Source organism: Ursus arctos, chromosome X, assembly GCF_023065955.2.
Source record: "Ursus arctos isolate Adak ecotype North America chromosome X, UrsArc2.0, whole genome shotgun sequence".
Lineage (NCBI taxonomy): Eukaryota > Metazoa > Chordata > Mammalia > Carnivora > Ursidae > Ursus > Ursus arctos.
The window spans coordinates 46,855,918-46,928,006 of NC_079873.1; the positions used below are offsets into that span (position 1 = coordinate 46,855,918).

The 72,089-nt window shown below is 38.3% G+C and overlaps 1 long non-coding RNA gene across 1 annotated transcript; it reads left to right on the plus strand.

The window, feature by feature from the left end:
• Nucleotides 1-43,978: 43,978 nt before the first annotated feature.
• Nucleotides 43,979-50,852, plus strand: LOC130543656 (uncharacterized). The gene is made up of 2 exons (XR_008959155.1): nt 43,979-44,467; nt 46,507-50,852. It is a non-coding gene; the product is annotated as an uncharacterized LOC130543656 (long non-coding RNA).
• The last annotated feature ends 21,237 nt before the right edge of the window (nt 50,853-72,089 follow it).

The following is a 72,089-nucleotide window of genomic DNA, read 5'->3' on the forward strand; positions in this document are numbered from 1 at the left end:
GCCCTACAGGAGATATCACGGGGGGTTCTATAAAAGTAAAAAGGCCCCAAGAGTGATACAGAACAGAAAGTCACAGCCAACACAAACAAAGACTTTGCTGACAACATGGCATCATTAAAAGCATATCTCTCAGTACTCAGTCTTAATATTAATGGCTTAAATTCTTCCTTAAATTGCCACAGGGTTGCAGATTGGATAAAAAGAAATGACCCATCCATTTACTGTCTACAAGAGACTCATTCCGAACCCAAAGATGCATTCAGACTGAGAGTAAGGGGATGGAGTACCATCTTTCACGGAAATGGACCTCAAAAGAAAGCTGGGGTAGCAATTCTCATATCAGATAAATTGGATTTTAAACTAGAGACTATAGTTAGAGACACAGAAGGGCACTATATTATTCTTAAAGGAAGTATTCAACAAGTGGATATGACAATTATAAATATATATGCCCCCAACAGGGGAGCAGCAAGATACACAAGCCAACTCTTAACCAGAATAAAGAGACATATAAATAAAAATACATTAATAGTAGGGGGCCTCAACACTGCACTCTTAGAAATAGACAGAACACGCTGGCAAAAACTAAGCAAAGAATCAAAGGCTTTGAATGCCATACTCGATGAGTTAGACCTCATAGATATATATAGAACACTACACCCCAGACCCAAAGAATACTCATTCTATTCTAATGCCCATGGAACATTCTCAAGAATAGACCATGTTCTGGGACACAAAACAGGTCTCATCTGATACCAAAAGATTGAAATTATCCCCTGCATATTCTCAGACCACAACGCTCTGAAATTGGAACTCAACCACAAGGAAAAATGTGGAAGAAACTCAAACACTTGGAGACTAAGAACCATCCTGCTCAGGAATGACTCGATAAACCAGGAAATCAAAAATCAAACACTTTATGGAGACCAATGAGAATGAAAATACAACAGTCCAAAACCTATGGGATACTGCAAAGGCAGTCCTAAGGGGGAAATACATAGCCATCCAAGCCTCACTCAAAAGAATAGAAAAATCTAAAATGCAGTTTTTATATTCTCACCTAAGGAAGCTGGAACAGCAACAGAGGGACAGGCCTAATACACACACGAGGAAGCAGTGACCAAAATTAGAGCTGAAATCAATCAAGCAGAAACCAGAAGTACAGTAGAGCAGATCAACAGGACTAGAAGCTGGTTCTTTGAGAGTATCAATAATATTGACGGACCACTGGCAAGACTTATCCAAAAGAAAAGAGAAAGGACCCAGATTTTTAAAATTATGAATGAAAAAGGAGAGGTCACGACGAACACCATTGAAATTGGAAGGATTATTAGAAATTTTTATCAACAGCTATATGCCAATAAACTAAGCAATCTGGAAGAGATGGAATCCTTCCTGGAAACCTATAAACTACCAAGATTGAAACAGGAAGAAATTGATTTCTTAAACAGGCCAATTAATTATGAAGAAATTGAGTCAGTGATAAACAACCTTCCAAATCACAAAACTCCAGGCCCGGACGGATTTCCTGGGGAATTCTACCAAACTTTCAAAGAAGAAATAATACCTATTCTCCTAAAGCTATTTCAAAAAATAGAAACAGAAGGAAAGCTACCAAACTCATTCTATGAGGCCAATATTACCTTGATCCCCAAACCAGGCAAAGACCCCCTCAAAAAGGAGAATTACAGACCGATTTCCCTAATGAATATGGACGCCAAAATCCTCAACAAGATACTTGCTAACAGAATCCAACAGTTCATTAAAAGGATTATCCATCACGATCAAGTGGGATTCATACCTGGGATGCAAGTAGGTTCAATATTCGCAAATCAATCAGCGTGATACATCATATCAACAAGAAAAGACTCCATATGATCTTCTCAATTGATGCCGAAAAAGCTTTGACAAAATACAGCATCCTTTCCTGATTAAAACCCTTCAGAGTGTAGGAATAGAAGGTACATTTCTCAATCTCATAAAAGCCATCTATGAGAAGCCTACTGCAAATATTATTCTCAACGGGGAAAAGCTGGAAGCCTTTCCCTTAAGATCAGGAACTCGACAAGGATGCCCACTCTCGCCACTATTATTCAACATAGTACTAGAAATCCTTGCAACAGCAATCAGACGACAAAAAGGGATCAAAAGTATTCAAATCGGCAAAGAAGAAGTCAAAATGTCTCTCTTCGCAGATGACATGATACTCTATATGGAAAACCCAAAAGAAGCCACTCCCAAACTATTAGAAGTTATAGAGCAATTCAGTAACATGGCAGGATACAAAATCAATGCTCAGAAATCAGTTGCATTTCTGTACACGAATAACAAGAATGAAGAAAGAGAAATTAGGGAATCCATCCCATTTACAATAGCACCAAGAACCATACGATACCTTGGAATTAACTTAACCAGAGACGTAAAGGACCTATATTCTAGAAACTATAAATCACTCTTGAAAGACATTGAGGAAGACATAAAAAGATGGAAAGATATTCAATGCTTGTGGATCGGAAGAATTAACATAGTTAAAATGTCCATGCTACCCAGAGCAATCCACACTTTCAATGCTATCCCGATCAAAATACCGATGACATTTTTCAAAGAACTCGAACAAATAGTCCTTAAATTTGTATGGAACCAGAAAAGACCCCGAATCTCCAAGGAACTGTTGAAAAGGAAAAACAAAGCTGGGGGCATCACAATGCCGGATTTCGAGCTGTACTACAAAGCTGTGATCACAAAGACAGCATGGTACTGGCACAAAAACAGACACATAGACCAATGGAACAGAATAGAGAGCCCAGAAATGGACCCTCAGCTCTTTGGGCAACTAATATTTGACAAAGCAGGAAAAAACATCCGGTGGGAAAAAGTCTCTTCAATAAATGGTGCTGGGAAAATTGGACAGCTATATGCAAAAGAATGAAACTTGACCACTCTCTCACACCATACACAAAAATAAACTCCAAATGGATGAAAGACCTCGATGTGAGACAGGAATCCATCAAAATTCTAGAGGAGAACATAGGCAGCAACCTCTACGACATCGGCCAAAGCAACCTTTTTCATGATACATCCCCAAAGGCAAGAGAAACAAAAGATAAAATGAATTTATGGGACTTCATCAAGATTAAAAGTTTCTGCACAGCCAAGGAAACAGTCAGAAAAACTAAGAGGCAGCCCACGGAATGGGAGAAGATATTTGCAAATGACACTACAGATAAAGGACTGGTATCCAAGATCTACAAAGAACTTCTCAAACTCAATACATGAGAAACAAATAAACAAATCAAAAAATGGGCAGAAGACATGAACACTTTTCCAATGAAGACATACAAATGGCTAACAGACACATGAAAAAATGTTCAAAATCATTAGCCATCAAGGAAATTCAAATCAAAACCACACTGAGATACCACCTTACGCCAGTTAGAATGGCAAAAATAGACAAGGCAAGAAACAACAATTGTTGGAGAGGATGTGGAGAAAGGGGATCCCTCCTACATTTTTGGTGGGAATGCAAGTTGGTACAGCCACTCTGGAAAACAGTGTGGAGGTCCCTTAAAAAGTTACAAATTGAGCTACCCTATGATCCAGCCATTGCACTACTGGGTGTTTACCCCAAAGATACAGACGTAGTAAAGAGAAGAGCCATATGCACCCCAATGTTCATAGCAGCAATGTCCACAATAGCTAAATCATGGAAGGAGCGGAGATGCCCTTCAACAGATGACTGGATTAAGAAGTTGTGGTCCATATATACAATGGAATATTACTCAGCTATCAGAAAGAACGAGTTCTCAACACATGCTACAACATGGACGGCACTGGAGGAGATAATGCTAAGTGAAATTAGTCAAGCAGAAAAAGACAACTATCATATGATTTCTCTCATCTATGGAACATAAGAACTAGAATGATCAGTAGGAAGGGATAAAGAAAGGGGGAGTAATCAGAAGGGGGAATGAATCATGAGAGACTATGGACTATGAGAAACAAACTGAGGGCTACAGAGGGGAGGGGGGTTGGGGAATGGGATAGGCCGGTGATGGGTAGTAAGGAGGGCACGTATTGCATGGTGCACTGGGTGTTATACACAACTAATGAATCATCGAGCCTTACATCGGAAACCGGGGATGTACTGTATGGTGACTAACATAATATAATAAAAAATCAGTATAAAAAAAAAAAAGAAAGGATGCTGCATTTCAAATGTTTTTCTGCATCAATTGAGAAGATCACAGGATTCTTGTCTTTTTTTTTTATTATTAATGTGATGTATCACATTGATTGACTTGAGAATGTTGAAAAAGACTTGCATTCCAGGAAAAATTCCCAGTTAGTGATGGTGAATAATCCTTTTAATGTAGTGTTGGATCCTATTGGCTAGAATATTGTTGAGTCTTTTGGCATCCCTGTTCATCAGTGATATTGGTCTATACTTCTTTTTAATGGGGTTTTTCTCTGGTTTTGGGATCAGGGTAATGCTGGTGTCATAGAAAAACTTTGGAAGTTGTCTTTCTGTTTCTATTTTTTGAAACAGCTTCAGTATTAAAGGTATTATTTCTTCTTTAAATGTTTGGTAGAATTCCCCTGGGGAGTCATCTGGCCCTGTACTCTTGTTTCTTGGGAGGTTTTTGGTTACCACTTCAATATCCTTGCTGTTTATGGGTCTATTCAGGCTTTCTATTTCTTCCTGTTTCAGTCTTGGTAGTGTATAAGTTTCCAGGAAACTACATGTTGCTGGTAATACTCTCTAATAATCCTTTCTATTTCCTTGGTGTTAGTCATGATCTCTCCCCTTTCATTCATGATTTTATTAATTTGGGTCCTTTCCCTTTTCTTTTGGATAAGTCTGGCCAGCGGTTTATCGATCTTATTAATTTTTTCAAAGAACCAGCTCCTAGTTTTATTGATTTGTTCTACAGTTCTTCTGGTTTGTGTTTCATTGATTTCTGCACTAATCTTTATTATTTCTCTTCTCCTGCTTGGTTTAGGCTTTATTTGCTATTCTTTCTCCAGCTACTTTAGGTTGAAGATTAGCTTTTGTATTGGGGATTTTTCTAATTTTTTGAGAGGGGCTAGTATTGCTATGTACTTCCCTCTTAGTACTGCCTTTGCTGTAGCCACAGAATTTGAACCGATGTGTTTTCATTCTCAGTAGTATCCATGAATTTTTAAATCTCTTCTTTAATTTCCTTGTTGACATATTCATTCTTTAGCAGGATCCTCTTAACCTCCAAGCATTTGAGTCCTTTCCAAATTTCTTCTTGTGATTTAGTTTCAGTTTCACAGCATTGTGTTCTGAAAATATGCAGGGGATAATATCAATCTTTTGGTATCAGCTGAGACCTGTTTTGTGCCATAGTATGTGATCTAGTGTCCAGAAATTTCCATGTGCATTCAAGAAGAATGTGTATTCAGTTGCTTTAGGATGAAATTCTCTAAATATATCTTGTCCATCTTCTCCAGTGTGTCATTCAAAGCCCTTGTTTCCTTGTTGAACTTCTGCTTAGACGATCTGTCCATTTCTGTCAGTGGGTTGTTGAAGTCCCCTACTATTAATATATTATTATCTATGTGTTTCTTTAATTTGATTATTAATTAGTTGACATACTTGGCTGCTACCAAATTAGGAGCATAAATATTTATAATTGTTAGATCTTCTTGTTTTGTAGATCCTTTGTGTATGATAGAGTGTCCCTGTTCATCTCTTACTACAGTCTTCGGTTTAAAATGTAGTTTGTATTATATAAGGACTGCTACTCCAGCTTTCTTCTGAGGTACATTACCATGATAAATTGTTCTCCACACCTTCACTTTCTGTCTGGAAGTGTTTTTAGGTCTAAAGTGATACTCTTGTAGACACTGTATTAATATTTCTTGCTTTTTTAACCAATCTGATCCCCTGTGTCTTTTGGTTGGAGTATTTAGCCCATTTATATTGAGAGTAACTATTGAAAGATAAGAATTTAGTGCCATTGAATCGCCTGTAATGTCCCTGTTTCTGTAGATTATCTGTGTTTGTTTCTGGTCTACATGACTCTTGGGCTCTCTCTTCACTTACAGGATCTCCTTTAATAATTCTTGGAGGGCTTGCTTTAATTATCACAAATTATTTTGTGGGCTTTAGGGCAGAACCAAGACATGATTCCAGATCTTTGGGTGTGCATGCGAAACCGAAGCTGCTTGAGGTTTTGGAAGCACGAAGGGCAGAAATACTCCCAGGTCCCCGAAAACACTTCTGAGAGAATAGATGTGGGCATGCACCATGGGAGGCTGCCCTTTGCAGAGGTTCAAGCAGAAGTGGAGACTGCTTGTCCTGGAGAGTTTTTTAAGAGGGCAGACTGCATTTTCTGCTCTGGGCCAGAGATGTGGATGCAGCCATTTTTGTTCTGATCCCCTGAAGAGACATGGAAGAGACAGGGAAGAACAGCCAAAAGGAGTTCTGCTTTCCACTAAGCCCATCACCTGATGGGGTGACACAACTCTGCACAGGCAGGGTTACCTGAGAAACAGCACAGCACGCCCTTCCCCCAGAAGACAGGCTGCAAGAACAGGTGGATAAGAATCCGTTGGATCCTATAAAACTGTAAAATCCCAACACAAGGGAAAAAATGTATATTGAGCTCCAGGTGTGGTCTCATGACTTGTTTATTTTTCAGATATAATTCTCATTTTCGTTTCCATTCTTCATGCCATTCTCCCCTGTTGTATTTTTCTTTATACATTCTCTGCATTTCAACTAGATGTCTATTATACCAACTCATTTCTCAGGGTAGCTTTTTTTTTTTAAGATTTTATTTATTTATGTGACAGAGAGACAGCCAGCGAGAGAGGGAACACAGCAGGGGAGTGGGAGAGGAAGAAGCAGGCTCCCAGCGGGGTAGCCTGATGTGGGACTCGATCCCAGAAGGAGGATCACGCCCTGAGCTGAAGGCAGACGCTTAATGACTGCGCCACCCAGGTGCCCCTCTCACAGTAGCTTTTTGAACTTGTATTTTTACATATGTCTATTTTTTATAGATATAAGCTTCATTTTAGCCTGTGACTCATTCTACTCAGTTTTACTTTTTTATATATACACGTTTTACTTTCCTAGTAATTTTGAGAGGTAGTGTCCTCTAGCACACAGACCAAAATACACCCAGAAACAACTGAAACACCATGCTTTGTCCACACTGAGAGATTATAGACCCCTTCACAACCCCCCCCTTTAAATTAATTTTTATTTATTTTTAATATTTAAAATTTTTCTTTTGATTTTTCAATTTTTAAGTTTTATACTTGTGTTTCATTTTGGCTTTTTTGTTTGTTTGTTTGTTTGTTTGTTTGTTTTGGTGGTGACATCTGATGACTCTGGATTTTGCTAAGGTTCATCTAGCTTTGGTTGATATATTGGACTGTGTCCATTTGCTCAACCATTCCTTGACAGAATGAGGAGGAGGAGGAACTCCCCACCAAAAAAAGAACCAGAGATAATGTCCTCTGCCACAGAACTAATGGATATGGATATAAGCAAGATGTCATAGATAGAGTTCAGGATAGCAATCATGAATTTGATAGCTAGGCTTGAAATAAAGCATTAGTGACAATATAGAATCTCTAAGGGCAGAAATGAGATCTAATCAGACCAAACTTAAAAAATTCTATGAATGAGATGCAGTCTAAACTTGATACTCTAAGAGCCAGGGTAAATGAGGTAGAAGAATGAATTAGTGATCTAGAAGATAAGCTGATAGAAAGGAAGAAAAATGAAGAAGATAGAGGTAAGCAGCTAGAAGCACATGGAAATAGAAATGAAGAAGATAGGGGTAAGCAGCCAATAGCACATGAAAATAGACTTAGGGCTATCAACACCACCATGAAACGTTCCAATGTCAGAATTATTGGGATCCCTGAGGCAGTGGAGAGAGAGAGAGAGGACGAGAAGTATATTTGAGCAAATCATAGCTGAGGACTTCCCTAATCTGGGGAAGGAAACAAACATTTGTGTCCAGGAGGCAGAGAGGACCCCTCCCAAAATGAATAAAAATAGATCAACACCCCAACGTGTAATAGTGGAGCTTGCGAATCTTAGACCCAAGGAAGCTATCCTGAGAGCAGCTCAAGGGAAGAGATTTCTTACATACAGAGGAGGAACATCAGAATAATATCAGACCTATCCACAGAGACCTGACAAGCCAGAAAGGGCTGGCAGGACATGTTTGCTGTACTAAAATAAAATAACATGTGGTAAAGTAAAGAATACTTTACCCAGCAAGATTCTCAATAAGAATAGATGGAGAGATAAAGAGTGTTCAGGACAAGCAGAAACTGAAAGAATACGTGGCCACCATGTTAGCCCTGCAGGAAATATTAAGGGGGATTTTGTAAGCGAAGAGAAACACCTAGAGTAAAATAGAACAGAAAGAAACAGAAAACCTATAGGAACAGGGACTTTACAGGCAATACGATGGCACTAAATTCATATCTTTCAATAGTTACTCTCAACGTGAATGGGCTGAATGCTCCCATCAAGAGACACAGAGTTTCAAATTGGATAAAAAAACAGGACCCATCCATATACTGTTTACAAGAGACTCGTTTTGAACCTAAAGACACTTCCAGATTGAAATTGAGGGGATGGAGAACCATTTACCATGGTAATGGACTGCAAAAGAAAGTTGGCATAACAATTTTCATATCAGACAAATTAGATTTTAAACCAAAGACGGTAGTAAGAGATGTAGAGGGACACTATATCATACTTAAAGGATCTATCCAAAAAGAAGATCTAACAACTGTAAATATCTATGTCCCCGACATGGGAGCAGCCAATTATATAAGCCAATTAATAACCAAAATAAAGAAACATACAGAAAATAATACATTAGTAGTAGGAGACATCAATACTTGATTCACAAAAATGGACAGATCATCTAAGCAGAAGTTCAACAAAGAAACAAGAGCTTTCAAGGACACATTAGACCACATGGACTTCATAGATATATACAGAACATCCAATGTAAAGCAACAGAATTCTCATTCTTCTTGAGTGCACATGGAACTTCCTCCAGAATAGACCATATACTGGGTCACAAATCAGGTGTCAACTGATACGAAAAGATTGAGATAATTCCCTGCATATTTTCACACCACAATGCTGTGAAACTGGAACTCAATCACAAGAAGAAATGTGGAAGGAACTCAAACACTTAGGAGTAAAAGAGCACCCTCCTAAATAATGATTGGGTCTGGGGTGCCTGGGTGGCTCAGTCATTAAGTATCTGCCTTCGGCTCAGGTCATGATCCCAGGGACCTGGGATCAAGGCCTGCATCAGGCTCCCTGCTCAGTGGGAAGCCTGCTTTTCTCTCTCTCACTTCCCCTCTCTCACTGTGACTCTGTCAAATAAATACATACGTTTTTAAAAAAGGCATAATTGGGTCAACCAGGAAATTAAAGATGAACTTAAGTAGTTCATTGAAACTAATGAGAGTGCAAACACATCAGTCCAAAACCTATGGGATACTGCAAAGGCAGGCTTAAGAGGGAAATACATAGCTATCCAAGCCTCTCTGAAAAAATTAGAGAAATCCCAAATGCACAAGCTAACCTCCTAAAGGATCTGGAGTAAGCACAGCAAATAAAGCTTAAACCAGTCAGGAGAAGAGAAATAATAAAGATTAGAGCCGAAATCAATGATACACGAACCAGAAAACAGTAGAAAAGATCAATGAAACTAGAACCTGGTTCTTTGAAAGAATTAATAAGATCGATAATCCACTGGCCAGACTTATCCAAAAGAAAAGGAAAAGGACCCGAATTAATAAAATCATGAATGAAAGGTGAGAGGTGATGACTAACACCAAGGAAATAAAAACAATTATTAGGAATTATTATCAGCAACTATATGCCAACAATTTAACTAATCTGGAAGAAATGGATGCATTCCAGGAAATGTATACACTACCAAGAATGAAACAGGAAGACATAGACAATCTGAACAGACCAATAACCAACAAGAAAATTTAAGTAGTAATCAAAAACCTCCCAAAAAACAGAAGTCCAGGGCCATAAGGCTTCCCAGGGTCTTCTATGAAACATCTAAAGAAGAAATAGTACCTATTCTTCTGAAGTGTTTCAAAAAATAGAAATAGAAGGACAAGTTCCAAACTTGTTCTATGAGACCAGCATTACCCTGATCCCAAAACCAGAGGGAAATCCCATCAAAAAGGAGAATTACAGACCAATATCCCTGATGAACATGGATGCCAAAAGACTTAACAAGATTCTAGCCAATAGGATCCAACAGTACATTAAAAGGATTATTCACCACAATCAAGTGGGATTTATTCCTGGAATGCAAGGTGGTTCAACATTCAGAAAACAACCCACATGATACATCACAATAAGAAAAGAAAAGACAGGAACCAATGATCTTCTCCATTGATGTAGGAAAAGCATTTGACAAAATACAGTATTCTTTCCTGATTAAAACTCCTCAAAGTGTAGGGATAGAGAGAACGTTCCTCAATTTCATAAAAACCATTTATGAAAAGCCAATAGCAAATATCTTTCTCAATGGGGAAAACTTGAGATCTTTTCCCTTAAGTTCAGGAACAGGACAGGGATGCCCATTCTCACCATTATTGTTCAACATAGTACTATACGTCATTGTCTCAGCAATCAGACAACAAAAAGAAATAAAAGGCATTCAAAAGCCAAAGATGTCAAACTCTCTCTCATCTCAGATGACATGATACTTTATGTGGAAAACCCAAAAGACTCCACTGCCATGTTATTAGAACTCATACAGCAATTCACAACATAGTAGGATACAAAATCAATGCACAGAAGTCAGTTGCATTTTATAGACTAATACTGTAACTGAGGAAGGAGAAATTAAAGAATCAATTCCATTTACAACAGCTCCAAAAACCCATAAAATACCTAGGAATAAACCTAATCATTGAGGTAAAGGATCTATACTCTGGAAACTACAGAACATTTATGAAAGAAATCGAGGAAGACACAAAGAGATGGAAAAACATTCCATGCTCATGGATTGGAAGAATAAACATTGTTAAAATGTCTATGCTGCCCAGAGTAATTTACACTTTCAATGCAATCCCTATCAAAATATCATAGACATTTTTCACAGAGCTAGAAGAAACAATCCTAAAATTTTTATGGAACCAGAAAAGATCCTGAATCACCAGGGGAATGTTGAAACAGAAAACCAAATCTGGGGGCATCACAATGCCTGACTACAAGCTATATTACAAAGCTGTGATCATCAAAACACTATGGTATTGGCACAAAAACAGACACATAGATCAATGGAACAGAATAGAGGACCCAGAAATGGACTCTCAACTCTATGGTCAGCTAATCTTTGACAAAGCCAGAAATAACATCCAATGGAAAAAAGACAGTCTCTTCAATAAATCGTGCTTGGAAAACTGGACAATTACGTGCAGAAGAAAGAAGCTGGACTATTCTCTTACACCATACACAATGATAAACTGAAAATGGATGAAAGACCTCAATGTTAAACAATAATCCATCAAAATCCTACAGGACAACATAGGCAGTAACCTCTTTGACATTAGCCATAGTGAATTCTTTCAAGACCTATCTCTAAAGGCAAGAGAAACAAAAGTAAAATTGAACTATTGGGACTTCATCAGGGTAAAAAGCTTCTGCAAAGCAAAGGAAACAGTCAACAAAACTAAGAGCAACCCATGGAATGGGAGAACATATTTACAAATGACTTCTTAGATAAACGGCTGGTATCCAAGATCTATAAAGAACTTGTCAAACTCAACACCCAAAAAACAAATAATCCAGTCAAGAAATTGGCAGAAGACATGAACAGACACTTCTCCAAGGAAGACATCCAAATGGCTAACAGAAGAAAAAAAATACTCCACATCACTAGCCATCAGGGAAATAAAAATCAAAGCCACAATGAGATACCACCTTTCATCAGTTAGAATGGCAAAAATTAACAAGACAGGAAACAGCAAATGTTGGTAAGGATGTGGAGAAAGGGAACCCTCTTATACTTTTGGTGGGAATGCAAGCTGGTACAGCCACTCTGGAAATCAGTATGGAAGTTTCTCAAGACATTAAAAATAGAGCTATCCTATGACCCAGCAATTGCACTACTACGTATTTACACCAAAGATTCAGATGTAGGGAAAAGAAGGGACACATGCACCTCAATGTTCATAGCATCAATGTCCACAATAGCCAAATTGTGGAAGGAGCTGAGACGTCCTTCAACAGATTAATGGATAAAGAACTTGTGGTCCATATATATGATGGATTATTACTCAGCCATCAGAAAGGGTAAATAACTACCATTTGCATTGACATGGATGGAACCAGAGGAGTTATGCTAAGTGAAAAAGGTTAAGCAGAGAAAGACAATTATCATAAGGTTTCACTCATTTATGGAACATAAGAAGTAGGAAGATCAGTAGGAAAAGAAAGGGAAGAAGGAAGGGGAGTTAAACAGAAGGGGGAATGAACCATGAGGGACTATGGACTCTGGGAAACAAACTGAGGGCTTCAGAGGGGAGGGGGGGAATGGGATAGGCCAGTGATGGGTATTAAGGAGGGTACGTATTGCATGGTGCACTGGGTGTCATACGCAAGTAATGAATCATGGAACTTTACATAAAAAACTAGGGATGTACTGTATGGTGACTAACATAATATAATAAAAAATATTATTATTTAAAACAAAAGATAATCTATACGGTTTTGCTCATATGTGGAACATAAAGAATAGCATGGAGATCCACAGGGGAAGGGAGGGAAAACTGAATGGGAAGGAATCAGAGAGAGAGACAAACCATGAGAGACTGGACTCTGGGAAACAACTTGAGGATTACAGAAGGGAGGCGTCTGGGGTTTGGGGTGACCAGGTGATGGGTATTAAGGAGGGCATGCATTGTGATGGACACTGAGTTTTACACACAACTAATAAATCATTGAACACTACATCAACAAGTGACGTACTATATGTGGTCTAACTGAACATAATAAAAAAATATATATGGAAACAAATGAAAATGAAAAGATGACAGTTAGAATGTTTGGAATGTAGCAAAAGCAGTCCTAAGATTGAAGTATATAGCAATAGAGCCCTTTCTCAAGAAAGAAGAATCTCAAATACACGATGTAACCTTACCCCTAAAGGAGCTGGAAAAAGAACAGCAAATAAAGCTTAAATCCAGGAGGAGAAGAGAAATAATAAATATTAGAGCAGAAAGTATTGATATGGAAATTAAAAAGAAAACAGTAGAATAGATGAACGAAATGAGGAGCTGGTTCTCTAAAAATTTAATAAGATCGATAAACACCTAGCCAGACTTATCAAAAAGAATAGAGAAAGGACCCAAATTAATAAAATAAAAATGAAAGAGGAGAGATCATATCCAACACTGAGGAAATAGAAACAATTATAAGGCAATATCATAAGTAACTATATGCTAACAAATTAGACAATCTGGAAGAATGGGTGCATTCCTAGAAACATATGCACTACCAAAACTGAAAGAGGAAGAAATAGAAAACCTGAACAGACCAAACACCAGCAAAGAAATTGAAACACTAATCAAAAATCTCCCAACAAACAAGAGTCTTGGGCTGGATGGCCTCCCAGGAGAATTCTACCAAACATTTAAAGAAGAATTAATACCCATCCTTCTGAAACTTCCAAAAAATAGAAATGGAAGGAAAACTTGCAAACTCATTCTCTGAGGTCAGCATTATCTTGATTCCAAAACCAGATGATGACCTCACCATGAAGGAGAATTACAGACCAATATCCTTGATGAAGATGGATGCAAAAATTCTCATGAGGACACTAACTATTAGGAACCAACAGTACATTAAAAGGATTATTCACCATGACCAAGTGTGATTTATTCCTGTGCTGCAAGTTAGGTTCAACATCCACAAATCAAACATTGTGTTACACCACATTCATAAAAGAAAGGACAAGAATCATACGATCCTCTAAATACATGCAGAAAAAACAATTGACCAAATAGAGAATCCTTTTTGACAAAAAAAAAAAACAAAAACAAAAAAAACCTATGCAGTGTAGGGATAGATGGAACATACTTCAATATCATAAAAGCCATATACAAAAATAATTCCACAGTTAATATCATCCTTAGCCAGGATACTCTGAGGATTTTTGCCTAAAGTGAGGAACATGACAAGGATATCCATGCTCACCACTGTTGTTCAACATAATACTGGAAATCCTAGCTTTAGCAATCAGACAATAAAAAGAAATAAAATCATCTAAATTGGCAAGGAAGAAGTCGACGTTTCACTCTTCACAGATGACATGATACTCTATGTAGAAAACCCAAAAGACCCCATCCAAAAATTTCTAGAACACATAGAGGGTTTCAACAAAGTGGTAGGATATTAAATCAATGCACAGAAGTCAGATGTTTTTTTTATACACTAGCAATGAGCCAGAAGAAAGAGAAATCAAAGTATCGATAGAATTTACAATTCCACCAAAAACCATAAGATACCTAGGATTAACCCTAACCAAAAAGATTAAGGATCCATAGTCTGAAAACTATAGAATACCTATGAAAGAAATGGAGGAAGACACAAAGAAATGGAAAAACACTCCACACTCACGGATTGGAAGAACAAATATTGTTAAAATGTTTATGCTCCCCAGAGTAATGTACACATTCAATGAAATCCCTAGCAAAACACCATCAGCATTTTTCACACTGCTGAAACAATCCTAAAATTTGTATGGAACCAGAAATGGCCCCAAATCGCCAAAGTATGTTGAAAAAGAAAACCAAAGCTGGAGGCATCACAATTCTGGACTTCAAGCTGTATTACAAAACTTTAATCATCAAGACAGTATGGTACTGGCACAAAAATAAACACACAGTTCAGTGGAACAAAATAGAGAACCCAGAAATGGACCCTCAACTCTATGGTCAACTCATCTTCAACAAAGCAGCAAAGAATATCCAATGGAGAAAAGACAGTCCCTTCAACAAGGGGTGTTGGGAAAATAGGACAGTGCATGCAGAAGATAAAATTTCAACACTTTCTTATGCCATACACAAAAATAACTCAAAATGAATGAAAGACCTCAGTGTGAGAAAGGAATCCATCAAAATCCTAGAGCAGAACACAGGCAGCAACCTCTTTAATCTCAGTCACAGCAACTTCTTGCTAGACACATCTTCAAAGCAAGAGAAACAAAAGCAAAAATGAAGTATTGGGACTTCACGAAGATAAAAAGTGTTTGCACAGCAAAGGAAATAGTTGACAAAAGTAAATGGAGGCAACCGACAGAATGTAAGAAGATATTTGCCAGTGCCTTGCTGATAAAGGGCCAGTATTCAATATCTATAAAGAACTTCTCAAACTCAACACCCCAAAACAAAAAATCCAGTCAAGAAGTGGGCAGAAGACATGAAGAGACATTTCTGCAAAGAAGACATACAAATGGCCAACAAACACAAAAAAATGCTCTACATCATTGACATTGGAGGACGTACAAATCAAAACCACAATGGGATACAACCTCCTACCAGTCAGAATAGCTTAAATGAACAACTCAGGAAACAACGCATGTTGGCAAGGATGTGGAAAAAGGGGAAGCCTTTGGTATTGATGGGAATGCAAACTGGTGCAGCCACTCTGGAAAACAGTATGGAGCTTCCTCAAATTTAAAAATAGATCTACACTATGACCCAGGAATTGCACTACTTATACTTATACAAAGTACACATAGTGATTTGAAGGGGCATGTGCACCCTAGTGTTTATAGTAGCAATGTCTACAATTGCCAAAATATGGAAAGAGCCCAGATGTCCATCAAAAGATGAATGCTTAAAGAATAGGTAGTACACACACACACACACACACACACACACACACACACACACTGGAATATTACTCAGCCATCAAAACAAATGAAATCTTGCCATTTGTAATGACATGGATGGAACTAGAGGGTATTATGCTAAGTGAAATAAGTCAGAAAGAGAAATATCATATGATTTCACTCATATCTGATATTTAGAACAAAACAGATGAACATAGGGGAAGGAATGGAAAAATAAAATAAGAATGAAACAAAGGGAGACAAACCATAAGAGACTCAACTCTAGGAAACAAACTGAGGGTTGCTGGAGGGGAGGTGTGGGGGGGATTGGGTAACTGGGTGATAGGCATTAAGGAGAGCATTTGATGGAATGAGCACTGTGTGTTATATGCAACTGATGAATCTCTAAATTCTACCTCTGAAACTAATAACATGCTGTATGGTAATTATATTGAATTTAAATACAAAATAAAAACAAAAAAACATAAAATAGAATGACATAGGGATCAGAATCCTGTAGTTCTTTTTGCCCTCGTCTTCATCCCCATGGTGGCCCCTGAACTCTATAGAGTGCACGTCTACATAGTTCCATGTTTGACTAAAATAACATAACATTTCTAAATAAAAACCAAAACAAAACACAAAACCAAAAAGAAAGAAAAACAATGTGTTTTTTCTCTACAGCTTCTGTTAATGTTTTTATTTTGTCTTTCATTTTCAGAAATTTAATCATAAAGTTGTCTTTGCATGGAGTTTTGGGGCTTTTCCTATTTGATGTCACTTCCTTTAATCTGTAGATTTGTTTCTTTCATTTTATTTATTTATTTATTTGTTTGTTTGTTTATTATTTGTTTCTTTCATTAAATACAAGAAGTGTTCAGCCATTATTTCTTCAAATACTCTTTCTTTCCCATTTGCTTCTCCATTCCTTCTGGCATGCTAGTGATACAAATCTTAGGTTTTTGTTATTGTCTTTTGGGTCCCTATGGCTCTGTTCATGGTTGGTTTTTTCCCCCCTACTATTTTCTATTTTATCTCTGGTGTTCATATTGGATAAAGTCTAGTGACCTCTTTTCAAGTTCAATCATTCTATACTTTGCCATTTCCATTCTACTGAACCCATATAGATTAGCATTTTGTTAAAGATTTTATTTATTTGAGGGATTGAGAGAGAGAGCACATTAGCAGGGGCAGAGGGAGAGGGAGAAGCCAACTCCCCACCAAGCAGGGAGCCCAACGCAGGGCTTGATCCCAGGACCCTGGAATCATGACCTGAGCTAAAGGCATACACTTAACCAACTGAGCCACCCAGGAACCCTTATAGATTAGTATTTGAAAAAAAAAAATTAAAAGTTGTTAGTATAAATGTTAGTTGTATATTTTCCATTTTTAGTAACCTCTATTTCTTTGCTGTGATTTTCTATTTTTTCATTTGTTTCAAGAAAATTTATACTTGATCAGATATTTGCATTGTAACTTAGACAATTCAAAATCTTAATGTTGGTTTAAGTTGATTACATTTTCTCAATCAAGTTGTGATTTTCTTATATTTTGGCATGACAAGTGATTTTGCATTATATTCTGTAATTTTGTCTATTAGGTTAATAGACTCTGGGTCCTATTTAAATATTTTATTTTACAATGCAGATACTATGTTTAGGTTTAGCATACAGGTCTTAGCCTACCTTGATAGGCTGAAAAAAATATATATATATAATATATAATATATATATATATATATATATATATATATATATATATATATATATATAATTTGAGTATAGTTGACACACAATGTTACATTAGTTTCAGGTGTTCAACAGAATAATTCAACATTTCTATACATGAATGTATGCTCACTACTAGCATAGCTACCATCTGTCACCACATAACACTATTACAATATAATAGCCTCTATTTCTCATTCCCCTTAATCCATTTTGCTCATTCCCCACTTCTTCTCATATGGCAACCATCAGTTTGTTGTCTGTATTTATTGGTCTGTTTTTGCTTTTTGGTTGTTTCTTTATTTGTTATTGTTTTTTTAGATTCCAAATATAAGTGAAATAATATAGTATTTGTCTTTCTCTGTTTGACTTATTTCACTTAGCATAATACCCTCTAGTCCATCCACGTTATTGCAAATGTCAAGATCTCATCCTTTTTTATGGATGTGTTTTTTATATATATATAATATATATATATTATATATATATCTTCTTTATCTACCCATGTAATAGTGGGCACTTAGATTGCTTCCATATCTTTGCTATTGCAAATAATGCTGCAATAAACATAGGGTTGCATATATCTTTTTGAATTCATGTTTTTGTTTTCATTTTCATTTTTTAATTGAAACATAATTAGCATATAGTCTTTTTTATAATAATTTTTTATTATGTTATGTTAGTCACCATACAGTGCATCCCAAGTTTTTGATGTAAAGTTCCATGATTCATTATTTGCATGTAACACCCAGTGCACCATGCAATACGTGCCCTCCTTAGCATATAGTCTTATATTATGTTCAGGTGTACAATACAATGATCCAACAATTCTATATATTACTTGGAGTTCATTAAGATAAGTGTACTCTCAAGTCCCTCATCTATTTCTTCTTCCTTTGTTTTCTTTCTTGAATTCCACGTATGAGTGAAATCATATGGTATTTGTCTTTCTCTAATTGACTTATTTCACTTAGCATTATACCCTCTAGATCCATACATGTAGTTGCAAAAGGCAAGATCTCATTATTTTTTATGGCTGTATAATATTACATTGTATATATAAGACATCTTCTTTATTCATTTATCTATGGATGCATGCTTGCATTGCTTCTGTATCTTGGCTATTGAAAATAATGTTGTAATAAACATGGTGGTGCATATATTTTTTAAATTAGTGTTTTTGTATTTCTGTGTACATACTCAATAGTTGAATTACTAGATCATATAGTATTGTTATTTTTAATTTTTTAAGGAATTTTAATTTTGTTTTTTCATAGTGGCTTTGCCAATTTATATTTCCACCAATAGTGCACGGTGGTTCTTTTGTCTCAACATCCTCCCCAACACTTGATATTTATGATCTTTTGGATTTTTAGCCATTTTAGTAAGTATAAGATGATATCTCATTGTGGTGTTGATTTGCATTTCCCTGATGATTAGTAATATTGAGCATTTTTTGGCTAAAATTTTAATTATGGTTTAATTTCATAGCCATTCTGTTTTTATTTTGATTGATTTGGTGTCATCAGAGCTCCACTAGACCCTATTGGTGGAAAGTATTTCCATATCCCGGGCCTCTGGGTGCTTCTATGTTCCCTGGCATTTCAGGTGGAAGGAAAAGGAGTTTCATGGCCACAGTGTAAAAGATGTTTCCTTGGCAGGAACTTGTGGTAGGACACAATGCAGTGCTGTGGATGATGGAGAGCATTTCTTGAACCAGACACTTGTTGCAGTGGGATTCTTTTATTTGTGTCCCTTTGCTTCCCTGGTGTCTCTGGTCCAGTGAGGGGATTCTTATGCCTATAGGACTAAAAAGGGATCTGCTTGCCTGGTCCAATAATTTCAAGGTGAAGAGAGTTTTATGACCTACGGGGAAGAAAAGACTCTCAGGCCAGACTGCTTGCGGCTGGGTCTCTCTTGCTAGTTCGGTCTGTCCACCTTGGTACCTTTTAGCATTATCAAGACCTGCAGAGAAGGAGAAAACTTCTCCGGTGTCTTATACCTGGTAGGGCTCCCAATGTATTCCCCCTTGTTGTCAGTGTCAGAGGAATTCCCTCTCAATCCAGGAGAGAAATATGCCTGCTTAGGCTGACTTTTGAGGTTGAGGGTCAGGAACAGCTGGGTATGGTTCATGTTATTTTGGTGTGTGTGTGTCTGTGTGTCTGTGTGTCTGTGAGTGTATGTGTGTAGACTGTAAGATGGCCTGCTGACATGTTGTTCTTCTAATCCTGAAATCACAAACAAATTTACGTTTTTCTTACCACAGAGTAATTGTTTGGTTGTCTCTTATATTATTTCAAGTGTTTATAGTTGTGCTTAGTGGGTTGGGGCCAGGAGAAATAGGTCTACCTCCTCTTGTACAGACTGGATGTTCCCGCAGTTACTTACTTTTAGCAGAATATACCTAGCGAAATTATGCTTTAGAATGAAAAATTGGATTTTTAATGGTAAGAGTTCTGGTGACTGGTGGTCACTCAGAAGTAGACAGCACTACAAAAACTGTTTTCTCCTGCACATGCAGGCCTTTGTTCATCATATGGCAAAGAGAAGAGTAGTACCCTATTCCCTGTGAGCCCACGGGGAGATGGAGAGAGTAAAGGGCAAATTACTTATTTTTTTCACACATTTTATTGATGAAATTCTAATAACAATAATAAATGCAATGTAATTATAGTTATTATTTTATAGTTGAATATGATTTTTTGGAATACAGGTTTATTCTTGAAAAGAACACTTTTTAAAAATAGTGACTTTATTTTTGTATATTTATTGTAATTTCATTTCAATTTTATTGAGATATAATTGACATACATCACTGTATAAGTTTAAATTGTACAGCATAATGATGATTTAAGATGACAGAGGAGTAGGAGGATCCTAAGCCTGTCTTGTCCCTTGAATGCAACTAGTTATCAAATCATTCTGAACAGCCAAGAAATCAATCAGAGTTCTGAGAAAACAAATGCTGTAAGTCTACAAGTAGAAGAGCAACCACCTCTTAGAAGTTAGGAGGTGCAGAGACTTTAATCTGGTGTGATATATCTCAGGATATGGCAGTGGGGAGGGATCCTGTTTAAGGATGCTGCCGCAAAGTATTATAAGCAGCTGAGTGTAAAATTGGAACTTTCACAAGTCTGCTACAGTGAGGGACATCCCTGGCTTAAAGGTGTCCAGGTGGTGAAATGGGACAGAATCCCATGCATGACAGTGTGATCTGAGGATCCCCGGGGTCCCAAGAAGAATGGGTGGTGTCTAAGTGTGGCAGGGTTCCTAGGCATTGGAACATAGAAGTCAACTGAGAAGAGTGTCTAAGTGCCCACTTTCTGTTCTGTGTTATCATAAACTGTGAATGACTGCATGATTGTTCTATCACTTTCCTGGGATGGGTACAGCAAAAAGGAGAAGCATGGTGAGACCCCCCACATACACACCCGCTGGGAGGAACAACATGGGTCCTTTCCATGGGAGTCCCTAAAATTTGTAGTTTTGAAACTCAGGCGTGTGCCTGAGATAAAAATGCTCAGACACAGGCAGGGTGAACACAAGGTTCTGATGGAAAGCAGGGAGACAAGAGTGATTGATTGCTCTTCTGTGAGGGCTCACTGAAGAGTGGGGGGGCATGAAACTTCAGCTCCAGAGATAGAGAGCTGGGTACCACCCTATTCATCCTGCCCATCAGTGCTGAAAGTATCTAGAAAGAAAGACAGTGCCATCTAGTGTAGCCAAGAGTCTCTTACCCCAAGCCCTGCCACCCTGCCCACTGGAAGTGCATTTCCACTAGGGGAAGTCCACCTGAGAATCTGCACAACAGGCCCCTCCCCTAGAAGACCTGCACAAACAACTGTCTAGCTTGAAGTTTACTGAACATAGAGGGCTGTGGAGCTTCAGGTCTTGAGGAAAACCATGTATAGCATTATTTGTATTAGTCTTTAGTTTTTTATTATTATTTTCAGTTATCTTATTTTTTCAATTCTTTTTATTATTTTTACATCTTTCTTTCTCTTTTCTTTTCTTTCTTATTTTGGGATCTGGTTTCTTTGAACAAGTACACCAAAACACACCCATGATCTGTTTTGTTTTGTTTTGTTCTGTTGTTATTGTTGTTTTTCTTGTTTTTTATTTTTTCCTTTCCTATTTCTTTTCTGGACAAAATAATTAGATAGAGAAATTCAGCCAAAAGAAAGAAGAGGAGGTAATAATCAAAACCGGGGATTTAATCAATATGGATATTTAATCAAAATGTCTGAACTAGAATTTAAAACAACAATTATAATGATACTAGATAGGCTTGAAAAATGCATAGAAGACACTAGAGAATCTCTTACTGTAGAGATAAAAGAACTAAAATCTAGTCAGGCAGAAATTAAAAATGCTAATCCAGAGATGCAGTCCCAAGTGGATGCCATAAAAATGAGGATGAACAAAGCAGAAGAGTGAATCAGTGTTATAGAAGATAAAGTGATGAAAAATAATGAAGCTGGAAAGAAAATTATTAGATCACAAAGGTAGACTTAGGGAAATCAATGATTCCATAAAGCAAAATAATATCTGTATCATTGGAATCTCAGAAGGTGAAGAGCAGGAAAGGGGAGCAGAAGATTTATTTCTGTATTACTATATACTTCCCTCTTTTCACAAGAAAATTTTGGAAAGACCACGAATACATGGAGGTTAAAGAACATCTTACTGAAGAAAAAAATGGGTTAACCAGGAAATTAAAGAAGAACTTAAAATACATGGAAGCAAATGAAAATGAAAATACAACAGTCCAAAATCATTGGGATACAGCAATGGTGGTCCTAAGAGAGAATTATACAGCAATACAGGCCTTCCTCAAGAAGCAAGAAAGTCTCCAATACATAATCTAAACTTACACCTAAAGAGCTGGAGAAAGAACAGTAAATAAAGCCTATTTCCAGCAGAAGAAGGAAAATAATTAAGAACAGAAATAAATGATACAGATTTTTTTAAAAAAAGCAGAACAGATCAACAAAACTGGGAGCTAGTTCATTGAAAGAATTAACAACATTGATAAACCCCTAGTGAGACTTATCAAAAAGAAAAGAGAAAGGACCCCCCAAAATTAAATTACGAATAAAAGAGGACAGATCATAACCAACACCACAGAAATACATACAAGGTAACAGAAGGTGGGGCAAGATGGTGGAGGAGTACAGGACCCTGTTTCAACCAGTCCACTGAATTTAGCTGGATATCTACCAAACCATTCTGAACACCCACGAAATCAGCCTGAGATGTAAGAATATATATCTGGATCTCCACAAGCAGAAAATCTCAGGCAGTCATGAGGTATGAAGGGCAGAGTCATGATTCTGAGGGCAGATATCTGAAGATAAACAGAAGGGGGAGGGAGCTGCAATAAGTTGGCCCCTGGAAAGTGATATAACACCAGAGTGCAAAAGCCTTCTGCATTGGGGGACCAGCTATAACTTGCAGAGCAGTAGCTGCAGGCTGGGGATAGCTTGACAACAGCACTGAAACAAGATCCAGGAGCTGCGGGGGTGTGCACATGAACCCGGGGCCACTCTCCTGAAACCAGGACCGCTTGTGGTTTTATTTTATTTTATTTTATTATTATTTTTTTTGGAAATTCCATGGGCTTTATTATCTCTGTCCCAGAAACAGAAGGCCAAATATAAATTTATTCTAGATCATAGTATCACAATGTCATTTATTCCAAAATTCATCTAAAGATTCACTGCAATCCCAGTAAAAATACCAGCATGTGGATATGACACCAAAAGCATGAACAACAAAAGAACAAAGAGATAAATTGGACTTGTGGCTTTAGAACCACAAAGGGCAGAGACAAGCAGGGCTCCTGAGTCAACCGCTGAGGGTTGCTGGGGCATGCACCACCTGTGGGAGGCTGCGGTGTTTAGCTGTGCTTACAGAAACAGAGACTGTGTGTTCTGGAGGGTTCAGAGAAGAGCAGACTGTGATTGCTCTGGGTCAGAGGTCTGGGTGCAGGCATTTTTCTTTGCTCTGACCCTGAGAAAAGGCACAGAAAGCCACCAGAGAACAAAAGATCAAAAAAACGGTTTCAAGGGAGCCCAGCCCCCTGATAGGGGACAGGGAAACTCCGCCCAAGCAGGGTTGCCTGAAAAACAGCAAGGCAGGTCCCTTCCCCAGAAGACAAATTGGAAGAACAAGAGGACAACAACCCTAGGGTCCCCATAAAACTGTAAAACCCCAACACCAGGGGAAAATAGTATATTGAGCTCAAGGCATTGTCTCACGCCTTGTGTATTTTTCAGATACTTTTTTTTTCTTTCTCATGTTTCTTCTGTTTTTTCTTTTTACTTTTCTCATTTCATCTAGATGTTTAATATAACATATTTCATAGTAGCTTTTTAACGTGTACTTTTTCACACCTATATTTTTATATAAATATAAACATCAATTTAGTCCTTTTTTCCCTATTCAATATTACCTTTATATATATATACACCAGTTTTCTTTTCCCTGTAACTCTGGGAAGTAGTGTCCTCTAACAAACAGAACAAAATACATCCAGGAAGAACTGAAACACCCTGCCTTGCCCACACTAAGAGATTATAGCCCCCTTCCCCTCACCCCCCTTTTGTTCTCTTTTTTTTTAATTTTATTTTTTTAATTTTTTAATTTTATAAATTTTATTCCTAGGTTTCATTTTGGCTTTGTTTTTTTGGTGGTGGCTTCCAACCACCCTGGATTTTCTCAGGGTGCATCTTGCCTAGATTGTGGTTGATATTTTGGACTCTGTACATTCCCTCAACCACCCCTTGACAGGATGAATAGGAGGAGGAAATCCCAAAAAAGAAAAGAACCAGAGACGATGCCCTCTCCCACAGACCTAATGGATATAGATATAAGCAATATGTCAGAGATAGACTTCAGGGTAGCAATTATGAAGTCAATAGCTAGGCTTGAGAAAACCATTACCAGCAATATAGAATCTCTAAGGGCAAAAATGAGAGCTAATCAGACCAAACTTAAAAATGTTATGAATGAGATAGAGTCTAAACTGGATACTCTAACAGCAAGGGTAAAAGAGGAAGAAGAATGAACAAGTGATCTAGAAGATAAACTGATAAAAAGAAGGAACAGGAGGAGCTCTGGAACAAACAGCTTAAAATCCATGAGAACAGACTTAGATTAACAATGCCATGAAACGTTCCAATGTCAGAACTCTTGGGATCCCAGAGGGGTGGAGAGACAGAGAGAACTAGAAGGAATATTTGAGGAAATCAGAACTGAGAACTTCCCAAATCTGGGGAAGGAAACAAGTATTCATGCCCAAGAGGCAGAGAGGACCCCTACCCCAAGACCAACAAGAACAGACTACTGCCCCAGCACATAATAGTAAAACTCACAAATAAATGTTAGATCCAAGGAAGCCATCCTGAGAGCATCTAGGGGGAAGAGATTTCTTATATACAGAGGGAGGAACATCAGAATAATGTCAAACCTGTCCACAGAGACCTGGCAAGCCAGAAAGGGCTGGCAAAATATATTCAGGATACTAAATGAGAACATGTAGCCAAGAATACTTTATCCAGCAAGGCTGTCATTCAGAATGGGTGGAGAGATAAAGAGCATCCAGGACTGGCAGAAACCGAAAGAATATGTAACCACCAAGCCAGCCCTGCAAGAAATACTAAGGGGAATTATACAAAAGAAAGACCCCAAGAGTAATATAGACCAGAAATTTACACAGACAATCCATAGAAACAAGGACTGTACAAACAAAAGGATGGCAATAAATACATATCTTTCAGTAGTTACTCTCAACGTGAATGGCTTCAGTACTCCCATGAAATGGCACAGGGTTGCATATTGGATACAAAGACAGGACCCATCCATATGCTGTCTGCAGGAGACTCATTTTAAACCTAAGGACACCTCCAGACTGAAAGTGAGGGGATGGAGAACCATTTTTTCATGTCAAAGGACCTCAAAATAAAGCTGGGGTAGCAAATCTTATATCAGACAAATTAGAATTTAAAGCGAAGACTGTATTAAGAGATCCAGAGGGACACTGTATCATTCTTAAAGGGTCTATCCAACAAGAAAATTTAACAATTGTAAATATCTATGCCCCCAACATGGGAGGAGCCCACTATATAAGCCATCTGTTAACCAAAATAAAGAATCGGATAGATAATACACTATACACTGAACTTAAAAAAAATACAAATGATTATAAGAGAATACTATGAAAAATTATATACCAACAAATTGGGCAATTTGGAAGAAATAGATAAATTCCTAGAAACATATACACTACCAAAACTGAAAAAGGAAGGAATAGAAAACCTGAATAGACCCATAACCAGGAATGAAATTGAAAGTATAATCAAATATCTCCCAATAAACAAGTGCCCAGGTCCAGATGGCTTACTAAGGGAATTCTATCAAACACTTAAGGAAGAATTAATGTCTATTCTTCTGAAAGTGTTAAAAAAAAAAAGAAAAAGAAAGAAAGAAAGAAATGGAAGGGAAACTTCCAAACTCATTCTATGAGGCCAGCATTACCTTGATCCCAAAATAAGACAAAGACCCCACTACAATGGTGAATACAGAACAATATCCCTTATGAATATGAGTGCAAAAACTCTCAACAAGGTACTAGCTAACAGGATACAACAGTAAATTAAAAGGTTTATTCACCTTGACCAAGTGGGATTTATTCCCACCACAACAGTGATTCCTCAATCATATATCAGTCAACATGATACACCACATTAATAAAAGAAAGGATAAGAGCCATATAATTGAATATAAAAATAGTAAATTAAGAAATTAAAAAAATAAAGCTCAGATTACTGTAAAACAAACAAACAAACAAAATATGATACTCTTAATAGATGCAGAAAAAGAATTTGACAAAATGGAGCATCCTTTCTTGATAAAAACCCTCCATCATGTAGGGATAGAGGGAACATACCTCAACATCATAAAGGCCACATATGAAAGACCTACAGCGAATATCATCTTCACAAGAAAAACTGAGAGCTTTTCCCCTAAGGTCAGGAACACAAAAGGCATGTCCATGCTCACCACTGTTGTTCAACACTGGTCTGGAATTCCTAGCCTCACCAATCAGACAACAGAAGAAATAAAAGGCATTCAAATCAGCAAAGAAGGAGTCAAACTTTCACTCTTCCCAGAAAACATGATACTGTATATAAGAAACCTGAAAGAATCCACCAAAAAAAAAAAATGCTTGAACTGATACAGGAATTCAGCTAAATTGCAGTATATAAAATAAACGCACTAAAGTCTGTTGCATTTCTATACACTAACAATGAAGCAGTGCAACGAGAAATCAAGGAGTCGATCCTGTTTACAATTGCACCGAAAACTGTAAGATACCTAGGTATAAACCTAACCAAAGCGGTAAAAGAACTGTACACTGAAATATAGAACATTTATGAAAGAAATTGAGGAAGACACAAAGAAATGGAAAAACATTCCATGTTCATGGGTTGGAAGAATAAATATTGTCAAAATGTCTGCTCCCCAGAGCAATCTACACATTCAATACAATCTCTATCAAAATACCATCAGCATTTTTCACAGAGCTGGGACAAACAAACCTAAAATTTGTATGGAACCAGAAATTACCCCAAATACCCAACGTATGTTGAAAAAGAAAACCAAAGCTGGAGGCAACACAATTCCAACTTTAAGCTGTATTAGAAAGATTTAATCATCAGACAGTATGGTACTGGCACAAAAACAAACACACAGATCAGTGGAACAGAATAGAGAACCCAGAAATGGACCCTCAACTCTATCATCAATTCATCTTCAACAAAGTAGGAAAGAATATCCAATAGAGAAAAGAGTTTCTTCCACAAATGGTGTTGGGAAAATTGGACAGCCACATGTAGAAGAATGAAACTGCACTAATTTCTTACACCATACACAAAATTAAAGTCAAAAATAGATGAAAGACCTAAATGTGAGACAGGAATCCATCAAAATCCTGGAGGAGAATGCACACAGCAACCTCTTTGACTGCAGCCAGAGCAACTTCTTGCTAGAGACATCTCCAGCAGCAAGGAAAACAAAAGCAAAAGTCAACTATAGGACTTCATCAAGATAAAAAGCTTTTGCACAACAAAGGAAACAACAAAACTAAAAGGCAACCTACAGATCGGGGAAGATATTCACAAATGACATATGAGATAAAGGGATAGTATCCAAAATCTATAAAGAACTTATCAAACTCAATACCCCAAAAAACAAAACAAAAATCCAGCCAAGAAATGGGCAGAAGACATGGACAGACATTTCTCCAAAGAACACATGCAAATGGCTAACAGACCCGTGAAAAAATGCTCAACATCACTTGGCATCAGGGAAATAGAAGTCAAAACCACAAAGAGATACTACCTCACGCCTGTCAGAATGGCTATATTTGACACCTCAGGAAACAACAGAATTTGGTGAGGATGCAGAGAAAGGGGAACCCTCTTCCACCATTGGGGGAAATGCAAATTCGTGTAACCACTCTGGAAAACAGAGTGGTTTTGAGGTTCCTCAAAAAGTTAAAAATAGATCTACCCTATGCCCACCTATTGCACTACTAGGTATTTTTCCAGAGGATACAAACAGTGATTTGAAGGGGCACATGCACCCCAATGTCTATAGCACTGATGTCTACAGTAGCCAAAATATTGAAAGAGCTCAGACGTCCATCAATAGATGAATAAAGAAGAGGTGGCATATATGTATAATGGAATATTATTCAGCCATCAAAAATAATGAAATCTTGCCATTTACAATCACGTGGATGGAACTAGAGGGTATAATATGATAAAAAGAGAAAGCAGATGGGGTGCCTGGGTGGCTCACTCAGTTAAGCATCTGCCTTCAGCTCAGGTCATGATCTCAGGGTCCTGGGATTGAACCTCACATCAGGCTCTCTGCTCAGCGGGGAGTCTGCTTCTCCTTCTCTCCCTGCCTGCTGCTCCCCCTGCTTGTGCTCTTTCTGTTAAATAAATAAATAAATAAATAAATAAATAAATAAATAAATAAAATCTTAAAAAAAATTTTTTTAAAGAGAAAGCAGGAAAATAAAAAGGAAAATTTTTCCTTGTGATAGAACTTAGGATTTACTCTCTTAACAACTCTCATATATATCATAGAGCAGTGTAAACTATAGTTACAATGTTGTATATCTGTGATTTCTATTTATTTTTATTTTTATAAAACTGGAAATTTGTCCTTTTTGACCACCTTCCTCCAATAATTAACTTTTTAATGTAAAGGTTCCCCTAGTCACTTCGCTTAGGTTCAAAATTTTTATTCCCTGTTATCAAAATCAACTGAACTGTAGCTGTCATTGATAATTTGTTGTGAGCTTTTATGTATTCATCTTTGAAAAAGTCTTCTCACTGACAAAGTACTGCCAGATATTGATAATAATGAATGTGCTTATTATTTTTAGTAAACATTTTTAAGACTTATTTATTTATTTTAGAGAGAGAGAGAGAGCAAGCATGAGTGGGAAAGGCAAAGGGTGAGGGAGAGAGAAACTCAAGTAGAGTCCATGCTAAGCACAGAGTCCAACATAGGGCTCGATCTCACAACCCTGAGATCACAACGTAAGCCAAAAGGAAGAGTTGTTCACCCAACTGACTGCACCACCCAGGCGTCCCTTTAGTAATCATTTTTAAGAATACATTTAAATACATTCATAATGTTATGCCACCATCATTTTTGCCACTATACATTTCTAGAATTTTTTCATTGTCTCAAACAGAAATTCTCTACCTATTAAACAATACCTCCCCCATCTACCACACCCGCAGCCCCTGGTAACCTCTTCTCTACTTTCTCTCTCTATGAATTTGCCTTTTCTAGATACACCATATAAGTGGAATTATACAATATTTGTCCTTTGGTGTTTGTTAAAAGATTCATCCATGTTGTAGCATGTATCAGAATTTTATTCTTATATAAGGCAGAATAACATTCCTTTGCATCCTGTATATACCATATATCTTTTTTTTTTACAGAGTTGCCCAATGTGGCACTCAATCTCATGACCCTGAGATCATGACCTGAGCTGAAATCAAGAGTCAGAAGCTTAACTGACTGAGCCACCCCAGTGCCACTATAACATGTATCTTTTATCCATTCATCTATTGATGGATATTTGGGTTGTTTTCACCTTTTGGCTACTGAGAATAATGATGCTTTGAACATTGGTATACAAGTATGTATTTGAATTTCTGCTTTCAATTCTTTTGAGTATATCCATAAGAGTGGAATTCCTGGATCATATGGTATTTTTCCATATAGTTTTTTGAGGAACTGCCATGCTGTTTTCCAAATCAGTGCAACATTTTACATTCCAATCAGCAATACACAAGGTTCCCAAATTTTCCACATCATCACCAATACTTATTTTCTGTTCTTTTTTTCTTTCATAATAATCCAATGGGTATGGAGTGGTTTCTTACTGTGGTTTGGATTGCATTTCCCTAGTGACTAGTAATGTTGAGCATATTTTTTATATGGTTACTGGCCATTTGTATATCTTCTTTGGAGAAATGTCTATTTAAGTCTTTTGTGCATTTTTGTATTGGATTTTATGTTGTTTTTCAGTTGTGACAATTCTTTATATATTCTGGATATTAATCTCTTATCAGACATATACTTTGCAAATATTTGCTCCTATTCTGTGGGTCTTCTTTTCACTCTCTCAATAGTGTCCTTTGATGCAGAAAAGTTTTAAATTTTGATGATATTCAATTTATCTTTTTTTTCTTTTATAGCCTGAGTTTTTGGTGTCATATCCAAGATATTACCATGAAATCCAATTTCATTAAGCATTCCCCCTGTGGTTTCTTCTAAGTGTTTGATAGTTTTAACTCTCTCACATTTAGCTCTTTTTAATTCATTTTATGTTAATTTAGTATATGGTATAAGGTTAGGGCCCAACTGCTATATTTGACATGTGGATATCCAGTTTTCCCAGAAACAATTATTAAATGTACTGTCCTTTCCAAATTATTGATTTTTAAGATTTGTTTTAAGGAAGTGATGTCAGGAAGTTGGCTGAAGAGTTCTCCACTTTAATTTCCTAATAGAACATCAATTGACCCACAGATGAAAATACTTTTATGAGAGTCTGAGAATCCAGTGGAGAAGTTACAGAACACTGTTGGATCAAACAAAAAGAAATCTGAGAATTGATACATTGAAGAGGATAAGAAGAGCAGTTACACTTTGTCCATGTCACCTTTCCTCCAAAGTGGCATGGCCCAGGGCCGAGAGAAACCCCCAGAGCCCACAGTTTTTTCCACAGGGGAACGAGATGTGGGTGAGCACCTGGCTTTCCAAGACATTCAGGATGGTGCTCAACAGGCCCAATTATTTCTCACTTCACCCAGATTACCAAGGTGATCTGTAAGACTGAGAAGTTAGGATAGGCTGAGAGCATGGCAGCCAGGGCTCAGAACCCCTTAAAAGAATACTACTAATTGTTTCATGGTTCCTCCTATTAATCAAACCATGGATACCATCAGTAATCTTGCCCATGAACAGCTGGGGATGCCTCACCAGGTGAATATCTTAGGTGGAACACCTAAGCTGACACATGGGCATCCAAAATGCTCTGACCACTTTACCTACACTCTCTGTATTCCTTCCATGGCTGGGTCCTGACAGCCACACCTGAAAACAACAAATGCTAGTTTTTGCAGATGGCTAGGGAGCAAGTGCAAAAAGTAGTCCCAACTATGAAGGATTGGGAGAAAGCTCACAAACTCAAGCATCTTAGGGCAGTGCCCTAGGGAAAACAAATAAGAGGTTCTCGGCACATGGCCTGGATTTGTAGGACTGAGAAAAGGCATAAATATAACAGCAGGAAAATACCCATCATTAGGAACATTCTCCTGGATATATCATATGTTAGGTCACAAATGAGTCTTAACAAGTTTACGTTGATTGAGATCATATCAAGTAATTTTTCCAACCCCAGTGGTATGAGACTAGATTTCAATAACACCAAAAGTGCTGGAAAATTCACAAACATGCACAAATTAAACAATACATGCCTGAACAATGGGTCAAGGAAGAAATTTCAAAATGTCCTGAGACAAATGAAAATGGAAACACACCATACCAAAACTTACAGGATGTAGCAAAACAGTTCTAAAGGGAAAGTTTATAGTGACAAATGCCTGCATTAAAAGAAAATATATATCTCAAATTAACAACTTAATTTAACATCTTAAGGAACTAGAAAAGGAAGAACTAAACCCAAAGTTAGCAGAAAGAAAGAAATAACAAAGATCAGAACGAAAATTAATGAAATAGAGAACAGGAAAAAAATAGGTAAGATCAACAAAACTAAGAGCTAGTTTTTGAAAAGATAAAAAAAAGTTGACAAAACTTTAGCTAGACTATGATGAGAGAAGACTAAAATAAATATAATCAGAAGTGAAAGAGGAGACATTACATCACGTGCCCTCCTTAACGCCCATCACCCAGTTACCCCATCCCCCCACCCACATCCCTTCCCACAACCCTAAGTTTGTTTCCTGGAGTCAAGACTCTCATATAGTTTGTCTCCCTCTCTGATTTCTTCCCACTTAGTCCCCCCCCCACCCCTATTGTCCTCTGCACTATTCCTTATGATCCACATATGAGTGAAACCATATGATAATTGCCTTTCTCTGATTGACTTAACTCTCTTAGCATAATACCCTCCAGTTCCACCCATGTCAATGCAAATGGTACATATTCATCCTTTCTGATGGCTGAGTAATATTCCATTGTATATATGAACCACATTTCTCTATCCATTCATCCATTTAAGGACATCTTGGCTCCTTCCACAGTTTGGCTATTGTGGACATTGCTGTTATGAACATTGAGGTTCATGTGTTCCTCCTTTTCACTACTACTATACCTTGGCTAATTGAATTTAAATGGGACAAAAAGATATAATAAAAGAAAAAAAGAGGAGACATTACAACTCACACTGCAGAAATAAAAAGGATCAAGAGAGACTACTATGAACAATAGTAATTCAACATATTGGAGAGAAGGAATGGATAAATTCTTAGAAACATACAACCTACCAACACTGAATCATGAAGCAAAAAGTCTGAATAGACCAATAACTAGTGGGGGCGGGGGTTCAATCAGTAGTAAAAATCTCCCAACAAATAAAAGTACAAATCAGATGGCTCTATTAATGCATTCTACCAAACAATTAAAGAGGAATGAATGCTAATCTTTCTGAAACTCTTCCAAAAAACTGAAGAGGTGGGAATACTTCCAAACTCATTTTACCAGGCTGACATTATTCTGATACCAAAGCCAAAAAAGAACACTACAAGAAAACAGACCAATATCTCTGATGAATATAGATGCAAAATTCCTACATAAACCACTAGCAAACTGAACTCAGCAGGACATTACAATGTTCATATACCACGCCCAAGGAGAATTTATCCCTGGGATACAAGGATGGTTTAACATATACAACTTAATAAATGTGATACAACACATTAACAGAATGGAGAATAAAAATCACATCATCATCTAGATGCAGAAATAATATTTAACAAAATTCAACATACTTTTATGATAAAAACTCTCAATAAATAAGTATAGAAAAAATGTATCCCAACATAACAAAGGCCATGGCAAGCCCACAGCTACCATTGTAATCAATGCTGAAAAGTTGAAAGACAAAGATACTCACATTGACTTGTCAGATGTAAGATGTCAGGGATGTAGGACCCACAGTCTCGGAGGATCCTGGGAGGCCATGGTGGGAGACACTAGGGCGGTGAAGGTCAAGACAGCTCCCTGACTTGGGGGTGTGAGGTTAGTGGGTAGTTATGAGGATAAGCAGGAACACACACCCCAGAGCCTCTGAGCTCTTACATAAGACTTGGATTCGCCCAGCGCCTGGTCTCACCTACCAAGTATAACACTTGAGAGACTTGGTTGGGAGTTAAGATGGCAGAGGAGTAGGGGGCCCCTTTTTCAGCCGGTCCCCTGAGTTGAGCTGGATAGGTACCAGACCAGCCTGAACATCCACGGAATCAGCATGAGACGCAGGAATATACATCTGGATCTCTACAAATGAACATCTCCAGTGCTGAGTACTGAGGTACAAAGCGGGGAGCCATGAAACCACGCACAGATATTGGAAGATAAAGGGAAGGGGGAGGGAGCCACCACATTCGGGTGCCGGGGGTGGTACCCACCTGCACGTGGGAGTGGGCAGACTCGCGGACCGGCACCCGTGAGAGAACAGACTGAGACCATGAGCCGGGGAACGCACGCCACCAGACTGAAACGCAGCTCCGGTGTGCTCATTGGAAACAGAAAGAGACCGGGAGCTCTGGGAGCACACGGCTGGCAGTGTTAGAAACAAAAAGGACAGAGACGAGCTGGCCCTGGAAGTGAGGGCTGGAATGCCGGGTGTGGGGCGCACATCCTGGGACGCTGCAGGGTTGAGCAGCACCAACAGAAACAGAGTTAAAGTGCCCAGAACATCAGTGGAGAACGGTCTGCAATCCCTCTGTTCTGAGACAGAGGCTGAGATTCGGCCACTGTTGCTCTGACTCTCAGAAGAGGCACAGCAAACCCACCAGGGAAAGCAGCCAGAGAACAAAAGCCTGGAAATACCGGCTCACATTGTGCCCATCCCTATCACCCCTAGCAGGGGACATGGAGACTCTACCAAAACAGGGTTGCCTGAGTATTGGCACGGCAGGCCCCTCCCCCAGAAGGCAGGCTGAAAAATCAAGAAGCCCACATCCCTAAGATCCCTATAAAACAAGGGAACATGGCCTGGGTCCCAGTCAATAATTTGGGCTCTGGACAACCCCGCAACCTCTCCTCATCAGAAGGACGAGAAGGAGAAATCCCCCCCCAGCAAAGAAAAGACAATGAGTCTGTGGCCTCTGCCACAGAACTAATGGATATGGATATAACCAAATTATCAGAAATGGAATTCAGAGTAACAATGGTCAAGATGATGGGTATACTTGAAAAAAGTATTAATGAAAATGTTAATGAGAATATAGAATCTCTAAGGACGGAAATGAGAGTGAATCTGGCAGAAATTAAAAATTCTATGAGCCAAATGCAGTCAAAACTAGACGCTCTGACGGCCAGGGTGAATGAGGCACAAGAACGTATCAGCGAAATGGAAGATGGGTTAGTAGAAGAGAAAGCTAAAATAGAATCTGGACTCAAAAAAATCCATGCTCAAGAACGTAGGTTACAGGAGATTACTGACTCAATGAAACGTTCCAATGTCAGAATCATCGGTATCCCAAAGGGGGTGGAGAAGAACAGAGGTCTAGAAGAGATATATGAACAAATTATAGCTGAAAACTTCCCTAATCTATCAAGGGAAACAAACATTCGTGTCCAAGAGGCAGAGAGGACCCCTCCCAAGCTCAACCACGACAAACCTACGCCATGTCACCTCATAGTGCAATTCGCAAATATTAGATCCAAGGATACAGTATTGAAAGCACCCAGGACAAAGAAATTTCTCATGTACCAAGGCAAAGGTATCAGAATTACGTCAGACATGTCTACACAGACCTGGAATGAGAGAAATGGTTGGGGGAGCATGTTTAAAGCTCTTTCAGAGAAAAACATGCAGCCAAGGATCCTTTATCCAGCAAGGCTGTCATTCAGAATTGATGGAGAAATAAAGACCTTTCAGAATTACCAGTCATTGACCAGTTTTGTAACCACGAAACCAGCCCTACAGGAGATATTAAGGGGGGTTCTATAAAAGTAAAAAGGCCCCAAGAGTGATACAGAACAGAAAGTCACAATCGATAGAAATAAAGACTTTACTGGCAACATGGCATCATTAAAATCATCTCTCTCAATAATCAGTCTCAATGTAAATGGCCTAAATGCTCCCATAAAACACCACAGGGCTGCAGATTGGATAAAAAGACATGACCCATCCATTTGCTGTCTACAAGAGACTCATTTTGAGCCTAAAGATACATTCAGACTGAAAGTAAAGGGAAGGAATACCATCTTTCACACCAAATGGACCTCAAAAGAAAGCTGGGGTAGCAATTTTCATATCAGACAGATTGGATTTTAAACTAAAGACTATAGTTAGAGACACAGAAGGGCACTATATTGTTCTTAAAGGATGTATGCAACAAGTGGATATGACAATTATAAATATATATGCCCCCAACAGGGGAGCAGCAAGATACACAAGCCAACTCTTAACCAGAATAAAGAGACATATAGATAAAAATACGTTAATAGTAGGGGACCTCAACACTCCACTATCAGAAATAGACAGAGCACCCATGCAGAAAATCGACAAAGAAACAAGGGCTTTGAATGCCATACTGGACGAGTTGGACCTCATAGATATATATAGAACACTACACCCCAGAACCAAAGAATACTCATTCTATTCTAATGCCCATGGAACATTCTCAAGAATAGACCATGTTCTGGGTCACAAAACAGGTCTCAACCGATACCAAAAGACTGAAATTATTCCCTGCATATTCTTAGACCACAACACTCTGAAATTGGAACTCAAATACAAGGAAAAATTTGGAAGAAACTCAAACACTTGGAGACTAAAACCATCCTGCTCAGGAATGACTCGATAAACCAGGAAATCAAAAATCAATTTAAACACTTTATGGAGACCAATGAGAATGAAAACACAGCAGTCCATAACCTATGGTATACTGCAAAGGCAGTCCTAAGGGGGAAATACATAGCCATCCAAGCCTAACTGAAAAGAATACAAAAATCTAAAATGCAGTTTTTATATTCTCACCTCAAGAAGCTGGAACAGCAACAGAGGGACAGGCCTATTCCATACACGAGGAAGCAACTGACCAAGATTAGAGCAGAAATCAATGAATTAGAAACCAGGAGTACAGTAGAGCAGATCAACAGAACTAGAAGCTGGTTCTTTGAGAGAATTAATAAAATTGACAGACCACTGGCAAGACTTATCCAAAAGAATAGAGAAAGGACCCAAATTAATAAAATTATGAATGAAAAAGGAGAGGTCACAACCAACACCAATGAAATTGGAAGGCTTATTAGAAACTTTTATCAACAGGTTTATGCCAATAAATTAAGCAATCTGGAAGAGATGGAGGCCTTCCTGGAAACCTATAAACTACCAAGACTGAAACAGGAAGAAATTGATTTTTTAAACAGGCCAATTAATTATGAAGAGATTGAGTCAGTGATAAATAACCTTCCAAAAAAAATAAATAAAACTCTAGGCCCGGATGGTTTTCCTGGGGAATTCTCGAAAACATTCAAAGAAGAAATAATACCTATTCTCCTAAAGCTATTTCAAAAAATAGAAACAGAAGGAAAGCTACCAAACTCATTCTATGAGGCCAATGTTACCTTCATCCCCAAACCAGGCAAAGACCCCTTCAAAAAGGAGAATTACAGATCAATTTCCCTAATGAATATAGATGCCAAAATCCTCGACTAGATCCTGGCTAATAGAATCCAACAGTACATTAAAAGGATTATTCATCATGACCAAGTGGGATTCATCCATGGGATGGAAGGGTGGTTCAACATTCGCAAATCTATCAGTATCTTAGATTTTATCCTGAAGGAAAAATTCAAAAATCATATGATTCTCTCAATAGATGCAGAAAAAGCATTTGACAAAATACAGCATCCTTTCCCGATTTAAACCCTTCAGGGTGTAGGGATAGAGGGTACATTCCTCAATCTCATAAAAAGCATCTATGAAGAGCCTACAGCCAATATCATTCTCAATGGGATAAAGCAGGAAGCCTTTCCCTTAAGATCAGGAACACGACAAGGATGCCCACTCTTGCCACTATTATTCAACATAGTACTAGAAGTCCTTGCAACAGCAATCAGACAACAAAAAGGGATAAAAGGTATCCAAATCAGCAAAGAAGATGTCAAGCTGTCTCTCTTCGCAGATGACATGATACTCTATATGGAAAACCCAAAAGAATCCACTCTCAAAGTATTAGAAGTTATAAAGCAATTCAGTAACGTGGCGGGATACAAAATCAATGCTCAGAAATCAGTTTCATTTCTATACACGAATAATGAGACTGAAGAAAGAGAAATTAGGGAATCCATCTCATTTACAATAGCACCAAAATCCATACGTTACCTTGGAATTAACTTAACCTGAGACGTAAAGGATCTATACTCTAGAAACTATAAATCACTCTTGAAAGACATTGAAGAAGATACAAAAAGATGGAAAAATATTCCATGTTCATGGATCGGAAGAATTAACATAGTTAAAATGTCCATGCTACCCAGAGCAATGTACACTTTCATTGCTATCCCAATCAAAATACCAATGATATTTTTCAAAGAAATGGAACAAATAATCCTTAAATTTGTGTGGAACCAGAAAAGGCCACGAATCGCCAAGGAACTGTTGAAAAGGAAAAACAAAGCTGGGGGCATCACAATGCCAGATTTCAAGCTGTACTAAAAAGCTGTGATCACAAAGACAGCATGGTACTGGCACAAAAACAGACACATAGACCAATGGAACAGAACAGAGAACCCAGAAATGGACCCTCGGCTCTTTGGGCATCTAATCTTTGATAAAGCAGGAAAAAACATCCGTTGGTAAAAAGACAGTCCCTTCAATAAATGGTGCTAGGAAAATTGGACAGCAACATGCAAAAGAATGAAACTTGACCACTCTCTCACACCGTACACAAAAATAAACTCCAAATGGATGAAAGACCTCAATGTCAGACAGGAATCCATCAAAATCCTAGAGGAGAACATAGGCAGCAACCTCTACAACATCGGCTAAAGCAACCTTTTTCATGACACATCTCCAAAGGCAAGAGAAAAAAAAGATAAAATGAAATTGTGGGACTTCATCAAGATAAAAAGCTTCTGCACGGCAAAGGAAATAGTCAAAAAAACTAAGAGGCAGCCCTCGGAATGGGAGAATGTATTTGCAAATGATGCTACAGATAAGAGACTGGTATCCAAGGTCTACAAAGAACTTCTCAAACTCAATACACGAGAAACAAATAAACAAATCATAAAATGGGCAGCTGATGTGAATAGACACTTTTCTAATGATGACATACAAATGCCTAACAGACACATGAAAAAATGTTCAAAATCATTAGCCATCAGGGAAATTCAAATCAAAACCACACTAAGATACCACCTTATGCCAGTTAGAGTGTCAAAAATTGACAAGGCAAGAAACAACAATTGCTGGAGAGGATGTGTAGAAAGGGGATCCCTCCTACATTGTTGGTGGGAATGCAAGTTGGTACAGCCCCCTCTGGAAAACAGTGTGGAGGTCCCTTAAAATGTTAAAAATTGAGCTACCCTATGACCCAGCCATTGCACTGCTGGGTATTTACCCCAAAGATACAGATGGAGTGAAGAGAAATGCCATATGCACCCCAATGTTCATAGCAGCATTGTCCACAATAGCTGAATCATGGAAGGAACCGAGATGCCCTTCAACAGATGACTGGATTAAGAAGTTATGGTCCATATATACAATGGAATATTACTCAGCTATTAGAAAGAACGAGTTGTCAACATTTGCTGCAACATGGACGGTACTGGAGGAGATAATGCTAAGTGAAATAAGTCAAGCAGAGAAAGACAATTATCATATGATTTCTCTCATCTATGGAACATAAGAACTAGGAAGATCAGTAGGGAAGAAAGGGATAAAGAAAGGGGGGGTAATCAGAAGGTGGAATGAAGCATGAGAGACTATGGACTCTGAGAAACCAACTGTGGGCTTCAGAGGGGAGGGGGGTAGGGGAATAGGATAGTCTGGTGATGGGTAGTAAGGAGGGCACGTATTGCATGGTGCACTGGGTGTTATACGCAACTAATGGATCATCGAACTTAACATCAGAAACCAGGGATGTACTGTATGGTGACTAACATAATATAATAAATAAACATTAAAAAAAACTGGCACTGCAAATATTTAAAAAATTAAAAAAATAAAAGCATACAAATCAGAAAGAAAGAACTTAAATTGTTCTTTCTTGCAGATGGTATAACATTATATAGAAAAAATCCTAAAGACTCCACCAAACAACAAAAATAGCAAACTGTTGGAACTGTTAAATGAATTCAGTAAAGCTGAATAATACAAAATCAACATGCAAAAACCAGTTGTGCTTCTTTCTACAAACTACAACAAACTATCTGAAAGAGAAATTAAGAAAGCAATCCCAGTACAATAGCATCAAAACAATAAAATATTTAAGAATAATTTTAATAAAGGAGGTAAAAGGCATGTATACTAAAAACTTTAAGACATCAATGAAAGAATTGGTGAAGACACAAATAAATGGAAAGATATTCTGTGTTCTTGGATTGGAGAATTAATGTTGGTCAAATTCCCATACCACCCAAAGCAATTTATAGATTCAACGCAATTCCTATAAAAATTCCAATGGCATTTTACATAAAAATAGAAAAAACAATCCTAAAATTCATCTGCAACCCCCACAAATCATGAATAGTCAAAACAATTTTGAGCAAGAACAGAGCTGGAAGTATTACATTCTTGAGTTCAAACTTATTATAAAGGTAATCAAATAAAAGAAAAGTATAGTACTGGCACAAAAAACACATAGACTAAGGAAACAAAATAGAGTGCACAGAAATAAACCCAAAATTAATCTTTGACATGGCACAAGGAACAAACAGTAGGGAAAGATAATCTCTTCAATTAGTGTTGCTGGGAACTGGATATTCACATGCAGAAGAATGAAATTGGTCCCATATTATACCACTTACAAAAATTAACTCAAAATGGATTAAAGACTTAAGTGAAGGGACACTTGGCTGGTGCAGTCAGCTAAGCATCCAGATGAAACCAATTCTATGGTATATGTTAAGTAACTTGAATTTAAATTAAAAAAAAACCAACTTCTAAGTTGCTAAGAGATTAAATATTACTCGTTCCTACCACAAAAAAGATAATTATATGATGCAATAAAGGTGTTACCTAACACCTTGGTGGTAATAATATTGCAATAAGAATGTATCAAAGCAACATGTTGTACATTTCAAACTTCAACAATGTTATATGTTAATTACATCTCAATAAAAACATTTTATTAAAAAATAAAATAAATTTAGGGGAATAGGTAACTTACTGAATAGTGGGACATGTCACAGAGTCAAGGGAAGAATTGAATCAGAAATGTCAGGAACTAGGTCAGCTCTGGGCAGAAAAGCAGTATGAATTTATGGATCTTCTCTCCAGTTTTAATGTGACTTTCCCCCAGTAACCCCTATGTCTGTTTCTTTCTTTCTCTTTCTTTCTTTCTTTACTCCGAAACCAAAATTTTATTTATTTATTTATTTATTTATTTATTTATTTATTTATTTTAACACGTAGTATTTGTTTCAAGGGTTCAGGTGTGTGATTCATCAGTCCCACCACAACACATACCCTCCCCAATGTCCGTTTCAATTAAAAACGTCATGTTTCCTGGAAAGAGAAACTGATTGTCCCAGTTGGGTCAGGGTTCTTCCCTTGAATAAGTTCTTATGGCCAATAGGGAAGGTTTATATATCACAGACACCAAACATAGCCATTACAGCACAACCTATGGTTTTAAACCAGTTCTAAAGAAGGTAAATCCTTGTTGATTGGACACCCACTCCATTCCATGTAGTACCTACTAAAGTCTAATATCAAGAGGAATGAGATTAAGAGAATGTGTTCACTTGCCCCAGAAGATTGATATTACAAGCCTTTTCCTGTCATAAGAACTTTCTGCCATCAGTGAAGTAACCAAAGGGAACTGACAGAGAATTTCTGAAATAGAAGGAGCCGTTGGCCACTATTAATTCAATCTTCTCATTGTACAATGCGTAATATGAGGCTGTTGCAAGCAGTCTTTTATGTAGTCAAACAGCAAATAAGTGGTATACAAGAAACTTCTGACCTTTAATCCTGTAGCCCATTTCTTTGCCTATGTTCTGCAATGCTTAGTACTGTACTGATACCATAACCATGGTATCTTTCAAACCTCTCATGATATCATGTCAGATATAGGCAGGAACCTAGAAGAAGGTATCTGTCATCCATGGCGAGAAGTCCAGAAAATTGGGCCAAGCTGAAGAGCTTCTATAGGCAGATAGCAGAGATTGTAACCCATACACATGATGGATGAGTAATCAGGGAAATGCTAATGACACTTTAAGACAGGACTCAAAGACAGAAATCTTTTCCTTCTGAGCTTTCTCTTCTTGAGGCTTAAGAGCCCTAGGTCCTTCCACTGGGAAAGGAAACTGGCTGCCCCCTATGACCTTGTGTCAAGATCACAGCTTACAGAATTACTCAACCCATCCTTCTTCCTTTACGTAACAAATATCCCTAATTTCAGCTGCTTCTCTTTGTCTTTAACCAGCTAACATCTGGCAAATTGGGTTGTCTGTTCTTCCCAATATCATGACTGACTATAAGGTCAGTTTAGGAAATACAGTGTAGTGGGTAAATGTGTATATCTGGAGCTATACTACTTGGGCTCAAATCCCGGTTTTACCATTTCATAGTATCAAAAACCATTTGATTTTTGGCAAGTCACTCTACTCCCTGGGCTTTTGTTTTCTTACCTATTAAATAAGGAGAATAATAATGCCTACTTCATACTGATGTTGTGGGAATCAAATGAATTCATGCATCTTTGGGGGCATGAGAGAGCATATATAAATAATCTGACTTCAAAGAAAGAAACACATCTACAGGCAAAGATTCTGTTAATTCAGGTGAACCAGGCCCTCAAGAACTATGCACACTAGCACTGACTTGACAGAACTAAGAACACTTGAGTCAACCATCAGCAATCAACTCTAAATCCTAGAAGCCAACCTAAAAGCACACTGCCAGTAAGTCACTGCTCCAACTACCATTGGAAACTCAGACCTGAGGCAAGGTATCCAGATGGATATTCTAAGGGAGAGCAACCATCTAAGGTGGTTCATAACAGTTGCGTCTCCCTTTTGCTGCCTTCTTTTTTGGTTGGTTTGTTCTTTTTGTATTTTTTGTCTGTGTTATTCTTTTTTTTAAATCAAAGTATAATTAACACAGTGTTTTATTAATTTCAGGTGTTTGTTGTTTAAAAAGAGGTAACACCCGGATTCCAGAAGATATTGCCTTCAATCATTTTTTTCAACAAATATTGAGCCCCTACCATATGTCAACCACTGTTCAGTATGCTGAGAATACACCAGAGATCAAAATAGAAGTCCCTGCTCTTAATGTGTTTATACATTAGTGGAAGGGTCATCACAGAAACAATATAAGATTGTTTTAGATTGTAATCAGTACTATAATAAAAATAAAATGAGATAAGGTAACAGACAGTGCCTGGCTATGAGAATTACTTTAATCTGGGTGGTCAGGGAAAGCTTCCCCGAGGTCTAGAGGACATTGGAGCCCACCATGGATAGAACTAGATAGGACGAAAAAAAAGTGTGAAGTCCCTTAGTTCAGACAGATATTCAAATACTGGAATAAAAAGGAGATCAGTATGGGTAGAGGAGAGTGAATGAGTTTCAACAAATCAAGTCAAAGAGGTAGGCAGGAGCTGGATCTAGAGTTAGTGATGGGTTGGTGGGTGTAGTAGTGGAAATCGTGAGAAGTGGTCAGATTCTGGACACATTTTTAAGACAGAGCCAACAGGGTTTCTTGAATAACTGAATGTGAAGTAGAAGAGAAAAAGAGGAGTGAAGGATGGCTCCAAGATTTTTGGCCCGAGCAACCAGGTATTGCCATTAACTAGAATGGAGAATGACTTTAAATATGATTTCTGATAGGTCATTCTGGAGTTCCAATAATACTTGTGGATGGGATTTCAGGGCCCTCTGATTTTGAGCTGCTTAGTTGGAGTGAGGCAGCAGTGTGGTACTACTGCTTTGTGTGAGCTAGAGGTATGAAACACCTTTCCCCCCACCCTCTTATTCTCATGAGAAACCTGGAGACTTACACAGATGAGAGATAGAAAAGGCTGAGTACACTGGGACAGGCAGAAGGGAGAGGCCAAGGGACAGCAGATCTGCTGTAGGGACTTCAGTCCAGAAACTGTATGGGAGTGGGCGGAAGCAATGAGAGCGCCGCAATAACTTTCTTGGGGATTTGGCAGCCTAAGGAACCACTTTTTACCACAAATAAAGTAAAGAAAAGAGATGGGGTAGCCTATGGCAGTGGCCTGGCCAGCCCAGAAGGAGTTTGGGTGGAGCCCATTGTGCAAGCTTGGGGCAGAGGGGGAGGGGAAGCCGCCACCTCAGCTTCCTAAACTCAGTAGAAAGGTCAGAGGTATTGTTGTAAAGGCAAGAAGCCCTGTGATTCTGTGTGTCCGCCAAATAGAGACAAAAACCCAAGTTGTGTGACGCAGCTTTAAAGGGGCTGATGATTGACAGAATGTGTAGCGGTGAATGGGGTGGAGCCGCTGGGTGGGGTCTGGGTCAGGCAGCTGGGAGAAACCAAAAGGAAGAAAAAAGAAAACCATTGCCCCTGATGTTGCTAATGCCGGGAGGGAACCTAGCCAAAAAAAGAAACGAAAAGGAGGATTTTAGAGCTCACCTCCACTCCTATCCCCGGTCAACTCTCTCGAACACTTCTGTCTCCTTTTGAGCTAATTAAAATCGAGTAAACACCGGCCCTAGTCGGTGCCCATTCCCCCCAGCTCTCCACTGAACTAGGTTTGTGGTACCGGGGAGTGAGGACCCCGAGTACACCAGCTGAACCCCGGCCCTGCCCGGTCGGCCTTGGCCCAGGGTTGGGAGCAGAGGATGCCTTCGGAGGTGCAGAATCCGAAAGTAAGTCGCTTTTATTTTGCCTGCCCACCCCCTCGCCTTCCTTTTGCCACCCTCACTGGGGTCTCTCCCTGTGCTGCGAAGGAGCCATTTTACAGGAGGATCCAGAGGGTGGAGCAGAGTGGGATGGGGTAAGGGGAGGGAGGGGAGGAGGGGTGGTGCTTTAGAGCCTAGGGGAACTGCCACCCACGGGATAGGCGCTCACAGTTTGACGGTTGTATGGATAAAGCCCTGATTTCCCCTCCTGTCATTAGAGCCTCGACTTACCCCCTCCAGGCATTCTTTCTTTGTGTCACTCTCCAGCATCCCTATCAGGTTGCTTAAACCCTCTAGCTTTGAGCTGGGACGGCTCCATCTTGCCTGGCTTCTTAAAGGGACAGTGCAGCAGTTCAACTAAGGGAAATCTCTACTGGAAATTCAATTTGGAGAAGGATGAATTGACTCACCTTAGTATGACACTACATGTGTTGGGGGAATTTGTGTGGGGAGGACAGCTTTTTCTTTCTCACACCAGCCTCCTAAGGTGGTTCTACTGTCCAGTTTATTCTCAGGAGGTGCACCTTGGGCAATGTTGCCAAGTTGCACATTAGTTAACTGCAGAGTCAACTGACTCTGCAGTTTTAGCTGAAGGGGCAAATACTCTGTTTCCTGAGAGGTGACATGGCTGTGTAGATGGCTTGAAAAAATTTATTCTTTCTACAAATATTTATTCAATGCCAGATTTATTGCCTGTGGCTGTTCCTGCTGCTGAGTGGTGTCTATAATATGTCAAGGCCATGTAGAATGGCGTCAGTGACTCCTTTCTTAACAGATTGGTGGTCAAGCTTTCTTCCTAGGTTATAGAAATTAATGTTGAATTTGATTCCAACATTTACCAAGTATCAGTCATGTTAAAGATCCAATGGGTCACGTTTATTGTCTTTCCTTTAGTAACAGACACCAGTATGTCCAAGCCAAGTAACTGGGAGATCCAGCTGGAAAAGATAGGAGCTCAAGTCAAAATAGTATGCAAAGAGAGAGGGGCTGGATGCTTTAATAGGGAAATTAAGGCCACCTTGGGTGATCTGTCATTACCATGTTCATGTCCAGTCAGGAAGATTGTGTTGGGGAGGAGGGCTTCACCAGCTCCCTTCTGCTGTGAAATAGAATAACTTGTGTGGCGATTTGTTAGAAAGCCTCATACAGACCAGTGACATCTCTTCCATGTTTGTCTCTCTCACGATTTCTGCTTACGGAGAGTAGCAGGACTGGATGGAGCCTGATGATATCCCATAGGTTAAAGAGATAAAAACATGTTGTTTGAGGTTTTAGGGCTCGTATTTCATTCTGAAAGTTTCTGCTTGGTCAGTGGAATGCCATGGCTCCCAGTGCTCTGCAGTTTACCAGTTCAGCTGTCTCTGGCATTAAATGCAAGGCACAGAACCCCTCTCTTCTTTAATGTACTAGGTTTCATTGCATCCTTGGTGCTAATTCCTATCAAGAACATGGGTCAATTCTAGGTTTCCAGGCAACATTTAGCTCAAGTACCTTCTTCCATGCCCTCTTTCCTCAATTGGTTTTCCAAACCTCAAAACGACCTTATTCTGAATGGCTAGTATTATTGAGTCCACCGGATTCAGATAAAGAAGAGAACTTCACTTAGCTTTCTTTCTCCATAAAGTCCCTGGCCTATGGGTTACTTAAAACACAGGAAACATGAATTCAGCTGGAACTCTCCTAGTAACTTTCATCAGTGGGAATACAGTCTTGTCCCAGGGCCAAGAGCCACTTGTACATGTCATACCCACTGAACTCTGCTATCCACACCCTAGCATGGAAGGTAGAGACAGAACTATGTGTTGGTTCCATAGCCAGCTTCCTGCATTTGGTATGCATGAAATATGTTAAGAACTGCTGTGCTTCCATTTCTAACATTTGATTGTCACTTTTTGTTAATATTGGTTTGTTTTTCTTTGGTTGTTTCTAGTTGCAGGATGTGGGAACTAGGCAGTTCTTAGCTGTAATAAAAGATCATTGCTGAACTATGGCTATTCTCTTCCTAGGACAATGAAAGTTTTGTGAACCCACCAGCAAGTACTACAGGCAAGCAATAGAAATCTTTCTCCAAGGGCTTCAAGTGTCTTCCTCAGAGCAATTTAAATTGTTTGGTGTCATTTGTTCTGCTTTTTGGGATTGTGGAGAATTTCTGTCTATGTGGAGGCAAAAGAGTTTTATTTATTTATTTTTTAAAGATTTTATTTATCAGAGAGAGCACAAAGCAGGCGGAGCAGCAGGCAGAGGAAGAAGCAGGCTCCCCACTGAGCAAGGAGCCTGATGCTGGACTCGATCCCAGGACCCTGGGAACATGACCTGAGCTGAAGGCAGACGCTTAACCAACTGAGCCACCCAGGCATCCTGGCAAAAGAGTTTTATGAAAGATAATTGCAAAGAGGACACTATACCTACACTCTTTTCTCTGTGTTTTACCAACAGTAGGTTCGACTTCCAATTCCTCTTCTGGAATAAATGCATAGATCTGGGGGCTAGGCTAGACTAGAATACCTTTCCTCTACATTTACTTTGGTCTGAGTTCCTTCCTAGTTGTTGTGCAGCCTCCAAGGGTAGGGAGCTATGATAGACAAAGATATCAACACAAAAATACATTATGTTATGATATTCATTAATTAGTTAATTCAACAAATACTGAGAATTTACTCAGTGCCATCAGTGCACAAAACTCTGGGGATATATAGCAGTAAACAAAACAAAGCCCCTACACTCTTGGAGATTATATTATAATGAGGGTGTGTTGATGAAGGAGAAAGACAATAAAGTTGTTTGTTGCTCTGGGATATGGTAGGAGAAAGGATATAAAGCACTTGGGGTTGAGCAGAGCTCTTTGATATAGAGCATTCAAGGAAAGCTTCTTTGACATGGTGATATTTATGAATATATCTGACTGAAGTAAGAGAACCAGCCATGAGAATACCTGAGCAAAGAGTGTTCTAGACAGAGGAAATAGAATTTGCAAAGCCTTGCTGTGTTCAAGAAACAGCAAGAAGGCCCATGTCACTGGAGTAGAAACGAGAGTGGTAGGACATGAGATCAAAGAGACAGAAAGACAGAGAAGGTCGGATTTTATAAGACCTTGTAAAGACTTTGGGTTTTATTCTGAGTGAGTTAGGAAGCCATTTTTTAAAAAGATTTTATTTGTTTATTTGAGAGAGAGAGAGAGAGCACACGAGTGAGAGAGCATAAGCAAGGGGAGCAGCAGAAGGAGAGGGAGAGGAAGAGGGAGAAGAGGACTCCCCACTGAGCAGGGAGCCCAATGTGGGGCTCTATCTCAGGACCCTGAAATCATGACCTGAGCCGAAGGCAGCTGCTTAACCAACTGAGCCACCCTGGCACCCTTAGGAAGCCATTTTTAAAGAAAATAAATAATCAACAGTTATATTATTTAAAATTCTACTCTAGTAAGGAGGATGAATCTTCAATTGTTCATCTTAACACTAGATTATTTATGTTTTAATGCTTTGGATATAATCCTCCTTTAAAAAAACTTTAGAAAGTTTATGGCTGAATTCATGTCAGCTAATAGTATTTAATTTCATACTAACCATTGTTTTATAACATAAGTATCTGAAAACAGTTTCAAACACATTTGAAACTACTTAAATACTTAAAGTCTTTTCCATGTACTTTAATTAAAAATCACAATAAATTTATTAGCACTAGAATAATGGTTAAACTTTTAATGAAAACATCGTAAGTTTTTGTAGTACTATTTTATTCTATCACGAAATGGTGAAATTATTGACCTGGAAGCTTTTCTAAGCCTTCAGTCTTGCTGGCACACATGAGTTCTTCTGGGTTATTCACTATCCATCCCAAGTCCTTCCCAGTAGGGAAATGTGTTTCATGTATCATTTCATTTAATTTTCATAATAATCTTGTATGCCTTGTATTATTTCCATTTTACAGATGAGGAAACTAAGGCCCTAAAAAACTAATGAAAAGTAAAGTGTCTTACTCAAGGTCACACAGCTAGTAAGTGGAGGAGGATCCATTCTCTTCTATACCTTCTGAGAAGTTGTTCCATCAGTTTCCTTCTCTCCTGTCTTCCTTGACTTATTTTTCTTCTTTGGTTCTCCCACCCATCCAACTATACCCACGTATTTATTGAAGATCTACTCTGTGCCAAGCCCTCTATTCAACACTTTATGTGTATCAATTCATACAAATCTCATAACAACTTTATGAAGTAAGTAGTATTATTTTCCCCATTTTTTGGTTAGGGAAATTGGGGCACATAAAATCAAGCAACTTGCCCAAGTTTACACATCTAGCAAGCGGCAGAGCTGAAATTTGAACCCAAGTTCTACAAAGTCTATGCTTTGACTATTATGCTATACTGCCTGATCTTCAGCTTGCAAACACATTCTTTCCCTGGTCTAAATCAATCTTTCTTTAACAACACTCACTCAAATTACCACTCCATTTTTTTTCAGTTTCTATTTAAATCATTACTGAAATTGCCCTTGCCAAATTTACCTGAAGTTCTCCTAAATGTCATGTCCATTGCTTTCTCTTTTTAGATTTTCAACATAGCTGACTCTAGTACATTTGAAGCAGTTGTGCATTCCTCTTTTTTTAAGATTTTATTTATCTGAGAGAGAGCATGAGAGAGAGAGAGAGAGAGAGAGAGAGCAGGAGCAGGGGGGCGGGGCAGAGGGAGAAGCAGACTCCCCATTGAGCAGGGAGCCCTATGCAGGACTTAATCCCAGGACCGTGGGATCAAGACCTGAGCCAAAGGCAGACGCTTAATAACTGAGCCACCCAGGCATCCCTGTGCATTCCATCCTTCTTTAAAACCTTCCCTTCCTTGTCTTCCATGACAATACTGTATCTTGGATTTCTACCTACCTCTCTGACTGTTGTTTTCATTTTCTTCTCTAGCCATTCTATAACCTTTTTGTGTGTGTGTGTGAGTTATCTCATCCACTGAAGAGTTTCAACTGTCATTTATATGCTGATGATGGCCTGTATGACAAATTGCATCTCCAAGCTGAATGTTTTTCCTGAGCCTGGACCTACCCATTTATCTGTTAAGTGGACATCTTGACACCTCATACTTAATATGTCTAAAACTGAATTCATCATCAAACCCTTCACTCCTATTTCTATCCCTGTCAGTCACATAGTCAACCAAACGATGAAGTCTAGAGTCATCTATTACTCTTTCTTCTCTTCACCTTCCAGATTCTGCTTCTTGAATCTTTGTATGTTTCCTACCCCACCTTGTCATGTCTTTGCTTAATTTTTCAATATATCTGATCTGGCCCATTAAAATAGCTCTTTTACTGTCATTTTATTGCCTCTAATCTCTATGGCTTTTGTTAAAGATGAAATTATGTCCCTCAAAATATTTTTCAGTTTTAATTCCTAATACCACAGAATGAGACCCTATTTGGGGAAAGAGTATTTACAGAGGTAATCAAGTTAAAATAAGGTCATTAGGACAGGCCCTAATCCAGTATGACTGGTGTCCTTATAAAAAGGGGAAATTTGCACACAAAGACAGACTCACAGTAGAAGGAAGATGATATGAAGTATAGGGAGAAAGCCATCTGCAGGTCAAGGAGAGAGGCCTAGAACAGATTCTTCCATCACAGCCCTCAGAAGAAATTAACCCTGTTGACCCCTTGGTTTTAGACCTTTAGCCTCCAGAACTGTGACAACAAATTTCTGTTTAAGCTACCCACTTTTTAGTACTTTGTTGTGGCATTTCTAGCAAACTAATAAGGACTCTAGTCTCTATATTAAGATGTTTCTAAAATACATGTTTTTATCTTGCCAGTCCTATGTTCAGAATCCTTCAAAGATTCCCCATCATTTATAGGATTAAATCCCTGCCTTTTAGTAAGATGCTTCAGTTTGTCATCAACCACCTTTCATGTTTATTGCCTATGACTTTTCCTCATCACAGGAGCCACATTAAACAAACTGCTACTACTTGAGCAAAACATGAGGGGAGGGGGTGGGGGAATGGGATAGACTGGTGATGGGTAGTAAGGAGGGCACGTATTCCATGGTGCACTGGGTATTATACGCAACTGATGAATCATCGAACTTTACATCAGAAACCAGGGATGTGGGGGCGCCTGGGTGGCACAGCGATTAAGCGTCTGCCTTTGGCTCAGGGCGTGATCCTGGCGTTATGGGATCGAGCCCCACATCAGGCTCCTCCGCTATGAGCCTGCTTCTTCCTCTCCCACTCCCCCTGCTTGTGTTCCCTCTCTTGCTGGCTGTCTCTATCTCTGTCAAATAAATACATGAAATCTTAAAAAAAAAAAAACAGGGATGTACTGTATGGTGACTAACATAATAAAAAAACATTATAAAAAAAAAACAACCAACTTCTGAACAGAAAAAACAAACAAACATGGTCTTTCACAAGCACCATGCTTCATTTATGCTATTAGAATTTCCAGAAATGTCCTTCTCCCTCTTACAATATGAACTACCCCACCTCCACCTTTCCTTCTACTCCATTCTTCTCTTTTTGGTAAGCTATGCATATCATGATACCCAAATCAAGTATTATCTTCTCTGTGGAGCCTAGCTGACCTTGAAGTTTAGGTAGGGTTTGGGTTGCCTGAGTGGATGAGAAAGGGTATTCTAAGCGGGAAGAACCATATAGCCAAAGGCAGGTAATGAACATCAACATAATGTGGGATAGAGGAGGATGAATTAGGGTTAAGGAAGGGGTAAGGTTAGAGAACTCTGCCTGTGATGATAATGTAAGTAGGACAATAGCAGCTGCTGGAGAAGCAGCAGAGTCAATATTCTTCCTCCATAGTGTCTCATGGAAACAGCTAGGACTCAAAGAATGTTATTATATAGCTAGTGTCACCTGATGCTGAGATGGCCAGTATTTTGTTCCTTGGAAAACTGGTCTTTCTAATAGCTCCTTGAGCTGGGGACACTTTTTCTGGTCAATGATGGCATGGTAATAGAGCAGAATATGTTTTAAAATGTTCGGAGTGCTAAATTGTGGAAGGAGCCGAGATGCCCTTCAACAGATGACTGGATTAAGAAGTTGTGGTCCATATATACAATGGAATATTACACAGCTATCAGAAAGAACGAATTCTCAACATTTGCTGCAACATGCACGGCACTGGAGGAGATAATGCTAAGTGAAATAAGTCAAGCAGAGAAAGACAACTATCATATGATTTCTCTCATCTATGGACCATAAGAACTAGGATGATCGGTAGGGGAAGAAAGGGATAAAGAAAGGGGGGGTAATCAGAAGGGGGAATGAAGCATGAGAGACTATGGACTATGAGAAACAAACTGAGGGCTTCAGAGGGGAGGGAGGTGGGGGAATGGGATAGACTGGTGATGGGTAGTAAGGAGGGCACGTATTGCATGGTGCACTGGGTGTTATACGCAACTAATGAATCATCGAACTTTACATCGGAAACCGGGGATGTACTGTATGGTGACTAGCATAATATAATAAAAAATCATTAAAAAAATAAATAAAAGGTTCAGAGTGCTTTTTTTTTCTTTTTGCTCTAGCAGAATGTGATCTGCGGCTTTGACTTATTTAAACTTGGCTATCTATATCAACCACTTCCACTTATAAAAGGCAGATGATTTTGAAAGGGAGAAGCAACATTCATTCATTCATCTCATTTACTCATTCAGCATGCATACCCTGAGAACCCTCTATGTGGCTAGCTGTGTGCTACAGATTGGGAATACAAAAATACAAGACTTCAACCTTGCCCTGGAGCTCATATGGGAGATAGAGAAAGCTCTACCTAGCATCCAGGATTTGTTGATCACTTAGTATATGCTAGGGACTGCGCTAAGCCCTTTGCATGCTTCTCTTTTATTTATTTTTTATAATAATATTGTTTATTATATTATGTTTAGTCACCATACAGTACATCCCTGGTTTTTGATGTAAAGTTCCATGATTCATTAGTTGCGTATAACACCCAGTGCACCATGCAATACGTGCCCTCCTTACTACCCATCACCAGCCTATCCCATTCCTCCACCCCCTCCCCTCTGAAGCCCTCAGTTTGTTTCTCAGAGTCCATAGTCTCTCATGTTTCATTCCACCTTCTTTTTACCCCCCCTTTCTTCTTCCTTTCTTCTCCTACCAATCTTCCTACTTCTTATGTTCCATAAATGAGTGAAACCATATGATAATTGTCTTTCTCTGCTTGACTTATTTCGCTTTGGATGCTTCTCTTTTAAACTCACAATAGGATTATTCCCATTTTGTAGACAAAGACACTGAGGATTAGAGAGTAGTTGAATAAACTCAAGGAAAGTGAAATTGGGAAAATGACAAGCACATTATTAACATGAACAGGAAAGATGTGGGCTCACTGGGTTGAAGGGGTCAGAGAAGACTTCCTGGAAGAGGTGATGGTTGAATCTTAAAGGATAAATAGGATTTTTTAAGGTAGGAAAGTAGAGAAAGAAAGGGCATTGTAGATTGAAGGAACATCATATGTAAATGGATGGAGGTTCCATAGAGATGCTGTCTTTAGAAAATAGTGAATGTTTCATTATGGCTGGAGCATAAGAAGGTTATGGGCCAGTGGCAGGAAAAAAGACTGAAGAGGTAGACAGAATCCAGGATACAATCATAAATAAAGGAGTCTCTGTTTTTTATAGGTATAGAATTAGAAACACTTTCCCCCATATTCATTCTTTCTTATTCAAAACATTAGGCATTGCATAAAAAGCTGCTTCTAGTGCTAAAGAGAAACTAGAGCTATATTTGGCATTGAGGGTCAGTCAATATAGGCCAGCAAAATTACTGTGGCTAGAAGGTAAACACAAGCCTGAGCACTCATTGAGCTCCAAGAGTCATTGCAGATCAGGGAAAAAGGGTGAGACCTGTACTTTCTGGGAGCCCAGACTGGTAAAAATAGCTACTATTCAGCTAATCAAGTAGTAATTAATAATCAGTAATAATAAAGCAACTACTACAACAATAATAAATGTGACAGGTACCACTGGATTTATTATTTCCATTTGATAAATGGAGAAATTACAGCACCCCAGATCTTTTTTTTAAAAAGATTTTATTTATTTATTCGCCAGAGAGACAGCCAGCGAGAAAGGGAACACAAGCAGGGGGGTGGGAGAGGAAGAAGCAGGCTCCCAGCGGAGGAGCCTGATGCGGGGCTTGATCCCAGAACACCAGGATCACGCCCTGAGCTGAAGGCAGAGGCTTAATGGCTGAGCCATCCAGGCGCCCAACACCCCAGATCTCTGACCATGCTTATGAGGAAACTGGGAAAACTCTGCTAATAATTGGAATTTGAATCCAGGTAGCTTGGCTCCAAATCCACGGTTTTAATCATTATGATTTCTTTAGCTAGCTAGCCAGCAAGATCAAGAAAGAAAGAGATCAAAGTGGGTCACTAACTCTAGACCCTGTTAGCAGTATAATGCCCTGCACACATGGGTGCATATGAAAAAGATAGTAACAGATGGAAGATCAAAGAAGTAAGGAAACAACAGGTAAAGCAGGTAGCTTGCTGACTGAGGTCACAATTTAAAGGCCCACAAACCATATTCAGGCCACAGATACACCATGTTTTCCCAAAGATTGATTTCATTACCAGTGTATAAAATGTAGAAGATTTCATGTTAAATATAGGTGTGCAGCTTTCTTGAAAAACTTCAAATGTATGGCATCACTGGGCCTATACTGCTGCATGGTGACAGTTACCAGGAACTGAGCAGCATCTGCCCATTTAGGCATTTTATTTATTCATTTATGTTCTTTGGCTGCAAAGGATAAGACCCATCTGGAGCTTGTTTAAGTGCAAGATAAATGTCACTGGATCTTCGAAATGAACTGGGTTTTGCAAATGGGGAGTTGTTGGGAGCTGGTTTTCTTTATGTGTCTCATATTTGCTTCCCTCTTCATATCGGCTTGTTTCTTCTCTCTTAGCAGATTAAAGCACACAGTGGGCAAGAGATAGCTTTTTCATCTCCTGAGTTCATATATTACAGTTTGGTCATATGGAAAGGCAATGGCTAGCTCTATTAGTTCCAATACCCAAGTCACAGAAAACAGAGCACTGATAGACTTGAGTCAGTTTGTCTATACCTAAAGAAATCAGCTCTTGGCAGGAGGCTAGGTTAAAAGTCATACAATATAAGCTAGGAGCACACCTTTGTAAATCAGAGAGGAATTATAAGGGGATCATTACGTGTGGAGTAGACACTTCCAAATATGCCCCCTGTACCAAACATTGTTTTGGCCCTACTGACTTTGTGGTAGTTTCCTGAATTCTCTTGGAGGTCTCTCAATCTACTGTAGACCTAACCTATCTGATCTGCTTGCCAGGGTAAGTCTTGTTATTTTGGGAGCTTGCAGGGTTCAATGCACCCGCAGTGGCCTGGTCCTTTCCTGTGATAAATCTGTTCCCATTACTGTACAAAGTAATTTGAGGCCAAAATTGCCAGAACACCCTTCCTTGGCTTTTTTTTTTTTTTTGGCACTTTGACTCCCACAAGACTTTCTTCCTCCAGTAGCTTAAAATCACCTAATCAATTATTATATAATGGCCTAAAGGCCAGTGAATGAGGCCTAATGAGTGTATTCTTAGAGAGTTAACAGTCCTGTATGAGAATGTGGGAAGTCTAAAGTAAAGCCGCTGATAGTGATACGTCCAGTACTAGAGAAGTAGCAAAAGTTTCATTCATAAATGTAATGATTGGGCTTTAGAATTAGACAAGATGACAGGGATTTACTGTGTTCCCCTTTCTTGGATTCCCTTGAATCACAGGAACTTTCCAAGTTTTGTGGTTCGCATTTGAGGCTTAGGATACTTCATGGTTCAATGATTTTTTTTTCAATGACTTTAAAATTCTCTTCCTGATACTCCTTACCAAACTGGCAGTTGGTATTGAAGGATTCCACTTTCAGCCCAGAGATTTGGGGTGCAGGGATTGCTAGCCCTAGAGGGTGTTGAGAGGAAACTTCTCCTACTCCCAAAAGTACCGAAGTAAGCTGTCCTGGATGAAACTTTTCTCAAGATCCTGGGATGGACTACTTCCAAAGGAATCCAATCTCTCTGTCTAGGTCCTGCTGCCTCTTCTTGGGATTTTCTTTGCCTTTTATAAATAGAATTATCCTGACTTCCTCAAGCTAAGGGTCGTTTATTTCGAGTAAGAGTCTATGCTCTTTAGCGTGAAGTGGGAAGAACTCAGAACCAAAGCCAGACAACTTCCTAGAAAGAGGAATTTTACTTAGAGTATTTGAAATCTGGGCAAACATTATTTTGCTTTCACATTCCTCTTGATATTGCAATAAAATGAATAAAGTGGGTCTGTTACTTTGGTTCTCCCTCTCCTTCCTCTAGCTCCTTCAGTTGGCAGGTTAAGACAGTATTTGTTGCAAATGACAATAGCAGTTAACAGTTTTTGAACAATTACTATATGTAAGACAATGTTCTAAATTCTTGACAATACCTATCTAGTAAAATTGTTATGATGGTCATATAAAACATAAAAAGTACCTAAAATATAATGTTCAACCTGTAAATGGTAGTATTTGTATATTCACTATCCCCTTTCATTCCTTCTTCCTTAAAAAAAGATAATATATAAACATGTCAATTCACTAGGTTGTACACCTGAAACTAATGTAAAATTGTGTGTCAGTTATACTCAAAATACATACATACATACAAACATGTGGATTAGGCTCGCTGTAAACACAGGCTTTCTAATCTCAGAGAAGATATACTAGCTGCTTCACCATTCTTTCATCCAACCCCACAGTAATAGTTCCAAGACTTTTCTATACTTCTTAAGCCCCCATTCATACCTACCACTAATTTTGGCCTCCTGATTTCCTGATGATTTTACACAAATTCCCTCATTTCCCTTCCACTTCACCTAAGTTAGCACTGCTCAGACTGTATTGTATATAAATCACCTACAGATCTGCTTACAATTCAGATTTTGAGTCAGAAAGTTGGGGGTGGGACCTGAGGAGATTCTACATTTCTAACAAGTTTCTAGGTGATGCAGATATTTCTGGGTGGGTAACATTTTGTGTAGGAAAAATCTAAAGAATATCAAAGTTTATTAATCCCAATGTTTTTGTTTTTTGTTGTTGTTGTTTTTGTTTAACAGATGAAGAGATTGAAGCTTAAAATTGTTAAGTGATTTTCTCAGGGTTATACAACTAGTAAGTGGTAGAGTCTAGTCTTAAACCTAGCTCCTACTTCCCATCCTGTACTTATATCCTACACCTCTGCAATTGCTTCTTGAAGCAATTCCTTGATGTTGAATTGCTTTTCCTACATCACCTCAGCCTATGGGAATCTCCATGGAGCTTTTGTCTTATCTGACTACAACATCGTTTTGCTGAATTTATTCAGCAACATTGTTTTACTATATTTATTTTTAAATTTCCTTGAAAATAGTTTTACTGTTGTTTTGGCTGGAAATGTTTCATAACAAGTGCATGAAAGCTTTGAAGAGCTATTAGGCAATAGATTCCAGCATTCGTAGTTTTTATTCATTCAAAAGGGAGGAGTGAACCTGATTCAGAGAGTTGGAAATAATGTTCAAAGTTGTTGGAGAGTGAGAGGTAAAAGAAGTCAACATATTCTCTTACTTCAGGACCTAAGCACACCAGCTGTGTCTGAAGAGGATTAAGGTCCTCCATCTTCAATGTGGGGTAGGGGCAATGTCAACTTACTGGCTTTATGAAGTAGGGAATTTAAGGCTTTCCACAGAGAAATCCTTCAAACTATTATTTTGCCAGACCCTACAACTCAGGGTGCCTTAAGGTTAATAGATTACTTGATGTAATGAAGGCTAGAAACTCTATGACAATTGAGAACTTGCAGGGGAAGACTCTCTAAGCATCATTGGAGTCTACACAGTTGCAGCCTTCCTTTGCAGCTGTGCTATGGTTGTAATAGTAGCCATCTGTAGCTAAGAGTTAGTAATGGTAACTTCAACTTTTTTTCAAAGTTTTTTTCTTTGGCTATATTGTCTTAAAATGTAGATTTGGGATGGTAATATTAAGTTTGTCCTGTTTTGATTCAAAATAAAGTGGGAATAGCATCCTCATAAACTGGGTAGGCTTAAACAGAGAGTGACCTTGGTAATCTCAGATTTGTATTTCAGATCCTATGACCCATGCACCCTTCTGCCAGCCAGAAGTAGTATATTCTTTTTGTGGAAAAGTACTCAAACAAAACAGCTACTTCTTGCATATTCAAAGGGCAGAAGGGAGCTGGCTTCTGAGTGCCTGGCACTGTTAGCGCAATATAAATATTACTTTTCTGAATTTTCTTAATATAGCTCTATGAAATATTCCCCTCTCTCTCTCTCTTTTTTTTTTACAAATGAAGAAATCTAAAATCAGAGAAATTAACTAAATAAACTGTTACACAACTAGCACTTGTCGTCTGGGATTTGATTTTTACATTTACTTTTTTACATTTACTTTTTTATATTTTGATTTTTTACATTTACTTTTTACTGATTTTTACATTTACTTATTTTTACATTTACACTTACTTATTTTACATTTACTTATTTTAAATTTACTTATTTTTACATTTACTTATTTACATTTTCATTTTCATTGTCTTATCTTGAATGGGAAGACCAGAGAAATAACAGGACCCATGGAACAGAAGTAAATAGATAAAAGGAGGTTATTTCTCCATTTGGGCTCTCAAAGCACTAGACTCAGCAGTCTAAGTATGTCTTAGTCATGTCTGCCCTTAGTGCCTAGCACATAGAAATTGTCCAGAAAATGTTTGTTAAGTGAATGAAGGAATGAACAAATGATTTGATGATTTTGGAGGAATTATCTACCTACTTTGAGACTTCCTGACAGATTACACATCCTTTCACATGTTCCCGGTCAACTATATGGAGATTATGTACATAGGTACCCCTACAGAGATACACATTCTCATTCAGAAATAGCCATCCTGGGATGCCTGGGTGGCTCAGTCAGTTAAGTGTCTGCCTTCAGCTCAAGTCATGATCCAGGGTCCTGGGATCAAGTCCCGCATCGGGCTCCTTGCTCAGCGGAGAGCTTCCTTCTTCCTCTGCCTGCCACTCCCCCTGTTTGTGCGTGCTCTGGCTCTCTCTCTCCCTCTCTCTGGCAAATAAATAAATAAAACCTAAAAAAAAAAAGAAATAGCCATCCTGACATGCATAGACTTCTAGAGATATTTCTACATATAAATGAATGCTAGGTATATTAGTTTCTTCCTGCTGTAACAAAGTACCATAAAGTGGGTGGCTTAAAGCAAAGAATATTTATTCCCTCGTAGTTCTGGAAGTGACAAGTATGAAGTCAAGGTGTTGGCAGGACCCTGCTCCCTCAAAAGCCCCTAGGGGAAGATCCTTCTTGGTCTTTTTCAGCTTCTGACATTTCTTGGTTTGCAACAGCATAATTCAAACTTCTACCTCCGTCTTCACATGTTTGTTTCCCTGTGTGTAGTTCTCCCTCTCTTCACAAGGTGTTTCCAGTTCTTTATAAGGATACCAGTCATAATAGGTTAAAACCCACTCTGACTATGTCATCTTGATTACTTATTTCCAAATAAGGTCAAAATCACAGATATAAGTGTTTAGTTATATCTCAATATATCTTTTTAAAATATATATATTTATTTGTTTATTTTAAATCAATGATATTAACAGAGTATTATATTAGTTTCAGGTGTACAATATAATGATTCAACAACTCTGTACATTACTCAGTGGTCATCACAATAAATATACTCTTAACACCCCTCACCTATTTCACCCAACCCCACACCTCTCTCCCCTCCGGCAACCACCAGTTTGTTCTCTATAATTAAGAATCTTTTTGTTAAAGAGTCTTTTTTGTTTGCCTCCTTTGTTTCCTGTGTTTTAAAAAAAATTTTTTATTTATATTCTAGTTAGTATGTTAACATACAGTGCAATATTAGCTTCAGGTGTACAATACAGTGACTTAACACTTCACACAACACCCGGTACTCATCAAAACAAGTGGACTCCCCAATCCTCATGAGCTATTTAACCCATCCCCCCTCACCTCCTCTCTGGTAACCATTAGTCCATTTTCTACAGTTAAGAGTCTGTTTCTTGGTTTGTCTCGTTTTTCCCTTTGCTGATTTGTTTTGATTCTTAAATTCCACATACCAGTGAAATCATATGGTATTTGTCTCTCTCTGACTTAGCTCACATAGCATTATTCCTTCTAGATCCATTCATGTTGTTGTAAATGGCAAGATTTCATACATTTATGGCTGAGTAATATTCTATTGTATAAATATGTCATAGTTTCTTTTTTTTAAGATTTTATTTATTTATTTATTTGACAGAGATAGAGACAGCCAGTGAGAGAGGGAACACAAGCAGGGGGAGTGGGAGAGGAAGAAGCAGGCTCCCAGCAGAGGAGCCTGATGTGGAGCTGGATCCCAGAACGCTGGGATCACGCCCTGAGCTGAAGGCAGACGCTTAACTACTGTGCCACCCAGGTGCCCCAAATATGTCATAGTTTCTTTATCGATTTATCTATTGATGGATGCTTAGGTTGCTTCCATATCTTTGCTATTGTAAATAATGCTTCAATAAACATAGGGGTGCATGTGTCTTTTCAAATTTGTGTTTCCATATTTTTGGTGTTAATACCCGGTGGTGGAATTACTGGATCATCTGTTAATTTTTTTTCTTGTTTCCATTGTTGCTTTTTTAAAATTTTTTTTTTAATTATATAATGTTAGTCACCATACAGTACATCCCTGGTTTTTGATGTAAAGTTCGATGATTCATTAGTTGCGTATAACACTCAGTGCACCATGCAATACATTAATTTTATTTTTATATTTTTGAGGAGCCTCCATAGTGTTTTCCACAGCTTGCATGCCCACTAACGGGGCATGAGGGTTTCTTTTTCACCACATCCTCACCAACATTTTTTTGGTGTGTTTTGATTTTCACCATTCTGACAGCTGTGAGGTGACATCTTGTGGTTTTGATTTGTATTTTCCTGATGACTTGTGGTGTTGAGTATCTTTTCATGCATCTGTTGGCCATCTGTATATCTTCTTTAGAAAAAAATGTCTTTTTATGTCTTCTGCCTGTTTTTACTTCCATTATTTGGTTTTTGGTGTTGAATTGTATAAGTTTTTTATATATTTTGGATATATAATTTGCAAATATTTGTTCCCATTTAGTGGGTTGTCTTTTGTTTTGTTGATTGTTTACTCTGTTGGGCAAAAGCTTTTTACTTTGGTGTAGTCCCAATAGTTATTTTTGCTTTTGTTTCCCTTGCCTTAGGAGATGTATCTAGAAAAGTGTTTCTATGGCCAATGTCAAAGAAATTACTGCCTGTATTTTCCTCTATGAATTTTATGGCTTCAGGTCTCACATTTAGGTCTTTAATCTATTTTGATTTTCTTTTTGTTTATGGTGTAAAAAAGTGGTCCAGTTTCATACTTTTGCATGTAGCTGTCTAGTTTTCCCAACACCATTTGTTGATAAGACTCCCTGTTTCCCATTGTATGTTCTTGCTCCCCATGTCATAGATTAATGGACTGTGTAATCTTGGATTTATTTCTGGCCTCTATTCTGTGCCATTGATCTATGCATCTGTATTTGTGCCAGATTGATAGTGTTTTGATGACTGCAGTTTTTATGTTATATATATTTATTCTTTTTAATTTAAATTCAATTAGCCAATGTATAGTACATCATTAGTTTCAGATGTAGTGCTCAGTAATTCATCGGTTGCATATAACACCCAGTGCTCATCACATCACATGCCCCCATTAATGCCCATCACCCAATTACCCCATCCCCCCACCCACCTCCCCTTCTGCACTCCTCAGTTTGTTTCCTATACTTAAGAGTTTCTCATGGTTTTACTCCCTCTCTGATGACTTCCGTTCAGTTTTCTCTCCTTTCCCCTATGATCCTCTGTGCTGTTTCTTATATTCCACATATGAGTGAAATCATATGATAATTGTCTTTCTCTGAGTGACTTATTTCACTCAGGATAATACCAGCCAGTTCAAATCACATCAGTGTAAATAGTAAGTATTCATCCTCTCTGATGGCTGAGTAATATTTTAGTGTGTGTGTGTGTGTGTGTGTGTGTGTGTGTGTATATATATATATATATATAGAGAGAGAGAGAGAGAGAGAGGAGAGAGAGAGACATGTCTAGCAATATGTTGCTGTTGCTGAGGTTGAAGGGGTTACTGCCTATGCTCTCCTCTAGGATTTTGACAGATTCCTGTCTTAACATTTAGGTCTTTCATCCATTTTGAGTTTATCTTTGTGTATGGTGTAAGAGAATGGTCAAGTTTCATTTTTCTACATGTGGCTGTCCAATTCTCCCAGCACCATTTATTGAAGATACAGTCTTTTGTCCATTGGGTATGCATTCTTGTTTTGTTGAAGATTAGTTGACCATAGAGTTGAGGGTCCATTTTTGGGTTCTCTATTCTGTTCCATTGATCCATGTATCTGTTTTTGTGCCAGTACCATACTCTCTGGATCATCACAGCTTTTTAATATACCTTAAGTGAGGCATTGTGATAGTATCAGCTTTGGTTTTCCTTTTCAACATTCCCTTGGCTATTTGGGGTCCTTTCTGGTTTCATACAAATTTTAGGATTCATTGTCCCAGCTCTGTGAAAAATGTTGATGGTATTTTGCTAGGGATTGCATTGAATGTGTCCGTTGCTCTGGGGAGCATTGACATTTTTACAATATTTGTTCTTCTAATACATGAGCACGGAATGTTTTTGTATTTCTTTCTGTCTTCCTCAATTTCTTTCATACGTGTTCGGTAGTTTCTAGAGTACAGATCCTTTACCTTTTTTAGTTGGGTTAATTCCTAGTTATCTAATGGTTTTTGGTGTAATTGTAAGTGGGATTGATTCCTTAATTTCTCTTTCTTGTGTCTCATTGTAAGTATGTAGAAATGCAACTGATTTCTGTGCATTGATTTTATATCCTTCCATGTTACTGAAGTCCTATATGAGTTCTAGAAATTTTGGGGTGGAGACTTTTGGGTTTCTGTGAAGTGTGAGAGTTTGAATTCTTTAATGAAATTTGAATGCCTTTTATTTCTTCTTCTTGTCTGATTGCTGAGACTAGGACATATAATACTATATTGAACAACAGTGGTGAGAGTGGTCATCCCTGTCACATCCCTGGCCTTAGGGGAAAAGCTCTCAGTTTTTCTCCTTTGAGATTGATATTTGCTGTGGGTTTTTCATATATGGCTTTTATGATATTGAGGTATGTTCCCTGTCTCTACAGCATGGAGACTTTCTTTTTATGTTATGTTAGGCACCATACAGTACATCATTAGTTTTTGATGTAGTGTTCCATGATTCATTGTTTACGTATAACACGCAGTGCTCCATGCAATACGTGCTCTCCTTAATACCCATCACCAGGCTAGCCCATCCCCACCCCCCTCTTCTATAAAATCATCAGTTTGATTCCTGGAGTACATGGTCTCTCATGGTTCATCTCCCCCTCTAGTTCCCCCAACTTCATTTATCCCTTCCATGTCCTAATGTCCTCCCTGCTATTTCTTATGTTCCACAAATAAGTCAAACTATATGGTAATTGTCTTTCTCTGCTTGACTTATTTCACTTAGCATAATCTCCTCCAGTTCCATCCATGTTGATGCAAATGTTGTGTAATCATCTTTTCTGATGGCTGAGTAATATTCCGTCATATATATGGACCATATCTTCTTTATCCATTTGTCTGTTGAAGGGCATTTCCGCTCCTTCCACAGTGTGGCTATTATGAATATTGCTGCTATGAACATTGGGATGCATATGGCCCTTCTTTTCACTACATCTGTAGCTTTGGGGTAAAAACCCAGTAGTGTAATTGCTGGATCATAGGCTAGCTCTATTTTTAACTTTTTGAGGAATCTCCACACTGTATTCCAAAGTGGCTGCACCAACTTACATTTCCACTAACACTGTGAGAGGGTTCCCCTTTCTCCACATCCTCTCCAACATTTGTTGTTTCTTGCCTTGGCAATTTTTGCCATTCTAACTGGTATAAGTTGCTATCTCGGTATGGTTTTGATTTGAATTTCCCTGTTGGCTAATAATGTTGGACACTTTTTCATGTGTCTGTTAACCATTTGTATGTTTTCATTGGAAAAGTGTCTGTTCGTATCTTCTGCCCATTTTTTTGACTGGATTATTTGTTTTTTGGGTGTTGAGTTTGAGAAGTTCTTTATAGATCTTGGATACCAGCCCTTTATCTGTAGTGTCATTTGCAAATATCTTCTCCCATTCCGTGGGTTGCCTCATTGTTTTGTTGACTGTTTCCTTTGCTGTGGAGAACTTTTTATCTTGATGAAGTTGCAAAAGTTCATGTTCACTTTTGTTTCCCTTGCCTTTGGAGATGTGCCTTGAAAGAAGTTGCTGTGGCCAATGTCGAAAAGGTTACTGCTTATGTTCTCCTCTATGATTTTGATGGAGTCCTGTCTCACATCAAGGTCTTTCATCCATTTAGAGTTTATCTTTGTGTATGGGTTGAGAGAGTGGTCAACCTTCATTCTCCTATATGTGGCTGTCCAGTTTTCCAAGCACCCTTTATTGAAAAGACTGTCTTTTTTCTATTGGATGTTTTCTCCTGCTTTGTCGAATATCAGTTGACCATAGAGTTGAGGGTCCGTTTCTGGAGTCTCTATTCTCTTCCATTGATCTATGTGTCTGTTTTGGTGCCAGTACCATGCCGTTTTGGTGTTCACACCCTTGTTGCATAGCTTGAAATCGGGCAATGTGAGGCCCAAGCTTTGTGTTTCTTTTTCAACATTTCCTTGGCAATTCAGGTTCTTTTCTGGTTCCACATGAATTTTAGGATTGTTTGTTCCAGCACTTTGAAAAATGGCATTAGTATATTGATCAGAATGGCCTTGAAAGTATAGATTGCTCTGGGCATCATAGACATGTTAACTATGTTTATTCTTCCGATCCATGGGCATGGAATGTTTTTTCCATCTTTTTGTGTCTTCTTTAATGTCTTTCATCAGTGTTCTGTAGTTTCTAGAGTATAGATCCTTTACCTCTCTGATTAGGTTTATTCCAAGATATCTTATGATTTTGGTGTTAGTGTAAATGAATTGATTCCCTAATTTCTCTTTCTGCATTTACATTGTTAATGTATAGGAAAGCAACTGATTTCTGTGCATTGATTTTGTATCCTGCCGCATTACTGAATTTGTGTGTAAGCTGTAGTAATTTGTGGATGGTGTCTTTGGGGTTTTCCACATAAAATGTCTTGTCATCTGCAAAGAGAGAGTTTGATTTCTTCTTTGCCAATTTGAATACCCTTTTTGTTGTTGTTGTTGTTGTTGTTGTTGTTGTTGTTGTTGTCTGATTGCTGTTGCTAGGACTTCTAGTACTATGTTGAACAATAGTGGCCAGAGTGGGTATCCTTGTCATGTTCCTGATCTTAAGGGAAATGCTTTCAGCTTTTCCCCATTAGGAATGATATTCGCTGTGGGCTTTTCATAGATGGTTTTTATGAGATTGAGGAATGTCCCCTCTATCTCTACACTCTGAAGGGTTTTAATCAAGAAAGGATGCTTATTTTGTCAAATGATTTTTCTGCATCAATTGAGAGGACCATAGGATTCTTTTCTCTTCTCTTATTAATGTGTTGTATCACACTGACTGATTTGCAAATGTTGACTCACACTTGCATCCCAGGGGTGAATCCCACCTGGTTGTGATGGATAATCCCTTTAATGTACTGTTGGATCCTATTAGCTAGGATCTTATTGGGAATGTTGGCATCCATATTCATCAGGGATATTGGTCTGTAATTCTCCTTTTTGATTGGGGTCTTTGCCTGGTTTTTGGGATCAGGGTTAATGTTGGCCTCATAGAATGAATTTGGAAGTTTTCCCTCCGTGTTTATTTTTTGAAACAGCTTCAGGAGAATAGGTATTATTTCTTCTTTGAAAGTTTGGTAGAATTCCCCAGGAAATCCATCAAGCCCTGGACTCTTGTTTTTTGGGAGGTTTTTGATCACGGCTTCAATCTCGTTACTGGTTATTGGTCTCTTTAGGTTGTCAGTTTCTTCTCATTTCAGTCTTGGTAGTTTATAGATTTCTAGGAAGCATCCATTTCTTCCAGGTTGCTTAATTTATTGGCATATAGTTGTTGATAGTAGTTTCTAATGATTGTTTCTATTTCCTTGGTGTTGGTTGTGATCTCTCCCCTTTCATTCATAATTTTATTAATTTGGGTCTTTTCTTTTTTTCTTTTGGATAAATCTGGCCAGTGGTTTATCGGTCTTATTAATTCTTTCAAAGAACCAGCTTCTAGTTTCATTGATCTGCTCTACTGTATTTCTGGTTTCTACATCATTGATCTCTGCTCTAATCTTAATTAACTCTCTTCTTGTGCAGGGCATAGGCCTCCTTTGTTGTTCCTTCTCCACTTGTTAAGGTGTAAATATAGAGTGTGTATTCTAGATTTTTCTATAGTTTTGAATGAGGTTCGGATGGCTATGTATTTTTTCCTTAGGGCCATCTTTGCAGTATCCCATAGGTTTTGGACTGATGTGTTTTCATTCTCATTGGTTTCCATAAATTGTTTAAGTTTTTCTTTAATTTCCTGGTTGACCCAAATATTCTTAACAGGATGGTCTTTAGCTGCTAAATGTTTGAGTTTCTTCCAAATTTTTCTTTTTTTTTAAATTAATTTATTTTTTTAAAGTTCCATGATTTATTACTTGCATATAACACCCAGTACACCATGCAATACGTGCCCTCCTTACTACCCATCACCAGTCTATCCCATTCCCCTCCTCCATGAAGCCTTCAGTTTGTTTCCCAGAGTCCATAGTCTCTCATGGGTCATTCCCCCTTCTGTTTACCCCCCCTTTCTTCTTCCCTTTCTTCTCCTACCGATCTTCCTACTTCTGATGTTCCATAAATGAGTGAAACCATACGATAATTGTCTTTCTTTGCTTGACTTATTTCGCTTAGCATATAATCTTTTATCTTAAAATGACTTTTGCTGCATTCCAAAGATTTGGGACCAATTGTGTTTTCATCTTCATTTGCCTCCATGTATTTTTTTTATTTCCTCTTTGATTTCTTGGTTGACACATTCATTGTTTAGTAGCATGTTATTTAACTTCTATGTATGTGTGTTCTTTCTGGATTTTTTCTTGTGGTTGAGTTATAGTTTCATAGTGTTGTTGTTGGAAAAGATGCATGAATTGATTTCAATCTTTTTGGATTTGACTTTTTTTTTGGATGAATTCCTCCATCTTGGCTTTTTCCCTAGGTCTCTGTCTTCTGTATATTAGGAAAGCGTCTTATGTTTTCTGCTCCTGAAGAGTAATGACTCTACTAAGATGCTATACATTGACCAGGTTCTGACACTTCAGGAAGTGTTTCTGGTGTATGATGAGTGTTCTCTGCTGTTGTGTTTTGGCTGCTCTTTCCCTCAAGTCAGTCCTCTGCAGTTTCTCATTACCTGCAGTGGGGAGTGTTTGGACTTTGTCCACTGTGTGGTGAGTTTTAACTGGATGTGTTTTGGTCTGTTTGTTTAAAAAGACTAGGTCCAATTTCTACTAGAGGTGATGTTTTGCAACACTCTGTAGACTTGGTGTGTGTGGGGGGGAATGGTTTTTGCTGGTATTCTGGGGGAGGGAATCTCTTCTCTTCTGGCTTTCAGGTATGCTTGACCTATTAAAAAGTGCCTGTAGAGTGCAGGTGGGTGGGGTTTGGTGTAAATGGCTCAAGCCTCCACTTTGGGTGCTATGTTGCTCACTGAATTCTCTCTGTGCTGATGGGCAGGGGGATAAAAATAGCATCGACCCACTCTCTTGTCACCATAGTGGGAAGTTTGCATCCTCCACTGTTCAGGGAGCCCTCACAGAAGAGCAAACAGTCTTCCCTCTTGTGTCCCAGGGATCCCTCAGATCCCTGCCTTCACCCAGTCTGTGTCCTAGCCATCTGCCCACCCAGTGGTACAGTGTTCCTGTGTCTTATCTCAGGTATGCTGGCTGTGTTTCAAAACTCCAAATTTTAGGGACCTGGTGAGATATGGACCCACACTGATCCTCTGGAGGAGCATCTCTCTGCACTGTGGCTGGCGCTAGGTTTTCCCAGAAGGGCAGTCACATGAAGGTGCAGGGACTCGGAGTTTATGGTAAAGTGCAACAAAAAGCCAGCATGCAGGTTAGCTGCCCTCAGCAGATGCCTCTGTGCCTATGATAACAAACGGGGCAGCACAATGGCAACTCTTGGCTCTTTTGTTCCCTGAGAGGCAGGGCCACCTCTCCCAAATGCACTCCAAAAGTTGTAACTGTCTCTCCTGATGTGATCCAGGGGATCCTGAGACCATGCTGTTTGCTTCAGGGCCTCTGCCCTCCTTCTCCACAGGAGTACTGCTATGCCTGCCAGGCTCTACCCTGTGATAGTGCAGACTTCTAAAACTTCAGACTTTGAGCTCTACTACTTATAAAAACTTCAATAATCAGCCCCTCTCATTTTCACAGTCAATGGTTTTGTAAAAATGTTTTTCTTGTGCAATCCCCTACATGCTGGTATCTTTCTCTCCCTCTCTATGTTCCCACCTCCAGTGATCAGGGCTCCCTGCCCTTCACAACACTCCTGATTCTTTTCTCCCCCAAATCACATCTCTGTACTTACTACCCTCTATGATGTGGCCTCTTTTCTTCCTCTAGTTGTGAGTTTGTTCTCTCAGTCCTCAGATCGATTTCTTGGGTGTTCAGAATGATTTGATATTTATCTGGCAGTGTTCAAAGGATGAGGCAAGCATGGGGTCCCCTTACTACTCCACCATCTTAATGCCTAAGTACCAATATCTTTATTTACTACAGTGCTCTCAAATTAAATAAATAAATAAATATTACAGACCTAACTAAAGCTCTACTCTTTTCATCTATTTCCTCTGTTTGCCTATAGAGCGGTGATCACTATCCTAAATTTTGTATTTATCATTCTCATCCATGTGTGTGTTGGTAATTTTATTACATATGAATGTGTCCACAAAAATATATGGTATTATTTGCAGTTTTAAACATTTATGTAAAATGATATCATACTCCACATGTCTTTTTGCAGCTTGTTTTTACTGAAAAATGTGCTTTGTGACTTACCCCTGTTGACATACATGAATCTAGATCTTTCATTTAACTGCTTGATAGTATTCTACCCAATTAATATATTTTACCTGTCCATTTTCTGAGGAACATTGGGGTTTTTTTCTCCCTTCCAAATCTCTTTCTCCATTTGTTAATTGGAATTCTCTGTGAGAAATATTTGTCCTTTTATTCCCAAATATTCATTTATTCAATCATTCATGTATATTAGTTTGGACTCATGGAGATTTGTTTTATTCTTGAAGTTATACACCAGCACTGTTGTTATTTATTTGTTACTCAAATTGTTCCACCTTTGGCTATTGGGAGCTCTTTAAGATTGGCTCCTCTGCCCTTTTGACATACCTCCATCCCTTTTATAGTGGTAGTTTTTTAAAAAATTCTGTTTATGCTATTTTATTGTTTAAAGATTCTGTTTTGATGTTTTACTGAAACATAATTAACATACAGTATTATATTAGTTTCATATGTACAATATAATAATTCAACAACTCTATACATTTCTCAGTGCTCATCAAAGTAAGTGTACTCTTAATCCCCTTTATCTGTTTCACCCATCCCCCCATCAACTCTCCACTAACCATCACCATCTTGTTCTCTGTATTTAAGAGTCTGGTTTTTTTTTTTCTATTTTTTCTCTTTATTTGTTTTGTTTCTTAAATTCCACATATGAGTGATAATATATGGTATTTATCTTTCTCTCACTGACTTATTTCACTTACCATTTTATCTTCTATGTCCATCTATGTTGTGATAAATGGCAAGTTCTCATTCTTTTTATGGCTGAATAGTATTCTATTGTATACATGTACCCTGGCTTCTTTATTCATTCACCTTTCAGTGGAAACTTGGGTTGCTTCCATATCTTAGCTATTGTAAATAAAGCTTCAATAAACATAGGGGTGCATATATTATTTTGAAATAGTGTTTTCATTTTCTTTGGGTAAATACTCCATAGTAGAATTAGTGCATCTTATGGTAGTTCCAATTTTTTTTTTTTTGTTATTTTTTTTGAGGAATCTTCATAGTGTTTTCCACAGTGGCTGCACCAATTTTCATTCCCACCAACAGTGCATGGGAGTCCCCTTTTCCCCACATACTCAGAAACACTTGTTTTTTCTTATTTATTTAAGTCATTCTGACTGTTATAAAGTGGTATCTCATTGTGGTTCTGATTTACATTCCCCTGATGATGAGTGATGTTGAGTATCTTTTCATGTGTGTGTCAGCTATCTGTATGTCTTATTTGGAAAATTGTCTAGTCCGTTCCTCTGCCCACTTTTAAATTGGATTATTTGGGGTTTTTTGGTGTTGAGTTGTAATATATTCTTTATATATTTTGGATATTAACCTATTATTGTATATACCACTTGCAAATGTCTTCTCCCATTCAGTAGGTTGCCTTTTTGTTTTGTTGATTGTTTCCTTAGAAATAGTAGTCAAAACAGTATGGTTCTGGTACAAAAATAGACACATAGGCCAGTGGAACAGAAGAGAGAGTCCAGGAATAACCCCACATTTTATGGTTAATTAATAAATGATAAAGGAGTCAAGAATATACAGTTAGGCATTGCTAGATGCAAAGGAAACAAAAGCAAAAATGAACTCTTGGGACTTCATCAAGATAAAAAGCTTCTGCACAGCAAAGGAAACAAATAAACAAACAAAAACCTAAAAAGCATTCTGAAGAATGGGAGAAGATATTTGCAAATGACATATCAGATAAAGGGTTAATAACCTAAATCTATAAAGAACTTCTCAAACTCAACACCCAAAAAACAAATAATCCAGTTAAGAAATGGGCAGAATACCTCAATAGACACTTTTCCAAAGAAGACATTCAGATGGCTAATAGACACATGAACAGATATTCAACATCACTCATCATCAAGGAAATTCAAGTGGAAACTATGATGAGATACCACCTCACACCTGTCAGAATGGCTAAAATTAACAACACAAGAAACAACAGGTGTTGGCAAGGATGCAGAGAAAGGGGAACCCTCTTTTGCTGTTGTTGGGAATGCAAACCGGTGCAGCCACTCTGGAGAACAGTATGGAGGTTCATCAAAATGTTAAAAATAGAACCACTCTATGATTCAGCAATTGCACTACTAAGTATTTACCCAAAGGATACAAAAATACAGATTTGAAGGGGTATGTGTACCCTGATGTTTATAGCAGCACTACCAACAATAGCCAAACTATGGAAAGAACCCAAGTGTCCATTGACTGATGAATGGATAAGGAAGATGTGGTGTGTGTGTGTGTGTGTGTGTGTGTGTGTGTGTGTGTATAATATATATAAAATGGAATATTACTCAGCCATCAGAAAGAATGAAATCTTGCCATTTGCAATGATGTGGATGGAGCTGGAGTGTATTATGCTAACTGAAATGAGTCAGCCAGAGAAAGACAAATACCATCTGATTTCACTCATATGTGGAATTTAAGAAAGAAAACAGATAACATATGGGAAGAGGGAAAAGGAAAAAAAAAGGAGGAAGAGACACAAACCATAAGAGACTCTTAATGATAGAGAACAAACTGAGGGTTGATGCAGGGAGGTGGGAGGAGGATGGGCTAGTTGGGTGATGGGTATTAAAGAGGCACTTGTGATGAGCACTGGGTGTTATATGTAAATGATGAATCACTGAATTCTACTCCAAAGACCAATATTGCTCTGCATGTTTACTAAGTAAAATTTAAACTGAAAAAAAAAAGAACATACAGTGGGAAAGCAGTCTCTTTAACAAATGGTGTGGAAAAACTGGAGCTACATGTAAAAGAATGAAACTTTCTTACGCCATACACACACACACACACACACACACACACACAACTTGAAGTGGATTAAAGACCTAAATGTGAGACCCGAAATGAGAAAATTCCTAGAGGAAAACAGAAGTAGTAATTTCTTTGACATTGTCTGTAGAAACATTTTTCTAGATATGTCTCCTCTGGCAAGGGAAACAAAAGCAAAATTAAACTATCGGGACTACACCAAAATAAAAATTTCTGCATGGTGAAGGTTTTAACTTTTGATGTAGCCAAATGGATTAGTCTTTTCCTTATTGTTTGTGCATATTTTATATATTATTGAAGAACCTCTCCTTGTTGTGATTTGCTGGATTTGCTGTGATTCGATGGAATCCCTTGTGTATTCCAAAAGTTTCACAGTTTTGTTTTTTATACTGAGATCTCTAATGCATCTGTGTTTTATTTGTATGTGAAGTAGAAGTCTAATTTTATATTTTTCCGTATGACTATGTGGTTGTCCGATCACTAAAAACAAAACAAAACAAAACAAAACAAAACAAAAACACACCTGCCTGTTCCTTACTAACTTTTTTTTTTATTTTTAATTTAAATTCAATTATCCAACATTATTAGTTTTTTATATAAGGTTCAATGATTTATTAGTTGCACATA